This window comes from Pleurodeles waltl, chromosome 3_1 (assembly GCF_031143425.1).
Source record: "Pleurodeles waltl isolate 20211129_DDA chromosome 3_1, aPleWal1.hap1.20221129, whole genome shotgun sequence".
Classification (NCBI taxonomy): Eukaryota; Metazoa; Chordata; class Amphibia; order Caudata; family Salamandridae; genus Pleurodeles; species Pleurodeles waltl.
Window position 1 is genome coordinate 1047112944 of NC_090440.1, and position 72089 is coordinate 1047185032.

Genomic DNA, 72089 nt, shown 5'->3' on the forward strand with positions numbered 1-72089 from the left:
CTGACCTACTGCTTCAAAACATGTCTTTACTGCATTTTTACCTGAGATTATGCGTCCATCGTAGTCAGTCGAAACCTCCAGTGCTTTATGGAAAGTGAGCTATGCATCCCTGTTATTTTTTCGAGGATAATGTGTAGTGGATAGCAAAGAAAGCATCCATGTATGTGTGTGTTTTTGTTCCTTGTGAAGAATGGAGATCTATCTCATTTTATACGTGTCACTTTCTCACTCTATATTTGGCTCGGTGATGTAGTGAGGGTTCTGTGTGTGTTTCCCACGAGGCTGGAGCCAGATAGCTGCTATACCGAACCATCCACAAGCGAACAGTAGCCCTGACCATTATGGAGACTGAAGCTAGTGGCAGAGCTCTGAGCCTCCTCTAGTCCAGCTAGGGCTTGGGCTATGTCTCCCTTAAACTGAAGACAAGAGTCATTTGGATTAATTAACTGTTTTGAAAGTGCCAGCTTTGTGTCACCTCTAGCAGAGTTTTATAGACATCTGCTACATCTGGTTAATCACTTGCCAAAATTATTAGTGTCTGAGTCTCGAATTTAAGTGAATCATTTTAAAAAGTACCTTGATTATATTCGTGGTCCCAGATCGCCCTGACACAGCAACTTTAGCTAAAAAATAAGATATCTTGAAAAGAGAGAGAGTGATGAGAGAGATGGTATTACAAACTGTCTAATCTAATCCTAATGTAACATCACAGCTGCCCTGTAACTTTGAAGGCTGACACGTATTCCTTGCTTTGCATATGTGCAGCATGCGTTGGCAGCTCTATTAATGACTGGCTGGGAAGAAGTATTAACCATGCTGGTGAATGCCCATGGGATCCATTTTAACTTCAACTGCTCCTATGATGTTTTTAATTACTTGAATTACCCGCAGATGGTGAACAACTTACTCTGTCACCACCAGATGTTGCAAGCAGCGATCACATAGAATTTAATGCTGTGCATATTGGGAGACACTCATGGGTAGGACAGGGATAACTGTATTTGTACAATTTAGTTTGGCATTTGGTCTTTCTTGCTATATAACCAGGGCCACTAGAAATATGCAGCAGGAGAGAACCAAATTATGAAGCAGGTGACGACCAAATTTTGCAACAATAAAAGCAAACTGTGCTGCGTAATGACGCCGTCTGGCCAAACTTTTCATCTTATTAGTACCAGTTTGACATCCCAACAGAACAATAAGCAAATGAAAGATGACCAGTTAACTTTTGCAAAAGGCCTTCCTCTGCACAGCAACATGTCAGCATATTTTTTGTTACGTTTGTTTTTTGATCTGATGGAGCTAAAAACAAAAATGTTGTTAAAATCTTCAGATTATGTAGCAGGTGATGGGTTATATGGCAGATGTGGCAAGTAAATGGTGATTATGTGGAAAACGCTGCAGCTGCAGAACTGCATAATTCCTGTGGCCCTTCAGAAATTACTACATTCCAGTAAAACAAGAAGTGGTGCTCTAGAGGTAAAACAATATCAGCAAAAAGCTAATATCCCCAAGAGGCAATTAAGTAAAGTAAATGTTAATCAGGGTGTAAAGGGGCAGAATCTCGGTAAAGGGGACAATATTGTTTGTTTGTTAGTCCTGAAAGTACAAGGTGCATATGTATGTAGTGCTCACATTGACAGGTAAGCCCACTTCTAATTACTCTTGCTTTGGGTGCACTGGGGAGTTGAGAGGCATTTTGCACTTTCTAGCTCATCAGACTGAGGCCTCTTCACTCCTCTGATAAGAGGGTTGTTGGACCTGGCTTTTTCTGCAGGGTCATCTCCAAACTTTTTGCCATCCTCATCCTCTGTTTCTGACCTCAGTTGTGTTGGCTTTAGGACTCTGGGCACTTTACCAGTGCTAAAGTGAATGTGCTCTCTGCTTAAAACATACTAACATTGGCTTATCCATAATTGGCATATTTAATTTACTTATGCATCCACAGTAAACTGCACTACCCGTGCCTAGGACCTGTAAATTAAATGCTACTAGTGAGCCTGCAGCTCTGATTGGTCCACCCACTCAAGTAGCCCTTAAACATGTATCAGGCCTGCCATTGCAGAGCTTGTATGTGTAGTTTACACTGCCATGTCGATTTTGCATTTATAACGCCTTGCCAAGCCCTATTCTCCCCTTTTATTACATATGTCACCCCTAAGACCCCTACGTAGCCTAGAGGGCAGGGTGCAATGTAATTAAAAGGCAAGACATATACTGTTAGGTTTTACATGTCCTGGTAGTGAAAAACTTGCAAATTCTTTTTTCAGTTCTGTGAGGACTACCCCCCTCATAGGTTAACATTGAGAATTTCTTATTAAATTTAGTATGCTGTAATCCATAATTGAGATAGAGTAGATATGTCATGTTTAGTACCTTTGGAATTGTAATAATAAATTCTCATTAATGGTAAAGTCAGATTTATTGTTACAATTTTCAAAATGCCACTTTGAGAAAGTTGGCATTTTCCTGCTCTTAGCCCTGCATGCCTGCAACCTGTCTCCAATACACGTATGGGCAGGGCAACAGCTGGACTTTGTTCATTCCCTCCAGACAACCACACATAAAGGATGCTTAGATGTAACTGATGGGACATTCTGGGCAGGATGGGAGGGAGGAGCTGACCCAAGGGTAGGTCGCTCCCCCTGCCGCTGCAGCTCCTCCAGTTCCTCCAGCCCAGGTTCCTGAGACCTCCCAGCAAGCCCAGCTATCTCGCAGTAAGTACCACCCCACCTCCCAGCCCCTCGCCCTGCCCCGCGCTACTCACCCTCTTTCCTGCTTCTTTTCTTCTTCTCTGTTCTTCCTCTGCGCTCTTCTTCTGTAGTCTTCTTCTGTACTCTTCTTTCCCTCCTGCTCCCCGTCTTCTCTCTTCATCTGTGTGCTTCTCTCCCTCTCCTCTGCACCGCAACCCGCGTGTGCCTCCTCTTCTCTGTCCGTCTTCATGGCTCCTTCCTCTGCTGCTCGCCGCCCCTCTTCTTCTTCACCTTCATCTGTATTCTTCTGTCTTCTGTGCTCCTCTTCTTCACCTTCATCTGTATTGTTCTGTCTTCGGTGCTCTTCTTCTTCACCTTCATCTGTATTCTTCTGTCTTCTGCGCTCCTCTTCTTCACCTTCATCTGTACTTTTCTGTCCTCTGCGCTCCTCTTCTTCTGTGGCTTCTTCTGTGGTCTTCTGTCTTCTGTTCTTCGGCTCCTCTTCTTCTGTGGTCTTCTGTTCTTCTGTCTTCTGTTCCTCCTGTTCTCTTCTTTCCCTCCTGCTCCCCGCTCCTCTTCCTCTGTTAGCTCTGTTTCCCAACAGAGCTAACTGCTACCTACTCCCTGGTTCTTCCCGCTCCTGACTCGTCTCTCCCCCTCTCTATCACCCCTTTCTACCCCCATCTCTATTTACCTATCTCTCTATCTCTCTCTCTGTCTCCCTCACTCACCACCTCCTCCTATCTACCTATCTCTCTATCTTTCCCCCCCACTCGCCACCCCCTCTGCTACCACCCCTATCTTCCTATCCTTTCACTCCACCTCTCACCCTCACCCACCTCTACAAACCCCCCTCCCCTATCTTCCCAACCTTACTCCTATCTCTCTCCCTAAACTCCTAAACTTCCTAAAACTCACCTCCACCACCCTTAACTCCCCCTCCCCCTGCTCTTCTCCCCTCTACCTGTCCCCCCCTCCCTCCGCTTTCCCGCCGCCACCTCCTGCACGTCCCGCCCCCCAGCTCCCATTCGTCCCCAGCTGACCCCTCCCCCCCCTCCTCCCTCTTATGGCGGCCGCTGCGCGACAGTGGTAGCGAACCTTGACCCAAGGGTAGGTCGCTCCCCCTGCCACTGCAGCTCCTCCAGCTCCTCCAGCCCAGGTTCCTGAGACCTCCCAGCAAGCCCAGCTACCTCGCAGTAAGTACCACCCCACCTCCCAGCCCCTCGCCCTGCCCCGCTCTACTCACCCTCTTTCCTGCTTCTTTTCTTCTTCTCTGTTCTTCCTCTGCACTCTTCTTCTGTAGTCTTCTTCTGTACTCTTCTTTCCCTCCTGCTCCCCGTCTTCTCTCTTCATCTGTGTGCTTCTCTCCCTCTCCTCTGCACCGCGACCCGCGTGTGCCTCCTCTTCTCTGTCCCTCTTTGTGGCTCCTTCCTCTGCTGCTCACCGCCCCTCTTCTTCTTCACCTTCATCTGTATTCTTTGGTCTTCTGTGCTCCTCTTCTTCACCTTCATCTGTATTCTTCTGTCTTCGCTGCTCCTCTTCTTCACCTTCATCTGTATTCTTCTGCGCTCCTCTTCTTCACCTTCATCTGTACTTTTCTGTCTTCTGTGCTCCTCTTCTTCTGTAGCTTCTTCTGTGGTCTTCTGTCTTCTGTTCTTCTGTCTTCTGTTCCTCCTGTTCTCTTCTTTCCCTCCTGCTCCCCGCTCCACTTCCTCTGTTAGCTCTGTTTCCCAACAGAGCTAACTGCTACCTACTCCCTGGTTCTTCCCGCTCCTGACTCGTCTCTCTCCCCCTCTCTATCACCCCTATCTACCCCCATCTCTATCTACCTATCTCTCTATCTCTCTCTCTGTCTCCCTCACTCACCACCTCCTCCTATCTACCTATATCTCTATCTTTCCCCCCCACTCGCCACCCCCTCTGCTACCACCCCTATCTTCATATCCTTTCACTCCACCTCTCACCCTCACCCACCTCTACAACCCCCCTCCCCTATCTTCCCAACCTTACTCCTATCTCTCTCCCTAAACTCCTAAACTTCCTAAAACTCACCCCCCACCACCCTTAACCCCCCCTCCCCTGCTCTTCTCCCCTCTACCTGTCCCCCCTCCCTCCGCTTTCCCGACGCCACCTCCTGCACGCCCCCACCCCCCAGCTCCCATTCGTCCCCAGCTGACCCCTCCCCCCTCCTCCTTCTTATGGCGGCCGCTGTGCGACCGCGCCGCAGCGCGCCAGAGGCAAGCCCGTCTGCGCCCGTCCGCGCCTGGCCTGCGCCCAGCGACACGACCCCTGGTCCTCAGCACTCCCAAACCCCACTGCTCCGCTACGCCCCCACCACCCTCCACGCCCTCAACCCAGGACGCTCCAACACCTGCTTCCAAGCTAACCCAAAACGTACCCATGGACCTTTCGCCTGCCACTCCTGCAAACGCATCTTCCACCACACAACTACCATGACCACCAGCCCACGCGCCATCAACCACCTCAAATGCATCCTGGTCAACGCTCGATCCGTCCACAAGCACGCCGTTGAACTCTGGGACCTCCTGGACTCCACAGCACCGGACGTCGCCTTCATCACGGAGATCTGGATGAACGCCTCTTCGGACCCAGACATCGCCATAGCCATCCCCGAAGGCTACAAGATTTCCAGGAAAGACCGCACCAACCAAGTAGGAGGAGGAATCGCCATCGTCTTCAAAGACTCCATCAGCGTCACCACCTCCACCGAAGACACCCCACTCACCGCAGAACACCTGCATTTCCAGATTCGCACCGACCCCAGGACCATCCTCAGAGAATCCCTCATCTACCGTCCCCCCGGACCGCGCGCCCCTTTCAGCGACTCCATCACCGACTTCGTCTCCCCGCACGCCCTCGCCTCGCCGGACTACATCCTCCTAGGCGACTTCAACTTCCATCTGGAACAGAACAACGACCACAACACCACAGCCCTGCTCGACAACCTCGCCAACCTCTGCCTCAAGTAACTGGTGAATACCCCCACCCACATCGCTGGACACACGCTTGACCCCATCTTCTCCACCAGCAAACACATTTCCTTCAGCCACGCCTCCGCTCTATACTGGACCGACCACAGCTGTGTCCACTTCACCTTCCGACGCGAGACCCGCCACCTCCGCACTCATCCCATCCCTCGTCGACAGTGGAACAAAATCCCTGAAGAACAGCTCTTCTCCACGCTCATCGACAACCAACCTACCTTCACCACTGATCCCAACGACGCAGCCCTCAGCCTCACAAACTAGATCACCTACTGCGCAGACAATCTTGCTCCCCTCAGACGCACGCAACGACAGGCCAACACCAAAAAACCTCTCTGGTTCTCTGACACCCTTAAGGAATCGAAGAAAACCTGTTGCGCCCTCGAGAAAGCCTGGCGCAAGGACCACACCGCTGACAACATGACCGCCCTCAAGAACGTGACCTGCGAACACCACCACCTGATCCGCGCAGCCAAAAGGAATTTCTTCACCGATAGACTGGACAAAAACAGCCACAACAGCAGAGAACTCTTCAGCATCGTTAAAGAGTTCTCCAACCCCAACGCCAACGTCATCACGCCCTCACAAGACCTGTGCAACTCCCTCGCCACCTTCTTCCATCGCAAGATCACCGACCTCCACGACAGCTTCGGACACCAGACCCAGCCGAGCAACATTGAACCCACACCCCCTGCCATCACCCTCAACGCCTGGACCCACATCAACACTGAAGAGACCAAAACCACCATGAACTCTATCCACTCCGGCGCCCCCTCGGACCCCTGCCCTCACTTCATCTTTAATAAAGCCGACGACATCATCGCCCCGCATCTCCAGACCATCATCAACTCCTCTTTTTCATCTGCTACCTTCCCCGAAAGCTGGAAACACGCCGAAGTCAACGCCCTACTAAAGAAACCTACGGCTGACCCAAGCGACCTGAAGAACTTCCGCCCCATCTCGCTCCTCCCCTTCCCTGCCAAAGTAATAGAGAAGACCGTCAACAAACAGCTTACCAACTTCCTGGAAGACAACAACCTTCTCGACCCCTCACAATCCGGATTCCGAGCCAACCACAGCACTGAAACTGCCCTCATCTCAGTCACAGACGACATCAGAACCCTGATGGACAACGGTGAAACAGTCGCCCTCATCCTCCTCGACCTCTTGGCTGCCTTCAACACCGTCTGTCACCGCACCCTAATAACCCGCCTCCGCTCCACCGGGATCCAAGGCCAGGCCCTGGACTGGATCGCCTCCTTCCTCTCCAACTGCTCTCAAAGAGTCTACCTCCCACCTTTTCGCTCAGACCCCACCAAGATCATCTGCGGCGTCCCTCAAGGCTCCTCGCTCAGCCCGACACTCTTCAATGTCTACATGAGCCCCCTCGCCGACATCGTACGCAAGCACAACATCATCATCACCTCCTACGCCGACGACACTCAACTTATACTTTCCCTCACCAAGGACCCCGCCAGCGCCAAGACCAACCTGCAAGATGGTATGAAGGACGTCGCAGATTGGATGAGGCTCAGCCGTCTGAAACTGAACTCAGACAAAACGGAAGTCCTTATCCTCGGCAACACCCCGACCTCATGGGACGACTCCTGGTGGCCCACGGCCCTTGGCACCGCACCGACCCCCTCAGACCACACCCGCAACCTCGGCTTCTTCTTGGACCCTCTTCTCACCATGACCAAACAAGTCAACGCCGTGTCCTCCTCTTGCTTCCTCACCCTCCGCATGCTCTGCAAGATCTTCTGCTGGATCCCCGCCGAAACCAGAAAAACCGTGACCCGCGCCCTCGTCACCAGCCGCCTGGATTACGGCAACACCCTTTATGTTGGGACCACCGCAAAACTCCAAAAACGTCTGCAACGTATTCAAAACTCCTCCGCCCGCCTCATCCTCGACGTACCCCGCAACAGCCACATCTCCGCACACCTGAGACACCTGCATTGGCTCCCAGTCAGCAAAAGGATCACCTTCCGACTTCTCACCCACGCACACAAAGCCCTCCAGGACAAGGGACCAGAATACCTCAACCGACGCCTCAGCTTCTACGCCCCTACCCGTCTCCTCCGTTCCACCGGCCTCGCTCTCGCTGCCGTCCCTCGCATCCGCCGCTCCACGGCGGGTGGGAGGTCCTTCTCCTACCTGGCGGCCAAGACTTGGAACACCCTCCCCACCAGCCTCAGGACCACCCAGGACCATTCCGCATTCCGGAGACTCCTCAAGACCTGGCTCATCGAGCAGCAGTAACCCCCTTCCCCTAGCGCCTTGAGACCCGCACGGGTGAGTAGCGCGCTTTATAAATGTTAATGATTTGATTTGATTTGATTTGACACACCTCAATAGGCAGTATCCTGCCCCACACAAGTGAGTCTAGAGTCGGGGAAGGAAGGAAGGACCTCTGTGCACTTCAAAGACCCTTCTTTGAAGTCACCTGCACTTCAAAAGCAAACTGGTTGTAAATACTGGACCTCTGACCCTACCAACTCAGTACTCCATTGGACCTGTGAAGAACTCTGCCAGGACTGCTGTGTTGCTACAATGACTGACACTCTGGACTGCTGCTCTGGAAGAACTACTTTCTCAGATGTTCTGCCCTGCTGCCTCCTGCCCTCTGCCCTGCTGAGGAAGGACTGGACCCATCTCACTTGAACCGAGGGTGACTTCAAGGGCATGTTGGCTTGCCCCCTTTTCTAAGTCTCAGGGACATCATCCTACAACAGCACTTGGACTTTGCTTGCTGCAAGTCTTGCCCTGCCAACTGGTCGCAATCCAGTCCTGGAACCTTGAAAGTGGGTATAAAGTGCTGCTACTGCCAGAAATTGAGCATCATTGCCGTTGCACTGATTAGAACTGGCACATCTCCATCGACGCATTGCCGCTCCAGTGAGGATCGAGGACACCACATCTCCATCTATGCTGGTGCATTGCTGCTGCTGTGAGGATCGGAAACACTGCATTGCTGACTGCATGATGCATCATCTTCATTGTTGCCTACATCTTCTGGATCAACGTCAATGCATCCCATCATTGGTTGCTCGGATCTGGTACCCGACGTCAATGCAACTCTGAACCAAGCTACTGTTTCAGGGCCAGGACTGTTCATTATATCCAATCCACGCTCCATTTGGGTTGGCCTGACTTTTCAGATTTTAACCAGTCTAGCACGACAGTTAAACCCCGGTTGACGTTTTATGCTTCTAAGCAATACAACTAAGTTTATTCTTTAACAATTCACACTTCGACTTCTACTTATTAGATTTTTGTTGCTTTGGTCTTGTTTTCTTCATAAAAATATCATCTAGTTTTCTTACCTGGTGTGGAGTCTCTCTCTGGTGTTTCACTGTGTTAATGTTGCACAATTACTTTACACATTGCATCTTAAAGCCTGTCTGCTCTGTGCCAAACTACCAGAAGGTGAACACAAGTTAATTTATGGTGTGTATTTCACTTACCCTGACTAGGATTGTGGGTTCAGCTGAACATCGTGTACACCTCTGCCAACCAGAAACCCAATTAATAACAAAGACGTATTCCATATTCTAGTAGCCCATATTTCCAACCTAGCCATCACAGATCTACCAGACTGGCCCACTGGAGCAGAGAAAAGTGACAATATAGCATTCTCAAAAACACTAGCATGTAAACTATAGAGAGATATAAGTCTAAATTCTACTCAATTTCAAGATGTTCATCATTAGTAAAATATAATAAATGTACATTCAACTGATATATGATAGATGCAAACGGTCAACTGAACAATACTACTTGTTATGAAAACCTGACTAGAAAATAGAACATAAGAATACAAATAATGAATTTCAGGAAAATACAAGCCTGGAAACAAGAGACATTAGTTTATTTTTTCCCATGGTTTATAATCCTGGAGATTTTCCTAGATGACCTTGGTGGTATTAAATGGATCATTGTTGAAACTACAATCACTCACATTGTCAATTTTTGTCACCTTTTTGACTTTGTGTGCAAGATACCACTGATTTCTTAAATCACCCATGCGATATGCTTTGGAAGTCACCATCTCAGTTAGTAACTTTGGAGAAGGTATCTTTTCACACAAGGCATGCGCATATTTCCTTAAATTGCACATCATAAATCAGCTGCAGTTCAACAAACTTGTGATTTACTTGACCTATTTTTCTTTTCTCTCTGGTACTGCAGCACCCTCCACAGGAAAAAATGACATAGAATTAAACAAAGTGCCTGTGGAAAATAATGTTTGAAACATTATTTATTTAAGTATCTTAAAAATATATATGCTTATTTATGAATTATTTTAATAGCTTTTTAAATGTAAACATAAATGTAGCTTTATTTTAAAACATACAGTGAAATTATTTTGAATTGAATACATACATACATTTTGAAAATGTAATACATAATAAAAAATGTTTTACTGTGCTTTAATGTTTTAAAATAATTTTAATGTAATTTAAGCTACAAACTAATTAAATATTTAATGCAAAATTAGGCTAATCATGCAGAAGCCTTTTTATTTTATTCTCTATTGACAATGAATATAAACAATCAATTTACATTAATAGTTATCATAAAATATAGTATTCCTATTTTTTTTGTATAATAAACTTAGTAGCTTTTCCTTATACTTCACCATAGGGAGCTCCCCCCCCGGTAGAACTTTCCACCTACATATGAAAAGTTACAGGTAGTAAGTTTGCAGACATAAATAAGAGTCTACCCCTGCTATCCGAGGATGAGACAAGTAGGGCTACATTTTGTAGAAAATTTACAAATGATGAGTACCCAAAAGTAGTAACTTTACTGTAAAATGTAAGGGAAATATTACATGTGTAGATTTCCTTACACATACATGTATCTTTGTCAATAGGCCCCTTAGTGTTGATTTATTACATGTTTTAGACTCTTCAATTGGAGTGCTCCTTCAAATATTTTCCCCATGTTGAATCTTATGCATTGTATATTCCTTGAACTGAGCTTCTGTTGGACCTGGCCCTCTCTCCAGGATCACCCTTAAACTTCAGATTATTTCCCCTCCTGTTTTCTGAGTCCCTTTTTGTTGTTTTTCAACTCTATGAACATTATCACTGTTAACCAGTGCTAAAGTGTTTTTTCTCTCTCCTTTAAACTTGGTAAGATTGGCTTACAACCAATTGGCACATTTAATTTATTGGTGAGTCCCTAGTACAGTGGAACTACATGTGAGAAACAGCCTTTACAATGTTGCAATTACTACACAATACCCATATACTCTCACCCACTCTAAAGCCTACAAATTACTCTTGCCAGCTAACTACCTTACCCCATCCTAAACCCTAAAAATACCCTTGCCACCCTAACAGCATAACACAACCTAAACTTTGAAAAAAACCTTCTACCCAATACCCTCACATACCCCTAAATCAAAAAACTCCTTGTCCTAATATCTATCTATCTATCTATCTATCTATCTATCTATCTATCTATCTATCTATCTATCTATCCATCTACATTTATATACACATATATACATATATATTTATAAATTGACCAGTCTTCCAAATATTAAAGATCAAAAGGAGAACGCTATACTCCAGGGGTCTTTTATTGACAATGATTTATTAATCCAACATCCACTTCTTGCCACATGCCAACGCATTTCAACACAAAGGGGGTCATTATGACCCCGGCGGTCGGTGTTAATATGGAGGAAAGTACTGCCAACAGGCTGGCGGTACTTTCCTCCATATTATGACATTGGCGGTTTGGCTGCCGCCAATGTACCACATCGAAAGCCACGGCGGTAATGGCCGCCGGGCTGGAGGCTTCACTCCCCATCCCGGTGGCCAACACTTGCCCACCTGCGGGATCATGTCCCCACCTACCGCCATGGTTTTTGTGACATCCTTGCTGCCACGAAAACCATGGCGGTAGACACCGTCAGTGACAGGGAATCCCTGCCCTGTCACTGATAGGGGTCTTCCCCGCCCCATCCCCAGGTTTCCCCCATCTCCCCTTCCTCTCCAGACCCCCTTCATACACACCCCTCCCTTCACACACGCACACACGCATACACACACCCATTCCAACATCCATCCACACATGCATATATCCATTTACACACACATCCACACACACTGACATACATACATGCAAACATGCATTCACACAACTCAGCATACACTCACTCACACCCCCAAACATGCACACACATACAACAAGCAACACACACCTGCATACACGCTTGCACAGACATACACACACAAACCCACACACACACACACACAATGCCCCCCAACTCCCTTCCCTGCCGGAGCACCTGACTTACCTGTAATCAGGGGTCCTCCGGCAGGAGACAGGAGGGGGCACTGCTGCCAGCAGCAGCGTCCGCCAGCAGAACACTGCCAGGCCGTATTATTCTTATAATACGGCTGGCGGCGGTCTACTGCCATCCGTCGGCGTGGCAATATTTTTTTTTTACTGCCGGTGTCATAATGACCCCCAAAGTCTTGCTGAGGGAAGTGAGTCCCTTTTCCATTTCATCCTAAATACAGTTGCCTGTTGCCTAATTAGGCTATTATGCAACATTATGGGAGCTGGAGTACAAAAAGTATTTAAAAGAAAATAATGTATTTACATGAAAGCAAAGTGAGCCATTGGACAATACATATAAGACATATCATTCCACAGTTATCCTTACTGTTGTTTTGTGCCAGCCAATACATTTTAGTGTCTGAATTATTACATATATATATTTTGTGTATAATGTCTCTGAATTACACACTGCTACTCACATCAGTATAGATACATTGACATAACAGTGATATGGTGATGCATTCAGGTAATCAAAAAATGTGCACTAAACAGATACAGTGCTTTGCAACAAGAGCTCATTATAGAAGGAAATTCTCTACATCTCAAGACCTATCGATCCTTACAAGTGTTGATATTGGTCAAATGAAAGATCTGTGTGGCCTAGGGATAGAATTGAGGGGCCTACAAGAGCCTAACAACATGAGGCAGGTCTCAGACTTCGGACTTTGTGGGGAAGCAGGTATTGAAGCAAATAAATCTGTAGCAAGTGGATGTAAAATGAGGTCCAAACTCTGGCCCTCATTCTGACCTTGGCGGTCTTTTCGCGAGACCGCCGAGTTACCGCCGCGGTGAAGACCGCCGACCGCGGCGGTATGCCGCTGTGCGCATTCCGACCGCTGGGAGCGTTCCGCCGGGAAACCGCCAGCAGCCACACTGGCGGTCGGCGGAAAAGTGGAGACTGGTCAACCTCCACCGCCACGCCAGCAGAACACCGCCCACAGAATTACGACCCACATATCTGTGTGGCGGTCTTCTGTTGGCGGTGTTCTGTTGGCGGTCACCTCCCCATGGCTCCCGTCGCCTCCCGGAGGACCAACACACAAGGTAAGTTGACCGTCCGTGAGGGGAGGGGGAGGGGGGGTGTTGTGTGATGTGGGCGTGCATGGGGGTGTGCGTGTGAGTGTGTAGAGGGGGTGTGTGAGTGCGTGTATGCGGGCGGGGGGTGCTGCTGTGTCTATGGGTAATGTGTGCTGTTCGGCAGGTGCGCATGTCTGCATGTATGTGTGCGGGTATGTGTCCCCGTTGTGTATGTGTGTGTAGGGGGTGTGTATATGTGCATGTTGGGGGTGTGTGCATGTCGGGGTGCATGTATGTGCATGTCGGGGTGGGGGTGGGGAGGGGGTTCGTACCACCTCTGGGGGGTGGCAGGGGGGTGGAGGGTGTGGGGGGAGGACTCGGGTGGGTAGTGGGGGGTGGGGGAGACCCCTATCAGTGCCAGGGAAGGAATTCCCTGGCCCCGATAGTGCTTACCGCCATGGTTCGCATGGCGGTTCCCGACCGCAAGAAACCGCGGCGGTAGGCAGGGTCATGATACCGTTGGCGGTCTTGGGACGACCGCCGGGCCGGAGTGCGCAAACTCCAGCCCGGCGGTCATGACCGCCGTGGCGGTCGGAGTGGGGAAGTGGCGGTCGATCGCGGCGGTGACCGCCGCGGTCAGAATGCCATTTTTCTGACCGCCGGTCTGTTCGCGGTCCGACCGCCGCCTCTCCGCCGACCGCCAGGGTCAGAATGAGGGCCACAGTGTCTAGAAAACCTGCGAGGTAATCTAATAGTGAGTTCCTGTGACTCATTGTAGGAAAACGCTTCAAGATTTGTGGACACATTTCTATGTCCTAATGTGACAAGCCTCCCCTCGTATATAATGGACTCCATGGACTTTCTAAACCACATTAATGATATACCTTCGAAAAATGAGTACATTATGGTGACAGTGGACGTAGTGTCACTGTATACCTCCATAGTGCATGAAGATAGTTTAAAAGCCTGAAGATATTTTTTACTCTCCAGATCATTGAGTCCCTTGGACCACACAGAAATGCTGATGGACATCATGGAGCTTTGTCTAACGTACAATGTGCTTCTTTTTGGAGGAAATTATTATATGAAAAAAAACAAGGTACAGCTATGGGCACATCTTTTGCAACCATGTATGCCAGTCTAATTATGGGACATTTGGAGGCAGAAACATTTTGGACCAAAGAAAATAAGTAAATACTCAAAAAGGTGGTTCTATGGGTTTGTTTCATTTATGACTTGTTTTAATTTGGGAAGGCAGAAAAGACGGACTAAGGTTCACCTTTGAAATTAATTACAGTAGGATCATTTTTTTTACGTAAAAATCTACATAGAAGAAAAAAAAAGAACAAGATATGTACAAAAATACATCAAGTTAAAATAGCATCCTATTTGCAAACAATGCACATCCGAAAGCACTTAAGTAGAGTGTGCCACATAGGAAGTTCTTAAGAGTGAGACGGAACTGCTCTGAAATCACAGAGTTTGAAAATCAAGGGAAAGAAATATTTGAAAGATTCAGGAGTCTTGGATATCCAATTTCAGTATTAGAGGATGCCTTCAGTAGGTTGATATTGAGGAACAAGGAAGAACATTTAATTCCAAAGCAGCCACAAAGTCAATGGATGAGATGACAATGAAGTACATCACAGACTGTAATCTCTCAGACAAAGAGGTTAGAACATTGTTGCAAAACAAATGGAACATCATATGAATGGATGAAGATCTGAAAGAATGCGTCTCTGATCACCCTAAAACTAGACACAGTAAGACAACTTCATTGGGCGACATTTTGGTTCAAAGTTTTCTCCCTCTGGAAAGAATGAACACAAAGAACTGGCTAAGGAAATCAGGTGTCCACCTAGTTTAAAACCTGGGATGGCAGGATCATATTGATCAAAGAAAGGATTTTGTATGAAACAACACATGAGATCTATATACTGGAATGCAACTGTGGCAAGAGATATATTGGCAGCACAGCCAATAAGTTAAAACAAGAAATACTTCAACATCTTACGGCAATCTCTAGCAGGCATTATACTTATGCTATGGTTAAGCACATCTGGGACGAACATGGAGGTACTAAAAAAGCTATTTTTTTTAATGGCATTCAGCATATAAGCACTAAACCAAGAGAAGGAGATCGAGAATTGGTGATGAGGACAGCTGAATCAAATCTGATTATTACAATTGGAACTCAAATACTTTGGAGACTGAATTTTGATGCTGAAATGTATATACATTTGTGATGTGTTAAGCAAGCTAAGTATGCTAAGTATAGCTGTGTTTTGTAATCATATTTTGTAAAAGGACTGATGCCCCCTCTTTTTCACAACATAGGAGCAAGAGTGGGTAAAGTGTATTGGTTAGGTCTGGTCTGTATCAGTATGGATCCACCCTAGTTGGCCAGTGTTATAGTTTGAATATTCCCCCCTGGAAGGCAGAGGTATTTTAATTTTTAATGGGAAATCTATCATCCTTTGGGTCCCTCCTGTTGGTTTGTATTCCTCTGATCTGGGTGCCCACATGTGTTATGTGTTTCTTCATCCATTGGGTGATCTTCCCTCACATTGACTGGTCAGATATGCATGCTCCAATGGGGTGGCCATAGGTTTTCAGAGAAGGGAAAGATCTTAAGTGAGCGATTGATAAATGATCAGATTATCACTTTATTAAATTGCACTTTAAGGATGCTTTAAATCAACATGAATGGCTGGCCCTTTTTTTTTATTTAGCTGCACCACACTTTAAATCAACATACACAAGCCAAGGTAGCTGCTCATTAATGTTGGATTGAATTACATCTTTCAAATTACCCTCTTGTTTCTGGGGAAGAGGGAGATTTTAAATGAGGAGTTAATGACTGATCGGATTCGCACTTTATTGATTTGCACCTTATGGATGTTTGCAACATTATGAACAGCTGGCAATTTTTTTATTTAGCTCCACCGCACTTTAGATACTTTAGATCTAGCAACTTAAACCAAGATAGTTGCTGAATAATGTTGGCTGAATTATATCTTTTAAATTACTTTCCCGTTTGATGATAGGATGGATATAAGGTCCACGTTCAATGTTTAGAGTGCAGGGGCATGGTAGGCATCCGTCTACTGTACAATATATTTAGGTTATGGGTTGCTGAATGATATGAAATATTGCGACCATAACATTTCGAGGTGGGTTCCATACATATTTGTTGGATTTAGGAAAAAAACAGGTATTATTATGTTTGACTGTGTCCCCATTGATAGCAGTTTGGGGGGGAGAGTGACATTGATTAATTCTTGGAAATTGGAAGTTAGACATGAGGAGAAAGGTTGGTTACAGGTGCCATGCAGGATTTGAATGTGGTACTTTAACTGAGAATCCTTAGTGTCCTTGTAAGTGGCCTGTGGTCAGCTGTCTAGCATTCGATTCCCAGATTATCAACATTGTTAATCAACATAAGACTTTTAAAAATTGGGATTAAATGCAGCCGATTATTTCATTTTAGCTTTTTAAGGTACTTTACAGTTGTTGGACCTGGCCCTTTTTGCAGGATCATCCCCAAACTTTTTGCCTACTTCCTCCTATTTTTCCTGACCTGTTTTTGTTGGCTTTTGAACTCTGAGCAGTTAACCACTGCTAATCAGTGCTAAGGTGCATATGTTCTCTGTGTAAATTGTACTATTAATTGGTTTATCCATGATTGCCATATTTGATTTACTAGTAAGTCCCTAGAAACGTGCACTCGAGGTGCCCAGGGCCTGTAAATCAAATGCTACCAGTGGGCCTGCAGCAATGATTGTGTCACTCACATAAGTGGCACTGTAATCATGTCTTAGACCTGCCACTGCAGTGTCTAGGTGTGTGCAGTTTTAAACTGTAAATTTGACTTGGCAAGTGTCCCCACTTGCCAGGCCTAACTCTTCCCTTTTCCTACATTTAAGAAACCCCTAAGGTAGGCCCTATGTAGCCCCATGGACAGGGTGCAGTGTATGGTTAAGGTAGGACATATACTATTGTGTTTTATATGTCCTGACAGTGAAATACTGCCAAATTCGGTTTTCACTGTTGTACGGCCTATTTCTCTCATAGGTTAACCTTGGGGCTGAATTTAAACATGAATAAAGGGTAGATTCCCTTTGGGAGCAGATAGACATGTTGAGTTTGGGACCTCTGAACTCATAATTTAAAAATACAACTTTTAGTAAAGTTGGTTTTAAGATTGTGTGTTTGAAAATGCCATTTTTAGAAAGTGAGCATTTTCTTGCTTGAACCATTTTGTGACTCTGCCTGTTTGTGGATTCCCTGTCTGGGTTAGTTTAACAGTTGGGTTGTTTGCACCTCTCTCCAGATAGTGACACAAAGGGGGCTCGGTGTAGGATGCATATTCCAATGAGCCATCTGTACTAGGAGGAAGGGGAGGAGTTGTAACTAGCACCTTAAAGGGCTGTGGCTGTCCTCACACAATGCAGACTCCATCCCCCTGGTGTGTGTCTGAGGCCTTGCCTGGGCAAGGCAGGATTTCACAATCAAATGAGACTTTCCTTTGAAGTAAGCCTACCTCAAAGGCCAAAAATGGGTGTAAGAAGAGCACCCAAACCCACAGACTTTAGACACTTCTTGGGGTAGACAATCTACCTCACAGACACTTCCTGGAGAAGAAAACTGGAACCAGAACCTGCATCCTGACAAGAAGAACTGCCTGGCTGCCCAAAGGAGCAAAAGAACGATGGATGAAACCCAGATCTGTGACTCAGGGGGAGTGGTTGAAAAGTTTCAGCACTCCGTCCATTATCCTTTGTGTTGCTAAAGTTGCCCTAAGTGGGAAGGGTATGCCCAGACGTGGGAACCTTGCTCACTGTGCCACTGGATTCAAGCTATCCTGGCTGAAGAAGGGTGATACTCTGAAACCGGTCCCAGGATGCTTGTTTCTGGTCCAGGAAGGACCTGGCCTTGCAGTTCGGTCTGGACTGTTCCCATGGGGAACAGGGTCAAGACTGATTTGCATATGGCTGGGTCCAAACTGGGGTGGCATAGTGAGCAAAAGAACAATGGATTAAACCCAGATCTGTGACTGGGGGTGAGTGTTTGAAAAGTTTCAGCACTCCGTCCATCATCCTTTTGTGTTGCTAAAGTTGCCCAAAGGACTCATCTGACTGCTTTCTGTGAAGGACTGCTGCCTTGCTCTTGGCCTGCTTCCTTGCTGCTCTTTGGCTGTGGTGAAGAAGTGCTCTCCAAGGGCTTGGATAGAGCTTGCCTCCTGTTCCCTGAAGTCTCAGGACCAAAAAGACTTCTCTCCTGCAACTGGACTCCTTGTGCGGCAAAAAATTAGACGCACAGCTTGCTAAAACTGACACAACCTGTCTCGCGGAGAAAAAATCACTGCACGCCAGACCAGAACAACACAGCGCAAGTTCGCAAGGAGAAGATCGATGCGGTGCCTGCGTTGCGACCGGAACTTTGATGCCAACCGGATCGACGCACAGCCGACCTGGGATGACGCAGCCCGACTTCCAGTGGGGAAATCGACACAGCGCCTGCCGTGCAGGAGAAAATTCCACGCAACGCCCACTGGATCGACGCAGCACTTGTGACTTCGCTCTGCAAGCCCAGGATTCCATGCACAGGCCCTGGGGCATCTGAAAACCCCATAACCCGAAGAGGATCCACGACCGAGTGCCAGAAATCAATGCAACAGCCATCCCTGCGTGGAAACTAAATGACACATCGCCCTGTGTGGCCAGAGAAATCGACGCACACCCCTTTGTTTCCACTTTTCTCCTCCTCTGTGGCCCTTTGCGGAGATTTTTCATGCAAACCAGGTACTTTGTGCTTGAAAGAGACTTTGTTTGCTTTAAAAAGACTTAAGATACTTCATACCACTTTTCAATGATATCTCTACATTTACTTATTGCATCTTTGATCGTTTTGACCTGCAAATATCCAGATAAATATTATACATTTTTCTAAACACTGTGTGATGTATTTTTGTGGTGCTATATGATGTTATTGTATGATTTATTGCACAAATACTTTACACATTGCCTTCTAAGTTAAGCCTGACTGCTCAGTGCCAAGCTACCAGAGGGTGGGCACAGGTTAATTTGGATTGTGTGTGACTTACCCTGACTAGAGTGAGGGTCCTTGCTTGGACAGGGGGTAACCTGACTGCCAACCATAGACCCAATTTCTAACAACAGTCTACAGGAATTGAATGCACACACAAAAATATAATGGGGTATAAAAACTCTTAGGAAACTATTTTATAAAAACTGTGAAAATACTGTTGAAAATTGTCAAATAATTGATATGAATTGGTGGTAAGTAATTATCAGTAATTTCCAGTAAGGAGGTCATTAGAATATGGATTAATTCTTTTGAAACAATCATCCAATTCACCTCAAATCATGATGGTCAGTTTTATTTGTGTTACAATATATTGCACCTGCTGTAAGCAATGCTGGACTGTGGACAACATAATGGAGAGATAGATGTAGCCACATGTGTATGTCACAGGAAGTAATACGAGAGAGTGTGAGTGGGTGCATAAGTGTCTGAGTGGGAGAAATTGATTGAAGGAGAGAAAGAGAGAATGAAAGTAAGAGGGGATGAGATAGAGTTTTTTTAGGCCTTAATATCTCATATAGTTAGAATGAGACATTTGTGTTCAATTTAAAATAAAAAAATGTATTTATTATTGTAACTAAAATATTTTTTTATAAAAAAAAAAAAAAAGAGTCTAACTGGACTCGTACCCCCCAAGGCTCAGTGTGAAAGTCTGCAACCTTCATACTGAGCTATGGGGATTGTTTTTTCAAAAAAACTGTAAGCTCTTTGTTGGCTTTCTGGGACTGCAGGAGGCCTCAAGGTCTCCCCCGCGGTCCCTATTTATTATTTCTTTTTAAATGCCCTTTAATGGCTTCCTGACAACCAAGCGAAAGTCTTAAGGCCTCCCCTGCAGTGCCAGCAAGCACAGAGCAGCTCCGTGTTTACTGAAGCATGCAGGAGACAGTAATGAAAGCTCTGCTGTTTGAAAGCACGACCTGCATTTAAAGACAGCAAAGTGTTTGCTGTGGATTGGCTGCAGCCAAGACACAGCAAACAGCTATGTCCCAGGGGTGGGCATCCTGGGACATAGCAAGAGCCAGCCCTGGGCGGTGGCAGTCCTCAGGCCCGTCAGAGGTTCCACGGGGGGGCACATGACCCACCTCCAACGTGAAGGTAGCCCCTGGACGTGGTGGTCCCCAAGGCCTGGGGGATATGAAATGGATCCCCTTTAAATTGTTTTCTGTTTGCCTGGGGTGTGGTCATCCCCAGGGCATGAGGGGCCCATGAGTGGGAATCTCTGGGACACCCCTTTTTATAAAGATTTGTCCCAGGGATTGTTGGTCCCCGGGGCTAATGTGGGTCCCAAAGGGACCCCCTTTTCTTTTTTTAAATGTTTGCCCCAGGGGCTGGTGATCCCCGGCGGGCCACAGGTGCCCCGCATATCATTCCCTAAATACCCCCAGGAGGTTGTGGTACCTGGGGCAGTGGGAGTGGGCCGGGCGGGCTCCCGCATATCATAACAGCCCTGGCGGGGTGGTGGTCCCTAGGGCAGCGGGGGGTATGCCCCCTGCATAAACAATATAAGCCCAGGGGAGGTGACGGTCCCTGGGCAGCAGGGGGCTGCACCCCTGCATAAGCAATATAAGCCCTGGGGAGGTCCGAGAGCAGTGAGGGGGGCCAGGAGCCCCCCCCAAAAAAATTTTTTAAAAAATGGCCCCAGGACTTGGCCCAATGAGGGCTTTATAATAAGACCTATTTGGTATAAGTCCGTTCAGTAGTTTTAGATGGTATTTTTCCAGCCCAAAGCTGTAATACTGTGCCTGGAATCGAGAAATACTTTTGTCATTTTAAAGCTCAGCAAGGATAGCAATGGGCCAATCCTATGTTTAAAGATTTTGCTGCATAAATGGCAAAAGAGTTTGTCACTTTCTAGCTCGGCCTGGATGGTACCGTGATAATCCTATACTTAAACATTTTGCTACAAAAAACACACAATTGAGGCAAGCAAATCTGGAGTGTGGCTGGTATTCCAGGGTGCTCCTTATTGGAGCTGCTCTCCCCCTAAACTTGGTAACTACCCAGAGTTCTCTCTTCTGTTTTGCATAGTGTATGTGTCACTCTAACCCTGAAACAGTTTTGTTTTCACTTATACTGGGTATTCCCTTGTGTCTGGTAAAAGCTACATCTCTCATAAGATATGTTATGGCATTGAAACATGAGTCTGGGGTTGCTTTTGCTAATTATAGGTTGGCTTGGATGGTATTTTTACCAGGTCAAATCTGTAATACTGTGATTGTAGTGGTAAAAGGCTTTTGTCATTTTACAGCTCCACAATAATAGCACTGGACCAATCCTATGCTTAAAGATTTTGTAAATGGCAAAAAACTTTGTTGCTCTTTCTAACTCATCATGGATGGCACTGTGCCAATCCTATGCTCAAAAACATTGCTAGAAAAACAGACATTTGAGGCGAGCAAATCTAGAGTGTCATTGGTGTTGCCGGGTGCTCCTTACCGGAGCTACTTGCCACCTAAACTTAGAATTACCCAGAGGTCTCTCTTCTGTTTTGCATAATGTATGCATCACTCTAACCCTCAAAGGTTTTTTGCTATATGTAACAGCAAACAATGAATAATGTGCACTCAGGACTTCAAAAAGAAAAAGCAGTAGCTTTTATTCACAACGAGCTTCGGCTGTCAACACAGCCTTGATCACATGCATGATTCCATCACACAACCCTACATGTACCCAGGACTTTTAAATTAAATTCTACTAGTGGGCCTGCAGCACTTATTGTGCCACCCATGTAAAGTAGCACTGTCAGAACATGTCTCAGGCCTGCAATTGCAGCCTGTATGTGCAGTATTAAACTGAGACAAAATAATTGCCAGGCCTAATCCTTTGGCTTGTTACAATTGCATTTTATGCCATCACACTTTTAATAAGGCCACCAGACCCAAAACCAGGCACTAAATCATGACACAGTAGCAGTCCACTTCTTGTCTCAGAACCCATCTACCTCTCCCATCACTCTTCCATTTTATCTTTGCTTTTAATTCTGTACATCACCCTATTCCCTTCTGTTGTTGCAATCTTATAAAGCTCATGGCTACCCGGAGGCCTGCTACCTTTCAGCTACATTTTCACTACACACATGTCACATGCATACATTCTTGCCTACGTACACCTTACCCATCTGGCCCCAGGGCCTTTCCCATACTAAGGTCCTCAATGGTTGTGAAAATCTCCTTCTTCATAATTTGGGTGGCTAAATTCTGTCTTTCATTCCCATTTAATTTAGATAGCTGGAGTGTTTAAAAGTAGTATTCACCCTTGTTTGAGATTAAAGGAGAATTCTCCACAAAGACTGCAGTATAAAATTTTAGAAATTGCCCAGCATTTTTTATCCCTTGTGGCAATGGTATCTTCCAACATGCATATTCTTCCAATGGCTTTAATCCTATTATTTTTCCTTAACTATGCCAATGCCTTGCCTAGCTTCTCATCAGCAGCATATATTCTAACTTTAGTATTCATTATACTGAACTGAATTTCTCTATTATTAGCATCATCAAACCCAGAAATTGTTGAATGTGTCGTGACTCAGGTGCCCTCTCCTTGTAAACTAATTCAGATTCCATATCAGTAGTGTTCCAGCTTCAGATTCCACTTCCCCCTGATGAAAACCTTAAACACCCCTCAAATAGTCTTTCATGGTGTTTATCCCACAGTATTGTTGTCCACGTATTTCACAATCGCTTCTCTATACCACATCAACTAAAGCATTGACTTACCCCCAATAACAGTCGACTGGCCATTGTTCTAGCAGAAGCATCACAAATTACACTGGCCATCATCTGACAGTTTCCATTTATGAAGGACAGAGTCTAAAATCAATGCCAAGACATTCCGCTCTCAATGCTCTAGGTAACAATGTATTATTACCAAAGATGTAAAAAGAAGACTGTTTCCCAACTGGTTGTACATGCATCCATGCATAACACAAACCACAAAATGACTCACTATTCTCAGCTTTAATCAATGCTTTAAACTGAGGTCATGCCCTAATCATAGACCTCCAAGGCGAAATATAAAACATATGTTAAACTATGTGCATAAACTCTACTCCCACAGGACACCTTACATCTATCAAAACACATTGTAAAACTAAACTGTGGGTCTTTCTATATCTGGGCCATATACGTTCATCAGCACTACTTTAATGCTCATAATGCGCTATGGAACTACCAAATTAGCCTCTCCTGTCTATATTTGATTCCCTAACCCTTGAACCCAGTGACTTGTGCACCATCATCAAGACCTCCAAAGAACTTGATGCTCACAACGTATCAACAGGAAAACATTGATCTTTAATGTGTTAGCATACACCATAGTTCTGCGTTGTTTCAACCAATTATGCAATGCCCTGATCTTCCAGTTTAAGCACCTCCTCTCAGCCCCCAATTGCTCCCAACAGGAGCACTCAAGTTTTCGGTTGTAATTCAAGCACCACATAGCTGATATAGAAATGCACTCTATGTTCCATAATAGCAGTGTATCTACCATGTTCTGTAAGCTGTGAACTAAACCAACTACCTAAAACAAACAACCAATCAACATCCCTTCCCTCATGCCTCTATCCCACAAACATTTTCTCAGGGATAGCAATCAACACAACCAAAACCTTTCCTCTGCCACCCCATCCATATCCAGTCTTGAACTAGACTTGTGAAAAATGTCCTTTCCCAACACACAATTCCACAACAAATATGTGATGCACGCATCACAAAAGGAGCCTCCAGAGCATCAGCATGCACATCCCCGTTAGAAATCACTCCTGAAATTTCATACGAAAAAGAGTTCAGTACACATCAGGCACTGCAGTGTTTTTTCAGTTCATACAAATTAGCACAGTTGAGCAACCTCTCTAGTAATCTTCTCAGATCCTTATCAGGATCACCCATGACCAATCACCACTTTTTCCCATTTTATTATAAATCCTTTCAGTGAACTCAGAAGTCAATGTCCGATATCACTCCTTTACATCTAGCTGCATGGGTCCAAAGATTCTAAGTCCATGCATTTTTCTCTCAGGCCTTCACCACATTTGCAGACACACCAGCCACCGTGCCACAATTCAAAGTATGTAAGTAGTGAGGGAGTCTAACAAAGCATCAGGAGAGCAGCTTGCAGTATAGTAGTTCTAAGTGTTGGCATAACTTTTTCCTCCTGGCTTGAACAAACACCACTTACTCCAATCCTGAAGGTACCTCCTCTTGAGGGTCACTGATGCAACTGCACCTGCTACCCAACTGTAGAATTACTCATCCAAGCTACCAGGATCATATCTGGTAATGTCCGGCTCATGCAAGGAAGATTTAGGACCAGGCTCATCAAGTAGATTGCAGTTACAGTCCTGCATCCCAGTACATCCTAATTGCCCATTTAAGCCTTGGCAAGCTGCAGTAAACTTTTGGCATAGCTGGTCACTGGTTTATGGCACATCAGTCCAGAATGTGATCAGTTTTTATTTATTTATTGAAATAGTTTTATATAGCTCTAGCAAGACACAAGGGTATCAGAGGGCATTACATACATTGTCAAAGGCAGTGTTAGATAACATTGATTATAAAATAAAATCTTGCTGAAGGCGATTTAAAGCATTTCTTTGAGAGAAACAAGCATACACTATATACTCAGGGAAAAGATTCCCGATTGTGATTCCAGTTGTGTGCTAGGAGTTAGAACCCAAAGGGTTAAGGTGCTGATTGAGGAGAAGATCTTTTAATTGTCTTTTGATATTCATGAAGGAGGGGGGGGTGCTCATATATACTGCGAGGGAGTTCCAGATTTTGCGGGCAGTGAGCGTGAAAGAGTGTGCTAGGGCTTTTGTTTAAGCTTTTGGGGTGGGATGAGAAGGGCAGTGTTGGTACTTCTTACATTTGTTGTCTTGCCTGCCTCTGTGAGTTTGGACGCAAGGTAGGCTGGTTTCCCAGTGTGAAGGACTTTATGAGTGAGACATAAGCAGTTTTGAAGCAGCAATGGGCTTCAATTGAGAGTCACTTTAGCTTTTTCAGGGAGGAGCAGATGTGATCACTTCATTTCAGACTCAGGGCCATGCTTTAATTATGGTCTGTAAGGGCATCCAACAGAGCACCTGTGAATGGTCGGCACTGCATGCTTCAATATTCACATTGTTTGAAATTGAGTATCTAGTTGGCAGGGGATTGCACTCTTTCCAAGCAGGGACGACAATCATAGTCAGGTTAAGTCACAACACAACCAAATTTATCCTGTGCTCATCCTCAGGTAGCTTGGCAGTGAGCAGACAGGCATAACTTAGAAGGCAATGTATTTGTGCAATACCTCATACAGTAACACCACAAAAAGTCTCCACACCAAGTTAGAAAAATAGATTATGATGTTATCAATAAATTAAGACCGGAACAACTCAAATCCAATGTGTAGAAGTTGAGATATTGATTTTTGAATATTAAATGCAAAATAATGCTTAGAGTCCAATTAAGCTCTTAGGGGTTATTTCGTGTCACACTGGACTAGGGCAAAGTCAAAGTTCGGGCTGCCCGCAATCGAGCGCAGGCCTGCTACAAGACTCATACTGGCCCCAGGGAACAAAGTACCTTTCCAGGTCTCAGCAGCAAGAAGGCTGATGAAGTGCATTGATCAGATCCTTGCAGGGATAGAATGTGTTGATCTGTTCCATGCAGTGAAGGTCGATGCATTGATTCCAAAGACAAGTGCTGGAGCCAAGATGCATTGGATCTGAAGTGCAATCCACCCGGATTTCCCACGCAACCAAGGGATGGGTCGAACTCTGTAGACTGCTGCAGCAGTGGAGTAAGGTTCAAATGTATCGGGCTCCCAAGGCAATGCAGCGGTTCAGAAAGTGATGCACATATTTTACTCCTGCAATCGGAGCAAATGCATTGATTTCCATGTTGCAAGTCTCTGGGTCCACTTCTAGGAAACCAGGCACAGGAGCAGGGCTATAGACTTTGATGTCCCTGAGTCTCAAAAAACAGAGGACAAGCCAGCAAGCCCTTGGAGATCACTTGTGGTGCAAGGCAGAGTTAAACTCTCCCTCAGCTCTCAACTCGCTCACAGTAGAGGAGCTCGCTTATGGTAAATGGGTGTCCACTCTGTATGAGCAGGAGGCTTGGCCAATTTATCTTTGCCAGCCTTTCAGTGTGGCCTTAAAGCAGGAGTTAATGAGACTGCATATGGGGCTAATGCCACTAAAAACTTACAGGAATGGTCGGAGACACTTTGAAGCCAAGGACAGGCATTGTAGATTCTGTGCCAGACAGGAGGAATCACTAATCCATATCCTGTGTGTATGTGAGAAGCTGCTCCCACTCAGAGTATTCTAGCTTTGACCAATATGGCATGCTTTACATATTTGTATTTGTAGTGCAGCCATAGAAGCACGCTTGAAAAGTGACTGTTCATAGTTGGCAGTTAGATTTAAAAAGTTCCTAAGAGCAGTCTGGGCCCTATCACTGAATGCATCAAACACTATGGCTTCCACTTTCCACTTCTGCTCACCTTGGGGATCTGCCTGAGGCCTTGAGTTCAGACTAAGACTAGTTTGGAACCCCATTTAGGCCCAAAGACTTGCATTTTAGACTTCCTTTCCTTATAACTTCTGTTTTTAAGAGATGTGCATTTTTAAAAGCCATTTTTATTAACACAATTAAGTGGCTAAGGTAAGTATTATTTTATAAGTATTGAAAGAATGTATGCATGTACTTTTTGTGATGATTTTAAATATGGCACAATAAAGAATTTATTTATCTATCTAACTATGTCCCTCAGCAGAGAACAGCAGACAGCAGAACAGTACAGCAGAAAAGCAGTCCAGCCAGGTCAGCAGTCCTTGTTGCAGCACAGCAGTTCTTCTGACAGAGTCCAGTTGTAGGTACTAAAGTGTCTGACCTGACTTGGTGGGGTCAGAGACCCAGTACTCACATCTAAATGTGCTTTTGAAGTGGGGGGGACTTCAAAGAGTGGTTATGAAGTGCACAAGTATTCCTTTCAACCCAGATGTCGGGGGAAATCATCCCTTTGTGTGGGGTCAGGTCACTTCCCTTTGTAGTGTTAGTGTTAGCCCCTTCCTTCCTCCCTTCCAGCCCACAAAGGTCCATCAAAATGCAGATGCATGTGTTTGTGGCAGTCTGGAGGGAACGTGCAAAATGTAGCTGTCACCTAAGCCAGACATGTATTGGAGACAAGCTGTAACGCACAAAGAGTAGTAAGAACAGAGAAATGTCCACTTTCTAAAAGTGGCATTTCTAAAATAGTAATGCTAAATCCAACTTGAGGATTTATCATTACCATTCCAAAGATATGAAACATGAAGTAGATACTCCTTTCTGATCAGGAATTACAGCTTAAAAGTATAGCAAGGAATTCCCAATTCTGGCTTATGAGTGGTAGTATGCCTCACAATAGTGAAAAACGACTTTGGGTAACGTAAAAGTACATGTTCTGCTGTTTAAATACACTGTGGGTCACCTTAGGGGTGACTTATATGTAATAAAGAGGGGAGTTTAAGACTTGGCAAGGGGTTTCAAATGTCAAGTGAAGGTGGCAGTAAACTGCACACACAAACCTTGCTGTGGCAGGCCTGTATCATGGTTAAGGTGCTACTTATCTGGGTACATGTACTCATGTCACTAAACCCATTCACAATGACTAGCAGCCTGGATAGGGGCAAAGGCAAGCCTGGATTAGGTGCAGTCAACATAGCTCTGCTGAGAACAACAGAAACTTACACTGTGGAAGATGCTTGGAAAGGGTAGAGTGTCAACACCAGGACAGTGCGCGCTCTACGGGCAACATAATGCAAAATGACAAACCTTATGCAATGTAATAATTCATGCATTGTGAGCTGATATTGCATATTAACTTCTTGCATTGGTGGTATTTATCTTGAAATGTCTTTAATACCGTTTGCAATGTATTGTTCATTTTCAAGTCTTTCCTGCAGCCTGGCTGGGTGTGGCTGGGTGTGGCAGGTGGGCGGGGTTTGGGTCTATTTAAGGAACCCAGCCCAGGTCCACGTGCTCACTATTCAGAGGTCCCGGTGCAGAGCAGCAGCGTTTTCCAGGGCTCCTGTTCCGGAGGCCTACTTGGACATTTCCTGGCCCAGACCTCATTATCTTGCTGATGTTCATGCAGGACGGTAAGGCAGAGTTGGGGATAGACCTCGACTTCATTTTCTAGAAACTTTGGCTTTGTGATTTACTGCGTGTGCGATTTACTCTTGGCACTTAACCCTTGCAGTTCGGATCGTCAGAGTGCGTGATCATTTCAAGGCATTTGAATCTTGATGGTTGAATCTGCAACATTGTGCACAATTCATTCTTGGCAAATAACCCTTGCAGTTCTGATCGGCAGAGCGCAAAATCGTTCCATGTACTTGAGTCTTGATGCGCAGTCTGGCAATAAAGTGCGCAATAATTTCTAGGCAATTGAATCTTGAAACTTAGATCAAACAGAGTGTGATCTTTCTAGACAAAACAAGTTTAGTCAGTTTGCCTATTCCACAGTATAATTCAGGAATCCTATAGCAGTTAATTCTTTGGGAACAAATGTACTCATTGACTCTTGTTGTGATGTAATTGCTATTCTAAGGATTAACTTGAGAAAGTTCAATGTTCAGAGTATATGATTATAAAAAGGTCACGTTATTGAAAAGTTCTTGATCTCTCATGTTATTAGATCATAAAGGGTTAAAACAAAGTTTATGAAGATTAATGTGAATGACCTTGCTATTGTGTTCTTAACTCTTGCTTCCACAGGTCTCCTTCCCCGCTGTTCCCAACCTAAACCCCAGGTCTCCTTCCCGGCTGTTCCCAACCTAAACCTCATCCCCGCTTGGCCATTCTTTAACTCTCTGCTATAACGGCTAGTAGAGTTTAGAGCTGCCAAGAGGTGGACATGTTGGGAACAGGCACAAACCCCGAGGATCAGGTCTCGCTGACATAGAGCTAATAGGCAATGTAGCCTACATGCTGTGTTCAGGCACTGCATTAATGCTGGTGACTGTAGCAATCTTAGAAGATGACAATTCAACCCATGGAAGGAATAATCCGTATCTGCTAAATCAGAATCAATATTCTGGAGATGTGTCGCCTGAGGAACATGCTAACCATTGCTGATCATGGTCCCCTATGATCTGGTTCCAAAGTGGCAAGTACAAAGAACTACAGAGGAGATTAACCCCTTTGGTGCGGGCGTCGGCCACTGGCCGACGCCCACACACCCTCCCTGGTGCGGGTCACGACCAGTGGCCGACACCAGGGAGGGGGTTAAAAATCCTCCGGTGCAATGCACCGGAGGATTTTTTTTATTATTTTTTTTACGGTAGGAGACGCGGAAGAGCTTCCGCGTCTCCATCCCACCCCCCTCCCGCCCCCCGCGGCGCGCTGACGTCACAGTTTTTCCCCACCGGAGAAGGAGAGAAGCAGGTAAGCGTTCTCTCTTTTTCCGGTGGGGAAAAAAAGGCCAAAACGGCCTCCCCAGATGCCAGCGCGGCATCGATGGAAAGGGGAGGCTCTCCCCTTTCCATCGATGCCTCCCTGGCACCGTTTCCTGGCCGTGGATCGCAGCACGGCTGCGATCCACGGCCAGGAAACGCCCCTAGGCACCAGGGACCTTCTTTGGGGGGGTCGGCCCCCTCGTAAACGGGCCGCCCCCCCCCCGGGGGCAATATTTAATATAGTACATAGTTTTGGGGGGCGATCGTGCCCCCCACAATAAAAAAAATAAATAAATTGCGGGGTCGGCCCTTGGAACACAGGCCGACCCCAGGGGGGAAAAACAAACGTGTAGTTTTGCCTGGGGGGGCCGATCGCCCCCCCAGGTTAAAAAAAGAAAGAAAAAAAAAAAAGTTGGTGGTCAGCCCTTAGGGTGACCATCAATGGGGCCATTTTTTTTTTTATACATGTGTGCTTTTCCAAGGGCAAGCACACATGTATAAAAAAAAAAAGATTTGTGACTTCAGTGTCTTGTTTTCTTTCTCTCTCTCTCTCTCTCATATATATGTGTATATATGTATACACATATAAATATATATAGATATATATATATATAGACATATATATATATATATATATATTTATTTATTTTTCAGGACAAGCATTGCAGCGTCCATGTGCAGTTTTTCCCCACTGAGAAGGAGAGAAGCAGGTAAGCGTTCTCTCTTTCTCCGGTGGGGAAAAAAAGGCCAAAACGGCCTCCTCAGATGCCAGGGAGGCATCGATGGAAAGGGGAGGCTCTCCCCTTTCCATCGATGCCTCCCTGGCACCGTTTCCTGGCCGTGGATCGCAGCGCGGCTGCGATCCACGGCCAGGAAACGCCCCTAGGCACCAGGGATCTTCTTTGGGGGGGTCGGCCCCCTCGTAAACGGGCCGCCCCCCCCCGGGGGCAATAATTAATAATTTACACAGTTTTGGGGGGCGATCGCGCCCCCCACAATTAAAAAAAAAACGAAATAAAAAAAAAATGGCGGGGTCGGCCCTTGGAACACGGGCCGACCCCAGGGGGGGGAAAAAAAACATGTAGTTTTGCCTGAGGGGGCCAATCGCCCCCCCAGGGTAAAAAATAAAAAAAAATAAAAAAAAATTGTTGGTCAGCCCTTAGGGTGACCATCAATGGAGCCAATTTTTTTTTATACATGTGTGCTTTGGCAAGGGCAAGCACACGTATAAAAAAAAGGTTTGTGACATGAGTGTCGTGTTTTCTTTCTCTCTCTCTCTCTCATATATATGTGTATATATGTATACACATATATATATATATATATATATATATATATATATATATATATATTTTCAGGACAAGCATTGCAGCGTCCATGTGCTGCTTTTCTGACTTGTTGGTGTGTATCTGGGCTTCTAACAACGCCCACCTCACGCCCATCACTACCACTCGTTCGTGGGCTTGCCCTTCAAAAATCCTTTGATGACATTGGAAAATGATTTACCTTTGTCCCTCCTTGGGGAGGTTTTGTTACCGCCTTGGCCATCGCCCCTGGTACAAGGCTAAGTGCACTTTTGCAGTTACGTTTAACTGCGAGCGAACTTCTTTTCCTTTTGTGTAACTCTTCACATGATGCTCATGGTGGCCGTGGCGCTGTGAATCGGCTCTCTTATGTGAAAGAGTTTAACTTTCAATTATCAATTTATGTGGCAAGAAAAGTTGGGTTAGGAGTTTATAACGCTAATAGCTCTAACTCGAGCAGATGCGAGACCCATTACATTGTAAATGCTTGTTATTCTTGTGTGTGTTGTTTTATAATGGTGAACAATTTCACCGCACTCCACGAGGACCGTGATCAAGACTCCTTGGTGAGTTGAAACACGTTGGTGGTTATTGACTGCAATAAAATACACTTTTATTTGTACTTCGTGGAGTGCGGTGACATTTTTCGGCATTAGATCATTTCTAGATTGGTCTTCTCTGTCACTGGGCACCGGCAGTGGAGTGTGCCGGCCAGCAACCCTTCAACCACTTTGTTTCTAAACATATATATATATATATATATATATATATATATATATATATATATATATATATATATATATATATATGCAACACAAATTGGTTAAAAAGACTGTTGCGCAGTGCACTCCACTGCCGGTGCTCAGTGATGGAGGAGAGCAACCTCGAAAATATTTTGTGAACAAGAATCACACCGCACTCCACGAGGTTCAAATTGACATGTTTTATCGCAAGTATAAACAATGAAAGAAAAGAGGGACTCATTTACTGTGATCAAGAATCCTTGAGAGTCGAAACGCGTACGTGGCTGTTGCTTGCAATAAAAGATGTCAATTTGAACCTCGTGTAGTGGGGTGAGAATCTTGTTCACACAATATATATATATATATATATATATATATATATATATATATATATATATATATATATATATATATACATATATATATATATATATATATATGCATGCATGCATGTATTTTCTGTAGTGGCAGTTGCCATAAAGTAGCTGAGTGGATTAGTAAAGGCAAGCGTTACCTGCGCTTTAAAACTAATGTAATGCCAGGGGAACTATGGAGATATGAGTGGCACTTTTGCTGGGTAGTACTGAGGGAATTAGAAGAGGAGGTAATGGGAGGCAAAGCACCAAAAATGACTGTTGCACAGGGTGTGTGGTAAGGTGAAGTAATACATTCTTTTTTTGTTTTTTTCAGTGTTTTCAGAAAATCTGCAGAATTGGAGAAGAAGCGAAGGTAAGGTGACAACATTTCCTGTTGTACACAACAAACATACCCACACGCAATTTTGTGACTATCTGCCTTCTACGTAGGCTAGTAATTTAGAGGGACAGTTTAGCCAGTTGCAGAGATGGCGTCTCGTTGGATGACTGCTGATCAAGCCCTAGCTCGGGTTATGGAGGACAGTTCTGATGTAGGCTCAGACACTGAGACAGCATCTGAGGGAGAGGACAATGGGGCAGATTCTGGGAGTGATTTTTCAGTCGGCGGAGTCCCATCTGACGACACCTCTTCCAGTGAGTCTGAAGGAGACAATGACGACATCCGTGCTGTCCCTTCGCAAGCACATTCGGGGCAGTGGGACCACATTGGGTTAGCCGAACCCAGAGAGCACGTGCTTGCTGCCGCAAGCACAGAGAGAGTGCTCTCTTGGCAGCCCCCCTGTTTGGTTCAGCCCCAAATTCCACCTTTTACTGGTGACGCTGGATGTAAAGTCGATACAGCTAACTTTTTGCCAGTCGACTACATCTATCTGTTTTTGGATGTTGACTTTCTTCAGAAAGTTGTGCAGCAAACAAATTTGCGTGCAGACCAATTTCTGAGGGAGCGCGGAGGCACTCTAGGGCCCCGTTCTAGGGCACGCCAGTGGACTCCCACTTCGCTGGCGGAGTTGAAGATATTTTTGGGCCTTACGCTCAAAATGGGGTTAGTACAGAAACCCACCTTGCAGTCCTACTGGACGACTCGCACGGTTTGGGTAACTCCCATCTTCGCACCATACATGAGCAGAGATCGTTTTTTGCTACTGCAGCGCATGCTGCATTTCAATGACAATTCTGCTGCATTGCCCCGGGACCATCCAGATCATGACAGGTTGTTCAAAATTCGGCCTGTCGTGGAACATTTGTCTGCCAGGTTTCCAGAGATATATACTCCTGGCAAGAATATAGCAGTCGATGAGTCCTTGATCCTGTACAAAGGACGGCTGCTTTTCAGACAGTACATTGCGAGCAAAAGAGCTCGCTATGGCATAAAGCTGTACATGCTGTATTAGAGCTCTACTGGCTATGTGTACAGCCTGAGAGTGTATGCAGGGAAGGATTCTACCCTAAACCCTGTAGGTTGCCCTCCTGTGTTAGGGGTCACAGGTAAGATTGTATGGGAACTTGTCCAGCCACTTCTTCACAAAGGTTATAACCTTTATGTGGACAATTTCTATACAGGAGTAGAGCTGTTCAGTGAGCTCTACAAAGCTGGCACTGTGGCCTGCGGTACAGTTCGTTGTAACCGCAAAGGATTCCCGCAGGAGCTTGTTTGCAAGAAGCTCCAGAAATCACAGAGTACTGCATTGCATTCTAACGAACTGCTCGCAGTCAAGTTCCTAGATAGACGTGATGTATACGTGCTCACTACAATTCATGATGAGAGCACTTCTCCCATCACGGTTTGGGGTCAGATGGCCGAAGTCCACAAGCCCATCTGTATACTCGATTACAATAAGTACATGGGTGGAGTGGACAAGAACGACCAGGTTCTTTAACCATACAATGCGTGTCGTAAAACTCGCACTTGGTACAAGAAACTGTTTACCCACCTGATTCAGATGGCAACATATAATGCGTATGTTGTTTACCGTCAGACAACAACAGGAAGACTCATGACTTTCCTTGACTTCCATTTGTCTGTAATTGAAAGCCTCACTGCTGTTACAGAAGAAGCAGCAGCCTCCACCTCATATGTTCTGGAGGATGTGGCAAGGCTGCAGGAGCGACACTTTGCTGATCGTATACCTAAAACACCCAAAAAGGATTGTCCATGTCGTCGCTGTAAAGTGTGCTCAAAGCATGGAAAGCGGCAGGAGAGTCGGTATTACTGTCCCCAGTGTCCATCACAACCAGGCCTCTGTATCCCTACTTGCTTTACGTTGTATCATACTAAAGCAAAGTTCTGGGAAATCAACTGAGGTTGAGCTGCTGTTGGGTAATCCTTTCAGTGGCAGTGCATGGATACCGAACGTCCATGGGCCACTGCTTCGTTAGGCAAGGAGCCACAGAATTTTACTTCATCATGGACTTCCTTTTGGCGTGGTCGGTGTTCTGTTCAATTAACATGCATTTTCTTCTCCCGACTGCATATACTAGTGGACAGAACATATGCCACATTGCCATGGAGTACCCTTTCTTCACCTGCATGTCTACCTTACTTTCAACAGTAGATATTGTGAGAAGGTAGCCTCTTTCTAGCCTTGTTACCCCCACTTTTGGCCTGTTTGTGAGTGTATGTCAGGATGTTTGTCACTGTTTTCACTGTCTCACTGGGATCCTGATGGCTAGGCCCCAGTGCTCATAGTGAAAACACTATGTTTTCAGTATGTTTGTTATGTGTCACTGGGATCCTGCTGGTCAGGACCCCAGTGCTCATAGGTTTGTGGCCTATATGTATGTGTCACTGGGACCCTGTCACACAGGGCCCCAGTGCTCATAGGTGTGCATGTATATGTTCCCTGTGTGGTGCCTAACTGTCTCACTGAGGCTCTGCTAACCAGAACCTCAGTGGTTATGCTCTCTCATTACTTTCAAATTGTCACTAACAGGCTAGTGACCAATTTTACCAATTTACATTGGCTTACTGGAACACCCTTATAATTCCCTAGTATATGGTACTGAGGTACCCAGGGTATTGGGGTTCCAGGAGATCCCTATGGGCTGCAGCATTTCTTTTGCCACCCATAGGGAGCTCTGACAATTCTTACACAGGCCTGCCACTGCAGCCTGAGTGAAATAACGTCCACGTTATTTCACAGCCATTTTACACTGCACTTAAGTAACTTATAAGTCACCTATATGTCTAACCTTTACCTGGTAAAGGTTAGGTGCAAAGTTACTTAGTGTGAGGGCACCCTGGCACTAGCCAAGGTGCCCCCACATTGTTCAGAGCCAATTCACTGAACTTTGTGAGTGCGGGGACACCATTACACGCGTGCACTACATATAGGTCACTACCTATATGTAGCTTCACCATGGTAACTCCGAATATGGCCATGTAACATGTCTATGATCATGGAATTGCCCCCTCTATGCCATCCTGGCATTGTTGGTACAATTCCATGATCCCAGTGGTCTGTAGCACAGACCCTGGTACTGCCATACTGCCCTTCCTGGGGTTTCACTGCAGCTGCTGCTGCTGCCAACCCCTCAGACAGGCAGCTGCCCTCCTGGGGTCCAGCCAGGCCTGGCCCAGGATGGCAGAACAAAGAACTTCCTCTGAGAGAGGGTGTGACACCCTCTCCCTTTGGAAAATGGTGTGAAGGCAGGGGAGGAGTAGCCTCCCCGAGCCTCTGGAAATGCTTTGTTGGGCACAGATGTGCCCAATTCTGCATAAGCCAGTCTACACCGGTTCAGGGACCCCTTAGCCCCTGCTCTGGCGCGAAACTGGACAAAGGAAAGGGGAGTGACCACTCCCCTGACCTGCACCTCCCCTGGGAGGTGTCCAGAGCTCCTCCAGTGTGCTCCAGACCTCTGCCATCTTGGAAACAGAGGTGCTGCTGGCACACTGGACTGCTCTGAGTGGCCAGTGCCACCAGGTGACGTCAGAGACTCCTGCTGATAGGCTCCTTCAGGTGTTAGTAGCCTTTCCTCTCTCCTAGGTAGCCAAACCCTCTTTTCTGGCTATTTAGGGTCTCTGTCTCTGGGGAAACTTTAGATAACGAATGCATGAGCTCAGCCGAGTTCCTCTGCATCTCCCTCTTCACCTTCTGATAAGGAAACGACCGCTGACCGCGCTGGAAGCCTGCAAACCTGCAACATAGTAGCAAAGACGACTACTGCAACTCTGTAACGCTGATCCTGCCGCCTTCTCGACTGTTTTCCTGCTTGTGCATGCTGTGGGGGTAGTCTGCCTCCTCTCTGCACCAGAAGCTCCGAAGAAATCTCCCGTGGGTCGACAGAATCTTCCCCCTGCAACCGCAGGCACCAAAAAGCTGCATTACCGGTCCCTTGGGTCTCCTCTCAGCACGACGAGCGAGGTCCCTCGAATCCAGCGACACCGTCCAAGTGACCCCCACAGTCCAGTGACTCTTCAGCCCAAGTTTGGTGGAGGTAAGTCCTTGCCTCACCTCGCTGGGCTGCATTGCTGGGAACCGCGACTTTGCAAGCTACTCCGGCCCCTGTGCACTTCCGGCGGAAATCCTTCGTGCACAGCCAAGCCTGGGTCCACGGCACTCTAACCTGCATTGCACGACTTTCTAAGTTGGTCTCCGGCGACGTGGGACTCCTTTGTGCAACTTCGGCGAGCACCGTTTCACGCATCCTCGTAGTGCCTGTTTCTGGCACTTCTCCGGGTGCTACCTGCTTCAGTGAGGGCTCCTTGTCTTGCTCGACGTCCCCTCTCTCTGCAGGTCCAATTTGCGACCTCCTGGTCCCTTTTGGGCCCCAGCAGCGTCCAAAAACGCCAAACGCACGATTTGCGTGTAGCAAGGCTTGTTGGCGTCTATCCGGCGGGAAACACTTCTGCACGACTCTCCAAGGCGTGAGGGATCCATCTTCCAAAGGGGAAGTCTCTAGCCCTTGTCGTTCCTGCAGTATTCACAGTTCTTCAGCCTAGTAAGAGCTTCTTTGCACCAACCGCTGGCATTTCTTGGGCATCTGCCCATCTCCGAGCTGCTTGTGACTTTTGGACTTGGTCCCCTTGTTCCACAGGTACCCTCAGTCAGGAATCCATCGTTGTTGCATTGCTGATTTGTGTTTTCCTTGCATTTTCCCTCTAACACGACTATTTTGTCCTTAGGGGAACTTTGGTGCACTTTGCACTCACTTTTCAGGGTCTTGGGGAGGGTTATTTTTCTAACTCTCACTATTTTCTAATAGTCCCAGCGACCCTCTACAAGGTCACATAGGTTTGGGGTCCATTTGTGGTTCGCATTCCACTTTTGGAGTATATGGTTTGTGTTGCCCCTATCCCTATGTTTCCCCATTGCATCCTATTGTAACTATACATTGTTTGCACTGTTTTCTAAGACTATACTGCATATTTTTGCTATTGTGTATATATATCTTGTGTATATTTCCTATCCTCTCACTGAGGGTACACTCTAAGATACTTTGGCATATTGTCATAAAAATAAAGTACCTTTATTTTTAGTATAACTGTGTATTGTGTTTTCTTATGATATTGTGCATATGACACTAAGTGGTACTGTAGTAGCTTCACACGTCTCCTAGTTCAGCCTGAGCTGCTCTGCTAAGCTACCATTATCTATCAGCCTAAGCTGCTAGACACCCTATACACTAATAAGGGATAACTGGGCCTGGTGCAAGGTGCAAATACCCCTTGGTACTCACTACAAGCCAGTCCAGCCTCCTACAGATATGCTCTCTCAGTTCGAGGAATCACTTTGTAGGGCATACTTGGAAGCCCACAACTTGCTTCTAGAAACTAGTATAGGTTCACTTGGCTATTATACAGGATTAGCCAGGACTCTGATGAGAACAGAGACATGGATGGGTAAGGAAAGCTTATGGTAGGAGTGCCTTCACAGGGTTATTGCACAGGTAGAAGGCAGATAGTAAAGGTAGTACAGATGTACATCATCTACACCTATGGATTCAAACCCATTGGTGCCATCCCAGCAGTGAAGGAGAATGACTTGTATAGGTCAGTGTTTGACCTGCTTTTCATGTTCATCCTCCATCAGAACTTAGTAGATGTTCAGTTTGCTGTATAAGTGCATTATAGTCACATCACTGCACATAATGTTGGCTGGGACATATGCTACGTTCTCATGGACTCCCCTATGTACCAAACACTACCCTTTTCCATAGCCTATGACCTTCTCTTTAGGGAACATCATGAGAAATCCCCAGCATGTCTCCCTTAGTTTCAAAGGTAGATATGCTCACTCAGTTCGAGGAATCGCTTTGTACGGCATACTCGGACACCCCCAACTTGCATCCACAAACTGGAAGGAGTTGGATTTAGCGCAGAGAGTGCGTTAAAGGCGCATGAAAAACATGTCTTCCTGAGCCTCAGGTGGCTGTCACAGGAGTCATTAGTAAAGGTTTGTTACGCATGCATTTGGTAATGTTAAGGAAGAAGGAGGCAGGTAGCCTATGACCTTCTCTTTAGGTAACAGCATGAGAAATCCCCAGCATGTCTCCCTTAGTTTTAAAGGTAGATATGCACACTCAGTTCGAGGAATCGCTTTGTACGGCATACTCGGACACCCCCAACTTGCATCCACAAACTGGAAGGAGTTGGATTTAGCGCAGAGAGTGCGTTAAAGGCGCATGAAAAACATGTCTTCCTGAGCCTCAGGTGGCTGTCACAGGAGTCATTAGTAAAGGTTTGTTACGCATGCATTTTTTTTAATGTTAAGGAAGAAGGAGGCAGTTACTTGACAGGTGGTAAAATGTAGTCAAACTTATTCCGTTCTGTGGCGTGTGAATGTGATGGGCCCTTCTCTGGCAGCGGTAAGTTAATGTGAGTGGAGTGATTGATTGGATTGGGCCTGTGGCTGGCGATATGAAAGGGTTGTTTGTTGTGCGTGAATGGCGAGTGAATGGACCATAAAGAGGTTGGTGCCTGGACGCGGCTTTATGGCCCACCTTCAGAAGGCTTGGTTTCAATATTCAGATACTTTGATAAGTAATCATGCTTTGAAACCATAATTTCTGGTGGTGCTAAAACCAACCAGTGTGAGTGGTGGGTTAACTTTAACAAACTAGTACCAGGGGAGTCCAAGGGTGCAGGACTTGCATGGCTCTCACCAGTTTTCCTTCACCCAGAATCCCATTGAGATTACATTATGTGCTTAAAAAACACATTTCCTTGCATTTCAATGAGCAGAAGTACAGGGATCTGCAGGGATCCTCAAAATTCCTACCACCCAGTGTTTCCCCACTTGTCGTGATAAAAACACAACCCCGCTTGTGTGCCTGCGCCTAGTGCATGCTTCAGGAATGAATCACTCCAGGGTTAACAGTAGACCTCAAGCAATGACTACTATTGACCCTTGTGTGATCCATTCCTGTCGCGGGCGCTAGGCCTACCCACACAAGTGAGGTATCATTTTTATCGGGAGACTTGGGGGAACGCTGGGTGGAAGGAAATTTGTGGCTCCTCTCAGATTCCAGAACTTTCTGTCACCGAAATGTGAGGAAAACTTGTTTTTTTAGCCACTTTTTGAGGTTTGCAAAGGATTCTGGGTAACAGAACCTGGTCCGAGCCCCGCAAGTCACCCCTCCTTGGATTCCCCTAGGTCTCTAGTTTTCAGAAATGCACAGGTTTGGTAGGTTTCCCTAGGTGCCGGCTGAGCTAGAGGCCAAAATCTACAGGTAGGCACTTCGCAAAAAACACCTCTGTTTTCTTCCAAAAATGTGTATGTGTCCACGTTGCGCTTTGGGGCGTTTCCTGTCGCGGGCGCTAGGCCTACCCACACAAGTGAGGTATCATTTTTATCGGGAGACTTGGGGGAACGCTGGGTGGAAGGAAATTTGTGGCTCCTCTCAGATTCCAGAACTTTCTGTCACCGAAATGTGAGGAAAACTTGTTTTTTTAGCCACTTTTTGAGGTTTGCAAAGGATTCTGGGTAACAGAACCTGGTCCGAGCCCCGCAAGTCGCCCCTCCTTGGATTCCCCTAGGCCTCTAGTTTTCAGAAATGCACAGGTTTGGTAGGTTTCCCTAGGTGCCGGCTTATCTAGAGGCCAAAATCTACAGGTAGGCACTTCGCAAAAAACACCTCTGTTTTCTTCCAAAAATTTGTATGTGTCCACGTTGCGCTTTGGGGCGTTTCCTGTCGCGGGCGCTAGGCCTACCCACACAAGTGAGGTATCATTTTTATCGGGAGACTTGGGGGAACGCTGGGTGGAAGGAAATTTGTGGCTCCTCTCAGATTCCAGAACTTTCTGTCACCGAAATGTGAGGAAAACTTGTTTTTTTAGCCACTGTTTGAGGTTTGCAAAGGATTCTGGGTAACAGAACCTGGTCCGAGCCCCACAAGTCACCCCTCCTTGGATTCCCCTAGGTCTCTAGTTTTCAGAAAATGCACAGGTTTGGTAGGTTTCCCTAGGTGCCGGCTGAGCTAGAGGCCAAAATCTACAGGTAGGCACTTCGCAAAAAACACCTCTGTTTTCTTCCAAAAATTTGTATGTGTCCACGTTGCGCTTTGGGGCGTTTCCTGTCGCGGGCGCTAGGCCTACCCACACAAGTGAGGTAACATTTTTATCGGGAGACTTGGGGGAACGCTGGGTGGAAGGAAGTTTGTGGCTCCTCTCAGATTCCAGAACTTTCTGTCACCGAAATGTGAGGAAAACTTGTTTTTTTAGCCACTTTTTGAGGTTTGCAAAGGATTCTGGGTAACAGAACCTGGTCCGAGCCCCGCAAGTCACCCCTCCTTGGATTCCCCAAAGTCTCTAGTTTTCAGAAATGCACAGGTTTGGTAGGTTTCCCTAGGTGCCGGCTGAGCTAGAGGCCAAAATCTACAGGTAGGCACTTCGCAACAAACACCTCTGTTTTCTTCAAAAAATTTGTATGTGTCCACGTTGCGCTTTGGGGCGTTTCCTGACGCGGGCGCTAGGCCTACCCACACAAGTGAGGTATCATTTTTATCGGGAGACTTGGGGGAACGCTGGGTGGAAGGAAATTTGTGGCTCCTCTCAGATTCCAGAACTTTCTGTCACCGAAATGTGAGGAAAACTTGTTTTTTTAGCCACTTTTTGAGGTTTGCAAAGGATTCTGGGTAACAGAACCTGGTCCGAACCCCGCAAGTCACCCCTCCTTGGAATCCCCTAGGTCTCTAGTTTTCAGAAATGCACAGGTTTGGTAGGTTTCCCTAGGTGCCGGCTGAGCTAGAGGCCAAAATCTACAGGTAGGCACTTTGCAAAAAACACCTCTGTTTTCTTCAAAAAATTTGGATGTGTCCACTTTGCGCTTTGGGGCGTTTCCTGTCACGAGCGCTAGGTCTACCCACACAAGTGAGGTATCATTTTTATCGGGAGACTTGGGGGAACGCTGCGTGGAAGGTAATTTGTGGCTCCTCTCAGATTCCAGAACTTTCTGTCACCGAAATGTGAGGAAAACTCGTTTTTTTAGCCACTTTTTGAGGTTTGCGAAGGATTCTGGGTAACAGAACCTGGTCCGAACCCCGCAAGTCACCCCTCCTTGGATTTCCCTAGGTCTCTAGTTTTCAGAAATGCACAGGTTTGGTAGGTTTCCCTAGGTGCCGGCTGAGCTAGAGGCCAAAATCTACAGGTAGGCACTTTGCAAAAAACACCTCTGTTTTCTTCAAAAAATTTGGATGTGTCCACGTTGCGCTTTGGGGCATTTCCTGTCACGAGCGCTAGGCCTACCCACACAAGTGAGGTATCATTTTTATCGGGAGACTTGGGGGAACGCTGGGTGGAAGGAAATTTGTGGCTCCTCTCAGATTCCAGAACTTTCTGTCACCGAAATGTGAGGAAAACTTGTTTTTTTAGCCACTTTTTGAGGTTTGCAAAGGATTCTGGGTAACAGAACCTGGTCCGAACCCCGCAAGTCACCCCTCCTTGGATTCCCCTAGGTCTCTAGTTTTCAGAAATGCACAGGTTTTGTAGGTTTCCCTAGGTGCCAGCTGAGCTAGAGGCCAAAATCTACAGGTAGGCACTTTGCAAAAAACACCTCTGTTTTCTTCAAAAAATTTGTATGTGTCCACGTTGCGCTTTGGGGCGTTTCCTGTCGCGAGCGCTAGGCCTACCCACACAAGTGAGGTATCATTTTTATCGGGAGACTTGGGGGAACGCTGGGTGGAAGGAAATGTGTGGCTCCTCTCAGATTCCAGAACTTTCTGTCACCGAAATGTGAGGAAAACTTGTTTTTTTAGCCACTTTTTGAGGTTTGCAAAGGATTCTGGGTAACAGAACCTGGTCCGAGCCCCGCAAGTCACCCCTCCTTGGATTCCCCTAGGTCTCTAGTTTTCAGAAATGCACAGGTTTGGTAGGTTTCCCTAGGTGCCGGCTGAGCTAGAGGCCAAAATCTACAGGTAGGCACTTCGCAAAAAACACCTCTGTTTTCTTCCAAAAATGTGTATGTGTCCACGTTGCGCTTTGGGGCGTTTCCTGTCGCGGGCGCTAGGCCTACCCACACAAGTGAGGTATCATTTTTATCGGGAGACTTGGGGGAACGCTGGGTCGAAGGAAATTTGTGGCTCCTCTCAGATTCCAGAACTTTCTGTCACCGAAATGTGAGGAAAACTTGTTTTTTTAGCCACTTTTTGAGGTTTGCAAAGGATTCTGGGTAACAGAACCTGGTCCGAGCCCCGCAAGTCACCCCTCCTTGGATTCCCCTAGGCCTCTAGTTTTCAGAAATGCACAGGTTTGGTAGGTTTCCCTAGGTGCCGGCTGAGCTAGAGGCCAAAATCTACAGGTAGGCACTTCGCAAAAAACACCTCTGTTTTCTTCCAAAAATTTGTATGTGTCCACGTTGCGCTTTGGGGCGTTTCCTGTCGCGGGCGCTAGGCCTACCCACACAAGTGAGGTATCATTTTTATCGGGAGACTTGGGGGAACGCTGCGTGGAAGGAAATTTGTGGCTCCTCTCAGATTCCAGAACTTTCTGTCACCGAAATGTGAGGAAAACTTGTTTTTTTAGCCACTTTTTGAGGTTTGCAAAGGATTCTGGGTAACAGAACCTGGTCCGAACCCCGCAAGTCACCCCTCCTTGGAATCCCCTAGGTCTCTAGTTTTCAGAAATGCACAGGTTTGGTAGGTTTCCCTAGGTGCCAGCTGAGCTAGAGGCCAAAATCTACAGGTAGGCACTTTGCAAAAAACACCTCTGTTTTCTTCAAAAAATTTGCATGTGTCCACTTTGCGCTTTGGGGCGTTTCCTGTCACGAGCGCTAGGTCTACCCACACAAGTGTGGTATCATTTTTATCGGGAGACTTGGGGGAACGCTGCGTGGAAGGTAATTTGTGGCTCCTCTCAGATTCCAGAACTTTCTGTCACCGAAATGTGAGGAAAACTCATTTTTTTAGCCACTTTTTGAGGTTTGCGAAGGATTCTGGGTAACAGAACCTGGTCCGAACCCCGCAAGTCACCCCTCCTTGGATTTCCCTAGGTCTCTAGTTTTCAGAAATGCACAGGTTTGGTAGGTTTCCCTAGGTGCCGGCTGAGCTAGAGGCCAAAATCTACAGGTAGGCACTTTGCAAAAAACACCTCTGTTTTCTTCAAAAAATTTGGATGTGTCCACGTTGAGCTTTGGGGCATTTCCTGTCACGAGCGCTAGGCCTACCCACACAAGTGAGGTATCATTTTTATCGGGAGACTTGTGGGAACGCTGGGTGGAAGGAAATTTGTGGCTCCTCTCAGATTCCAGAACTTTCTGTCACCGAAATGTGAGGAAAACTTGTTTTTTTAGCCACTTTTTGAGGTTTGCAAAGGATTCTGGGTAACAGAACCTGGTCCGAACCCCGCAAGTCACCCCTCCTTGGATTCCCCTAGGTCTCTAGTTTTCAGAAATGCACAGGTTTTGTAGGTTTCCCTAGGTGCCGGCTGAGCTAGAGGCCAAAATCTACAGGTAGGCACTTTGCAAAAAACACCTCTGTTTTCTTCAAAAAATTTGTATGTGTCCACGTTGCGCTTTGGGGCGTTTCCTGTCGCGAGCGCTAGGCCTACCCACACAAGTGAGGTATCATTTTTATCGGGAGACTTGGGGGAACGCTGGGTGGAAGGAAATGTGTGGCTCCTCTCAGATTCCAGAACTTTCTGTCACCAAAATGTGAGGAAAACTTGTTTTTTTAGCCACTTTTTGAGGTTTGCAAAGGATTCTGGGTAACATAACCTGGTCCGAACCCCGCAAGTCACCCCTCCTTGGATTCCCCTAGGTCTCTAGTTTTCAGAAATGCACAGGTTTGGTAGGTTTCCCTAGGTGCCGGCTGAGCTAGAGGCCAAAATCTACAGGTAGGCACTTTGCAAAAAACACCTCTGTTTTCTTCAAAAAATTTGTATGTGTCCACGTTGCGCTTTGGGGCGTTTCCTGTCGCGAGCGCTAGGCCTACCCACACAAGTGAGGTATCATTTTTATCGGGAGACTTGGGGGAACGCTGGGTGGAAGGAAATGTGTGGCTTCTCTCAGATTCCAGAACTTTCTGTCACCGAAATGTGAGGAAAACTTGTTTTTTTAGCCACTTTTTGAGGTTTGCAAAGGATTCTGGGTAACAGAACCTGGTCCGAGCCCCGCAAGTCACCCCTCCTTGGATTCCCCTAGGTCTCTAGTTTTCAGAAATGCACAGGTTTGGTAGGTTTCCCTAGGTGCCGGCTGAGCTAGAGGCCAAAATCTACAGGTAGGCACTTCGCAAAAAACACCTCTGTTTTCTTCCAAAAATGTGTATGTGTCCACGTTGCGCTTTGGGGCGTTTCCTGTCGCGGGCGCTAGGCCTACCCACACAAGTGAGGTATCATTTTTATCGGGAGACTTGGGGGAACGCTGGGTGGAAGGAAATTTGTGGCTCCTCTCAGATTCCAGAACTTTCTGTCACCGAAATGTGAGGAAAACTTGTTTTTTTAGCCACTTTTTGAGGTTTGCAAAGGATTCTGGGTAACAGAACCTGGTCCGAGCCCCGCAAGTCACCCCTCCTTGGATTCCCCAAGGCCTCTAGTTTTCAGAAATGCACAGGTTTGGTAGGTTTCCCTAGGTGCCGGCTGAGCTAGAGGCCAAAATCTACAGGTAGGCACTTCGCAAAAAACACCTCTGTTTTCTTCCAAAAATTTGTATGTGTCCACGTTGCGCTTTGGGGCGTTTCCTGTCGCGGGCGCTAGGCCTACCCACACAAGTGAGGTATCATTTTTATCGGGAGACTTGGGGGAACGCTGCGTGGAAGGAAATTTGTGGCTCCTCTCAGATTCCAGAACTTTCTGTCACCGAAATGTGAGGAAAACTTGTTTTTTTAGCCACTTTTTGAGGTTTGCAAAGGATTCTGGGTAACAGAACCTGGTCCGAACCCCGCAAGTCACCCCTCCTTGGAATCCCCTAGGTCTCTAGTTTTCAGAAATGCACAGGTTTGGTAGGTTTCCCTAGGTGCCGGCTGAGCTAGAGGCCAAAATCTACAGGTAGGCACTTTGCAAAAAACACCTCTGTTTTCTTCAAAAAATTTGGATGTGTCCACTTTGCGCTTTGGGGCGTTTCCTGTCACGAGCGCTAGGTCTACCCACACAAGTGAGGTATCATTTTTATCGGGAGACTTGGGGGAACGCTGCGTGGAAGGTAATTTGTGGCTCCTCTCAGATTCCAGAACTTTCTGTCACCGAAATGTGAGGAAAACTCGTTTTTTTAGCCACTTTTTGAGGTTTGCGAAGGATTCTGGGTAACAGAACCTGGTCCGAACCCCGCAAGTCACCCCTCCTTGGATTTCCCTAGGTCTCTAGTTTTCAGAAATGCACAGGTTTGGTAGGTTTCCCTAGGTGCCGGCTGAGCTAGAGGCCAAAATCTACAGGTAGGCACTTTGCAAAAAACACCTCTGTTTTCTTCAAAAAATTTGGATGTGTCCACGTTGCGCTTTGGGGCATTTCCTGTCACGAGCGCTAGGCCTACCCACACAAGTGAGGTATCATTTTTATCGGGAGACTTGTGGGAACGCTGGGTGGAAGGAAATTTGTGGCTCCTCTCAGATTCCAGAACTTTCTGTCACCGAAATGTGAGGAAAACTTGTTTTTTTAGCCACTTTTTGAGGTTTGCAAAGGATTCTGGGTAACAGAACCTGGTCCGAACCCCGCAAGTCACCCCTCCTTGGATTCCCCTAGGTCTCTAGTTTTCAGAAATGCACAGGTTTTGTAGGTTTCCCTAGGTGCCGGCTGAGCTAGAGGCCAAAATCTACAGGTAGGCACTTTGCAAAAAACACCTCTGTTTTCTTCAAAAAATGTGTATGTGTCCACGTTGCGCTTTGGGGCGTTTCCTGTCGCGAGCGCTAGGCCTACCCACACAAGTGAGGTATCATTTTTATCGGGAGACTTGGGGGAACGCTGGGTGGAAGGAAATGTGTGGCTCCTCTCAGATTCCAGAACTTTCTGTCACCGAAATGTGAGGAAAACTTGTTTTTTTAGCCACTTTTTGAGGTTTGCAAAGGATTCTGGGTAACAGAACCTGGTCCGAGCCCCGCAAGTCACCCCTCCTTGGATTCCCCTAGGTCTCTAGTTTTCAGAAATGCACAGGTTTGGTAGGTTTCCCTAGGTGCCGGCTGAGCTAGAGGCCAAAATCTACAGGTAGGCACTTCGCAAAAAACACCTCTGTTTTCTTCCAAAAATGTGTATGTGTCCACGTTGCGCTTTGGGGCGTTTCCTGTCGCCGGCGCTAGGCCTACCCACACAAGTGAGGTATCATTTTTATCGGGAGACTTGGGGGAACGCTGGGTGGAAGGAAATTTGTGGCTCCTCTCAGATTCCAGAACTTTCTGTCACCGAAATGTGAGGAAAACTTGTTTTTTTAGCCACTTTTTGAGGTTTGCAAAGGATTCTGGGTAACAGAACCTGGTCCGAACCCCGCAAGTCACCCCTCCTTGGAATCCCCTAGGTCTCTAGTTTTCAGAAATGCACAGGTTTGGTAGGTTTCCCTAGGTGCCGGCTGAGCTAGAGGCCAAAATCTACAGGTAGGCACTTTGCAAAAAACACCTCTGTTTTCTTCAAAAAATTTGGATGTGTCCACTTTGCGCTTTGGGGCGTTTCCTGTCACGAGCGCTAGGTCTACCCACACAAGTGAGGTATCATTTTTATCGGGAGACTTGGGGGAACGCTGCGTGGAAGGTAATTTGTGGCTCCTCTCAGATTCCAGAACTTTCTGTCACCGAAATGTGAGGAAAACTCGTTTTTTTAGCCACTTTTTGAGGTTTGCGAAGGATTCTGGGTAACAGAACCTGGTCCGAACCCCGCAAGTCACCCCTCCTTGGATTTCCCTAGGTCTCTAGTTTTCAGAAATGCACAGGTTTGGTAGGTTTCCCTAGGTGCCGGCTGAGCTAGAGGCCAAAATCTACAGGTAGGCACTTTGCAAAAAACACCTCTGTTTTCTTCAAAAAATTTGGATGTGTCCACGTTGCGCTTTGGGGCATTTCCTGTCACGAGCGCTAGGCCTACCCACACAAGTGAGGTATCATTTTTATCGGGAGACTTGTGGGAACGCTGGGTGGAAGGAAATTTGTGGCTCCTCTCAGATTCCAGAACTTTCTGTCACCGAAATGTGAGGAAAACTTGTTTTTTTAGCCACTTTTTGAGGTTTGCAAAGGATTCTGGGTAACAGAACCTGGTCCGAACCCCGCAAGTCACCCCTCCTTGGATTCCCCTAGGTCTCTAGTTTTCAGAAATGCACAGGTTTTGTAGGTTTCCCTAGGTGCCGGCTGAGCTAGAGGCCAAAATCTACAGGTAGGCACTTTGCAAAAAACACCTCTGTTTTCTTCAAAAAATTTGTATGTGTCCACGTTGCGCTTTGGGGCGTTTCCTGTCGCGAGCGCTAGGCCTACCCACACAAGTGAGGTATCATTTTTATCGGGAGACTTGGGGGAACGCTGGGTGGAAGGAAATGTGTGGCTCCTCTCAGATTCCAGAACTTTCTGTCACCGAAATGTGAGGAAAACTTGTTTTTTTAGCCACTTTTTGAGGTTTGCAAAGGATTCTGGGTAACAGAACCTGGTCCGAGCCCCGCAAGTCACCCCTCCTTGGATTCCCCTAGGTCTCTAGTTTTCAGAAATGCACAGGTTTGGTAGGTTTCCCTAGGTGCCGGCTGAGCTAGAGGCCAAAATCTACAGGTAGGCACTTCGCAAAAAACACCTCTGTTTTCTTCCAAAAATGTGTATGTGTCCACGTTGCGCTTTGGGGCGTTTCCTGTCGCGGGCGCTAGGCCTACCCACACAAGTGAGGTATCATTTTTATCGGGAGACTTGGGGGAACGCTGGGTGGAAGGAAATTTGTGGCTCCTCTCAGATTCCAGAACTTTCTGTCACCGAAATGTGAGGAAAACTTGTTTTTTTAGCCACTTTTTGAGGTTTGCAAAGGATTCTGGGTAACAGAACCTGGTCCGAGCCCCGCAAGTCACCCCTCCTTGGATTCCCCTAGGCCTCTAGTTTTCAGAAATGCACAGGTTTGGTAGGTTTCCCTAGGTGCCGGCTGAGCTAGAGGCCAAAATCTACAGGTAGGCACTTCGCAAAAAACACCTCTGTTTTCTTCCAAAAATTTGTATGTGTCCACGTTGCGCTTTGGGGCGTTTCCTGTCGCGGGCGCTAGGCCTACCCACACAAGTGAGGTATCATTTTTATCGGGAGACTTGGGGGAACGCTGGGTGGAAGGAAATTTGTGGCTTCTCTCAGATTCCAGAACTTTCTGCCACAGAAATGTGAGGAACATGTGTTTTTTTAGCCAAATTTTGAGGTTTGCAAAGGATTCTGGGTAACAGAACCTGGTCCGAGCCCCACAAGTCACCCCTCCTTGGATTCCCCTAGGTCTCTAGTTTTCAGAAATGCACAGGTTTGGTAGGTTTCCCTAGGTGCCGGCTGAGCTAGAGGCCAAAATCTACAGGTATGCACTTCGCAAAAAACACCTCTGTTTTCTTCCAAAAATGTGTATGTGTCCACGTTGCGCTTTGGGGCGTTTCCTGTCGCGAGCGCTAGGCCTACCCACACAAGTGAGGTATCATTTTTATCGGGAGACTTGGGGGAACGCTGGGTGGAAGGAAATGTGTGGCTCCTCTCAGATTCCAGAACTTTCTGTCACCGAAATGTGAGGAAAACTTGTTTTTTTAGCCACTTTTTGAGGTTTGCAAAGGATTCTGGGTAACAGAACCTGGTCCGAGCCCCGCAAGTCACCCCTCCTTGGATTCCCCTAGGTCTCTAGTTTTCAGAAATGCACAGGTTTGGTAGGTTTCCCTAGGTGCCGGCTGAGCTAGAGGCCAAAATCTACAGGTAGGCACTTCGCAAAAAACACCTCTGTTTTCTTCCAAAAATGTGTATGTGTCCACGTTGCGCTTTGGGGCGTTTCCTGTCGCGGGCGCTAGGCCTACCCACACAAGTGAGGTATCATTTTTATCGGGAGACTTGGGGGAACGCTGGGTGGAAGGAAATTTGTGGCTCCTCTCAGATTCCAGAACTTTCTGTCACCGAAATGTGAGGAAAACTTGTTTTTTTAGCCACTTTTTGAGGTTTGCAAAGGATTCTGGGTAACAGAACCTGGTCCGAGCCCCGCAAGTCACCCCTCCTTGGATTCCCCTAGGCCTCTAGTTTTCAGAAATGCACAGGTTTGGTAGGTTTCCCTAGGTGCCGGCTGAGCTAGAGGCCAAAATCTACAGGTAGGCACTTCGCAAAAAACACCTCTGTTTTCTTCCAAAAATTTGTATGTGTCCACGTTGCGCTTTGGGGCGTTTCCTGTCGCGGGCGCTAGGCCTACCCACACAAGTGAGGTATCATTTTTATCGGGAGACTTGGGGGAACGCTGGGTGGAAGGAAATTTGTGGCTTCTCTCAGATTCCAGAACTTTCTGCCACAGAAATGTGAGGAAAACTTGTTTTTTTAGCCACTTTTTGAGGTTTGCAAAGGATTCTGGGTAACAGAACCTGGTCCGAGCCCCGCAAGTCACCCCTCCTTGGATTCCCCTAGGCCTCTAGTTTTCAGAAATGCACAGGTTTGGTAGGTTTCCCTAGGTGCCGGCTGAGCTAGAGGCCAAAATCTACAGGTAGGCACTTCGCAAAAAACACCTCTGTTTTCTTCCAAAAATGTGTATGTGTCCACGTTGCGCTTTGGGGCGTTTCCTGTCGCCGGCGCTAGGCCTACCCACACAAGTGAGGTATCATTTTTATCGGGAGACTTGGGGGAACGCTGGGTGGAAGGAAATTTGTGGCTCCTCTCAGATTCCAGAACTTTCTGTCACCGAAATGTGAGGAAAACTTGTTTTTTTAGCCACTTTTTGAGGTTTGCAAAGGATTCTGGGTAACAGAACCTGGTCCGAACCCCGCAAGTCACCCCTCCTTGGAATCCCCTAGGTCTCTAGTTTTCAGAAATGCACAGGTTTGGTAGGTTTCCCTAGGTGCCGGCTGAGCTAGAGGCCAAAATCTACAGGTAGGCACTTTGCAAAAAACACCTCTGTTTTCTTCAAAAAATTTGGATGTGTCCACTTTGCGCTTTGGGGCGTTTCCTGTCACGAGCGCTAGGTCTACCCACACAAGTGAGGTATCATTTTTATCGGGAGACTTGGGGGAACGCTGCGTGGAAGGTAATTTGTGGCTCCTCTCAGATTCCAGAACTTTCTGTCACCGAAATGTGAGGAAAACTCGTTTTTTTAGCCACTTTTTGAGGTTTGCGAAGGATTCTGGGTAACAGAACCTGGTCCGAACCCCGCAAGTCACCCCTCCTTGGATTTCCCTAGGTCTCTAGTTTTCAGAAATGCACAGGTTTGGTAGGTTTCCCTAGGTGCCGGCTGAGCTAGAGGCCAAAATCTACAGGTAGGCACTTTGCAAAAAACACCTCTGTTTTCTTCAAAAAATTTGGATGTGTCCACGTTGCGCTTTGGGGCATTTCCTGTCACGAGCGCTAGGCCTACCCACACAAGTGAGGTATCATTTTTATCGGGAGACTTGTGGGAACGCTGGGTGGAAGGAAATTTGTGGCTCCTCTCAGATTCCAGAACTTTCTGTCACCGAAATGTGAGGAAAACTTGTTTTTTTAGCCACTTTTTGAGGTTTGCAAAGGATTCTGGGTAACAGAACCTGGTCCGAACCCCGCAAGTCACCCCTCCTTGGATTCCCCTAGGTCTCTAGTTTTCAGAAATGCACAGGTTTTGTAGGTTTCCCTAGGTGCCGGCTGAGCTAGAGGCCAAAATCTACAGGTAGGCACTTTGCAAAAAACACCTCTGTTTTCTTCAAAAAATTTGTATGTGTCCACGTTGCGCTTTGGGGCGTTTCCTGTCGCGAGCGCTAGGCCTACCCACACAAGTGAGGTATCATTTTTATCGGGAGACTTGGGGGAACGCTGGGTGGAAGGAAATGTGTGGCTCCTCTCAGATTCCAGAACTTTCTGTCACCGAAATGTGAGGAAAACTTGTTTTTTTAGCCACTTTTTGAGGTTTGCAAAGGATTCTGGGTAACAGAACCTGGTCCGAGCCCCGCAAGTCACCCCTCCTTGGATTCCCCTAGGTCTCTAGTTTTCAGAAATGCACAGGTTTGGTAGGTTTCCCTAGGTGCCGGCTGAGCTAGAGGCCAAAATCTACAGGTAGGCACTTCGCAAAAAACACCTCTGTTTTCTTCCAAAAATGTGTATGTGTCCACGTTGCGCTTTGGGGCGTTTCCTGTCGCGGGCGCTAGGCCTACCCACACAAGTGAGGTATCATTTTTATCGGGAGACTTGGGGGAACGCTGGGTGGAAGGAAATTTGTGGCTCCTCTCAGATTCCAGAACTTTCTGTCACCGAAATGTGAGGAAAACTTGTTTTTTTAGCCACTTTTTGAGGTTTGCAAAGGATTCTGGGTAACAGAACCTGGTCCGAGCCCCGCAAGTCACCCCTCCTTGGATTCCCCTAGGCCTCTAGTTTTCAGAAATGCACAGGTTTGGTAGGTTTCCCTAGGTGCCGGCTGAGCTAGAGGCCAAAATCTACAGGTAGGCACTTCGCAAAAAACACCTCTGTTTTCTTCCAAAAATTTGTATGTGTCCACGTTGCGCTTTGGGGCGTTTCCTGTCGCGGGCGCTAGGCCTACCCACACAAGTGAGGTATCATTTTTATCGGGAGACTTGGGGGAACGCTGGGTGGAAGGAAATTTGTGGCTTCTCTCAGATTCCAGAACTTTCTGCCACAGAAATGTGAGGAACATGTGTTTTTTTAGCCAAATTTTGAGGTTTGCAAAGGATTCTGGGTAACAGAACCTGGTCCGAGCCCCACAAGTCACCCCTCCTTGGATTCCCCTAGGTCTCTAGTTTTCAGAAATGCACAGGTTTGGTAGGTTTCCCTAGGTGCCGGCTGAGCTAGAGGCCAAAATCTACAGGTAGGCACTTTGAAAAAAACAGCTCTGTTTTCTATAAAAAAAATAGGATGTGTCCATGTTGTGTTTTGGGGCATTTCCTGTCGCGGGCACTAGGCCTACCCACACAAGTGAGGTATCATTTTTATCGGGAGACTTGGGGGAACATAGAACAGTAAAACAAGTGTTATTGCCCCTTATCTTTCTCTACATTTTTTCCTTCCAAATATAAGAGAGTGTGTAAAAAAGACGTCTATTTGAGAAATGCCCTGCAATTCACAAGCTAGTATGGGCACCTCGGAATTCAGCGATGTGCAAATAACCACTGCTCCTCAAAACCTTATCTTGATCCCATTTTGGAAATGCAAAGGTTTTCTTGATACCTCTTTTTCACTCTTCATATTTCAACAAATGAATTGCTGTATACCCAGTATAGAATGAAAACCAACTGCAGGGTGCAGCTCATTTATTGGCTCTGGGTACCTAGGGTTCTTGATGAACCTACAAGCCCTTTATATCCCGCAACCAGAAGAGTCCAGCAGACAAAACGGTATATTGCTTTCAGAAATCTGACATCGCAGGAAAAAGTTACAGAGTAAAACATAAAGAAAAATGGCAGTTGTTTTCAGCTCAATTTCAATATTTTTTTTTAATTCAGCTGTTATTTTCTGTAGGAAAACCTTGTAGGATCTACACAAATGACCCCTTGCTGAATTCAGAATTTTGTCTAGTTTTCAGAAATGTTTAGCATTCCGGGATCCAGCATTGGTTTCACACCCATTCCTGTCACTAACTGGAAGGAGGCTGAAAGCACCAAATATAGTAAAAATGGGGTATGTCCCAGTAAAATGCCAAATTTGTGTTGAAAAATGTGGTTTTCTGATTCAAGTCTGCCCGTTCCTGAAAGGTGGGAAGCTAGTGATTTCAGCACCAGAAACCCTTTGTTGATGGCATTTTCAGGGAAAAAACCACAAGCCTTCTTCAGCAGCCCTTTTTTCCCATTTTTTTAAAAAAATGGCTATTTTCTTGGTCTCCTCCAGGGGAAACCACAAACTCTGGGTACCATTAGAATCCCTAGGATGTTGGAAAAAAAGGACGCAAATTTGGCGTGGTTAGCTTATGTGGATAAAAAGTTATGAAGCCCTAAGCGCGAACTACCCCAAATAGCCAAAAAAGGGCTCAGCACTGGGGGGGAAAAGGCCCAGCAGCTAAGGGGTTAAAACAACCAGGATTTCAGAGGTTTGCTAAAGCATGTCATGTTTGATTGACATTGGAGATGCTAGTGCAGTTGATTCCAAAGTTGGCAGGTGGAATGAACGAAGATTCTGCCACCACAAGAAACTTTCCTGATTTTTGGGACAATAACTGATTTGGAAGCTGCAGAGTGCAACTGTCTATTTGGTGTGTACCATACACATTTCTTTTTCAGATACTTCGATCCAGAACCATAGAGTGCTTTGTGTGCTATGCACACTGTGAGCTGTAGTGGGCTCTGTTTCACAAATCGCACTGGCTAGTCTCATCTGGGTGTTGGGCTAGCAAGGGAAGACGCAGCAGATGTTGCTCACTTATCTTCCCTTGTCTCCAAGCGATCTTGACCGCTAACTTCTCACAGCCATCTTGGAAGGTGTGCCCGAGCTCAGGTGTCTGTGTTCGCTCCTTACTGCAGATTAGTGAGAGCACAGCTGACCCAGGGCCCAGAGCACCCACTCAGTGTTCACCTGGGCCTCCCTCATCCCCAGCTCCATTCCCACCTTCACAAGTCCCTCAATTCGACTCCTAACCTCTGCACCCGATGCTGGATTTAATCTTCACAAGGCTGCACACATCTGGGAGAGTTCACTCTGAGGGGGGCAGACTGAGCCATGCCCCGGAAGAGCATCATGTAGGTGCAGGTGCTGGATGTACAGAAGAGGCTCTCTGCAGCAATCACTATGGGAGTATATCCCATGAGAATACTAGATGGTGGGGGTGGAGGGAGTTGGGCACTGGGATCAAGCTTATTTATTTTATCAGGCTTGTGAGTGAACTCTGCAGCTCATGGAACTATGCAGAATCGCACAGAGTTCTTAGTTAACTCCACAAATTTCCACGGAGTACAACTCCTCAAGCTCTGCCCCAACCACTATATAAAATTGCTTAAAGCGTCTAATAAATTAGTTCCATGGCCCGGGGGCCTACAAATAAACAGTCCATACAACTTGAATTTGTTGGTCAGTTTGCATTTAAAGGAGAGGGCCTCGCTATTGCTAGGCTGGAAGGTTCACATGTACTCTCCAAAGAATTGTTCTATGCTACTGCAAGACCTCTGCCGCGACTACCGGTCTGATCCAGTCCAGTGATGAATTATCCAGCTGGCAGTGTTACAGCTAGGCTTAAATCAGAAATCTCATCAGCCCATGATTCCGTAAGGAAAACTAGGTGTGGGTATGAGATTCTAAGAAGTCATATCTATTCTTGATACCCGAAAGGGCATCGATCAGAGTACAGTTTAACTTTGCTGGCCAGGGTTCGAAAGGCGGCCTTGGCGTACTGGCAAGCGGTAATGTCTCCAACCAACAACAAAAGTGACAATTACTGCAATAGAAATTCTCAGGACCCTGGCTAGGACTGAAAAGATTGCACAATACATGTCCACCTGAGGAATTATAGAATGCTAATCATTCTTGCTTTGCTTGGTTCCCTGCTGACTTCTGTTTATCATGTAGGACAGGCTGCTGGTGTTTAACAGCACCCAACACCCCTTTATCTGCAATATCACAGTAAGGATCAAACTGCCACCGCAAAGATTCCCCTCTGCCCTGACTACCCACTGAAAATTACTATGGCCTGCACTAACATAGCCACGACCTGCATATATTTGCCCTTTAAACACAGCACTAGATGCAGTAGTATCTGTGTTCCACCAATTCTCAGATGGTAACTTTGAATCAATGACTAGGTATTTGCAACAGGTCTGATTTTTAGTGTCTGCTTCATGCTTAACAACCTGATCAAACACATCTACAAACAATAACCTCATTTACAATCACTCTTTGAGATTTGTGCTACTCCATAACACTCTGTACCTTTCTGTCCTACTTTGGTGGGGTGGCAAACAATTACGTTGATTTGGCGTGTTGCAATTTTTATTTTAACGTCTACCCATGGTCTATGAAGGCTTTATGTTGTGAGAAAGAGGACAATGTCTGCGATGCCATGATGTGATTTCAGAGGGATTGTGTTCACATGGCAAATTACATATTAAGGCCCGTATTTATACTTTTTTTAGCGCCGCATTTGCGCCGCTTTCTGACGCAAAACGGCGCAAACCTACAAAATACAATGGTATTTTGCAAGTTTGCGCCGTTTGTGCGTCAAAAAACGACGCAAATGCGGCGCTAAAAAAGTATAAATACGGTAAATGTGGCAAGTGCCAAAAGCAGACCCAATACTTTCCTCAGTGCCTGGTCTGATTATTGTTATTAGGGAAACAATGCTAACCCTAAGGGAATAGATTCAGTGAGGTGTATTCCACGAACCACTTTTTCACATGGAATGATAAGCCCTCGCGCTTAAGCCTTCATAACAGTTTTCTCACAAAAGATATTCAACCAAATTTGTGTCCTTTTCAAAATCTTGGCGATTCTAAAGGTGACCATGGTTAGCGGATTGGAAAGACCCGAGAAAATAGCCAAAGTGTTATAAAATGCTGGATTTTTTTTTTTTTTTGCTGTGCAAGAAAGCATATTTGTTTCTTAAAAAATGGTACTAGCCAAAAGAGTTGCCAAAACCTCCACCACCGTTTTTGCTTCTTTCTAAATATTTTGGTTTCAGCTTAGGTGCAGATTGTGATGGAAACTAGGGCTGTGCACGTTTTTACAAAATTACTTATAATTACACATAAAGTAACCCTTTTTGCTACATGTTTTATTGTGAAATGCATCAGTTGTTTACATTCTTTTTTCCCATGCATTGGTTATACATTTCTTATACATATGCTGTGTCTATTGCACATGATGTGTAATTACGTGAAGTAGAGTGATGGAAACATTTGTGGAATTTCACATAACGAGCACAATGTGAAGTTTCTGAAATTACGTGAATTATGCCAGAGTAATTTAAATTTCACCCAGGCCAAGGGGAAACAGCTGTGAAACCCAAGGGTGATCCGGGGAAACTTTACTGAGCATAGAAATAGAAAAAACGAAAATATATATGAAAAAATAGTAATTGGTGACACCATTTTCTACTGATTTTTTTTTGTTTGAATCTTTTTATTGACAACAAAACAATTCCAGTACGCAAATATAAAGCCATGACCACCAAATATGAACGAAGTCCCCACGTGTTTTGGCAGCACCAACAGTGGTTTGAGAATTCGGCATAAATGACAGACAATCGGGACGATGTATAATATCCCTGAAACATAAATTTTTATGCTTTTTCTCTGAGAGAAATGCTACAATACAGATTTGGGTATATCACGCCACACAGAGGCCCACTGTTTAGGAGTCACCTTCCCTGCATCAGATGTGGTTTGGTGTGTGTGTGTACTGATGGGTGAGAATTTTGAAGCACGCTATAGGTATTAAAGATAAGCTCTCACAAGCTATCATCGTTTCTCACTAGTTGTTTGAAGAGAGTGTAAGGCCGGATAATGTTGGGGTATGCAACGTGGTGGAGCACCCAATGTTTCAATTGTATATATTGCATTTTAGCAATATCAGGTAAGTGGTATTCTGGTTTGCATTGATCAAAAAACATGAAGGTCGCCCCTATAAATAAGTCTTGGAGTGTCCTGCAATCTTTATCAGTCCAGTCACAAAATGCTTTAGTGGACATTGTAGGAGGGAATTGTGAATTGTGTGCAATGAGGGTGTTAGGAGGGGGAAACATGGTCAAACCTTTCTTACGTGTTAGTGTGTCCCAGATTTCTAATACCATCCTAGTTTGAGTGGCGAGATAGGCACTACGCGGTCAGGTGTGCTTGGGTAACCAAGCCAGATCCTACAATGATCTGCAGGCTGCCGCCTTATCCATGTGGAACCAGTGTGCCTCGCTTTCCAGTGCCACCCAGGCCAATGTGTACTGCAGATGGGCTGCCCAGTAATATTGTATCAGATTAGGGCATGCCATATGTCCCCTGTCCCAGGGCTGCATCAGAACGGTATGGGATACCCTGGGCTTCGTTCCATTCCAAATAAATGCCTGCAAATTGCAATGCATTCGCATTATGTCTTCTTGAGGAATTGCGGTGAGCAGTGTTTGGAATAGATAAAGGTCCCTTGGTAAGATATTCATTTTGGCTACTTTTATTCTCCCTAGCCAAGAGATAGGTAAAAGTTTCCACCTTTTTTATATCCTTTAGGATGGCACGATAGAGAGGGGGCAATTCACCTGGACCAGGTTTCGAGGGTAGGTGGGAGAAATAAGCCCAGGTATTTGATCTTATTTTGACACTATTGGAACAGGGCCAAGCTCTGGAGTTGCGGTATTGCTGCTGTTGGGATTGTAAGTTTGAGGATGCTCGATTTGGTCTTGTTAACTTTAAAGCCCAACACCTTTGGGAAGTCATTCAGGGAGGATACCACACCCGGAAGGGATGTGACCAGTTTCGAGAGCATATGTAGGAGGTCATCGGCAAACAAGTTAATCTTGTGTGCTCGATCCTCAAAGGTTATGCCCTCTATGCGGTCAGAGCATCAAATAGTGATAGCTAGAGGGTCTTCTGCCAGGGCAGATAAGAGAGGTGAAAAGGGATAACCCTGTCTGGTACCTCTCAGAATTGCAATAGGTTGGGTAAGGAACCTGTTGACTTGAGTGGTTGCTACGGGGGCCACATAGGAGACCATGATTCTAGTAGTCATGAGGAGGGCCAGGCTTATTGTAATCAGTGCAGCGTGCAAGAAGTCCCAGTTAACCCGGTCAAAGGCCTTCTCCGCATCCAATGATAGATGGCATGCCAGAATGTGATAATGATGTGCTTTTTCCACAAAATATGCTACCTTGAGGACATTAGCAGCCCCTTGCCTATTGCGGATGAACCCCACTTGATCCAGGTCAATAAAGTGCGGGAGATAACGCTCAAGTCTGGAGGCCAATATCTTACTAAAGAGCTTGGTGTCGGTATTTAAGAGGAGCAGAGCGTCGGGTCTTTCCCTTATTTGGGGATGACCGTGATATCTGCAGCTGCAATGGATGGCATGCAACCACTCATGTGTGAATTAATTAAACAAGCGCAACAGGTGTTCACCCAACTCGGCAAGGTATAGCCTGTCGAAGTGAACCGCTATACCATCTGGTCCCGGGGTTTTGCCAAGTGGAAGTGCTCGAAGTGCTAAGTGAAGCTCGCCCATAGAAATTGGCACCTCCAAAAGTTCTGAATGTTGGGGTTGTAAGTGTTCCCACTCTCCCGCCAATAAATACTCCTTGATGAGTGCCTATGTGGGCTTTTTACTGTCATACAGAGTTTGATAGTAATTAGTGAATTCTCTCTGTTTTCCGTGTTTGGATGTCGCCCAACCACCAATTGCAGTGCGTAATTTATCAATGTGTGCCTTTGCCTGGTGTAATCTGCGAGCTAGTATTGTGCCCACTTTATTCCAACTTAATAATACTTTTGCTGAAGGACCAAGAGGGAGAGTTCTGCTCTAGTCATCCTTTGTGGCCTTAACTGCCCTCTCAATATGGCTAGCTAACTCTTGAGTCCCCAGTTGGGTGCCGATTTGCTTTGGAATTCTAAAATGTATATTTCTGTAGATAGGTTTTCTTCCACAATGCGGGCCTCTCTATGCCGGGCAAAGGCTGTGGAGGATATTACTCCCCGAATAGTGACCTTAAAACCATCCCATACCATGGCCAGGGAAATCTCCTGTGTTGTTGTGTTAGAAGTAGTCTATTATACTCTTACGGATCTCCTCTACATCCATTGGGTCCCGTAGGACTCGTGTCGGTAGCCACCAGCGCGGGGAAGTCCTGGGTTGCACTAAGGTGGGCGTCCACATCAATTCCACATGTGCATGATCAGAGATGGAGATGTCAGACATCTCTGCCATATCAAGGGTGGAAAGTAGAAAGTATGATAGGAAGAATCCAATTCTATAGTAGGAAGTATGAGCATGTGAATAGAATGAGTAATCCCTAGTGTTGAGGTGTTTGTAACATCACACATCAATGAGACCCAGGTCTGATAATTCCTGTTTCAGTTGGGCTGACATAGTCCCCATGTTCTGGTACAAAGAGTTAGTTGTGTCAATGGCAGGGTCCCATACCAAGTTGAAGTCTCCTCCTACAATCATGTCCCCCTCTGCTCCCTGCAGCTGGAAATGCAGGACTTGCCTGAGATAGGGATCTTGCGATGTGTTAGGGGCATAAATATTAAGCAGTGTGAGCTTCTATTTTCCCCGGGTCTTGAGTAGTGTCAAATACCATCCCTCCCTGTCTCAAACCACATTAATGATATTGGATCCAAAGTGTGACTTGCAGATTATCCCCACACCCTGTGTTTGAATGTCCATAAAGGCCCAGTGTTGCAATGGTGTATTTACGGTGTGTCTTTCTACTTTTATTTACCCCTCGGGGTGAGTCTCCTGCAGGAAGACAACATCTGGGTCATGGAGTAAAATGTATCTCCAGATTTGTTTGTGCTTGTTTAAGGAGTTAAGGCCACAGATATTTAGCGTCAGTAATTTAAGACCTGTACCCATTAGAGGGAAGTGTGATATTGGTGATTTGGGCAATATCAATAAATCTATCAGTGTTTATAAAGCACAGCTACTCACCTGCAAGGGTCTCAAGGCACTGTTGGGGATGTGTAGCTTTCTTCAGAACCCCCAGTTAGGTGGTGCTTAAAAAAGCCATGTCTTCAGTTCCTTCGTGAAGTTGAGGAGGGAGGTGGTTTGTCTGATGCGCAGTGAAAGGGCATTCTAGGTGGTGGCTGCGAGGTAGGAAAAGGAGCGTCCCCCCGTTCTGATTTTCCTGATGTGAGGTACTTCGGCGAGGGAGAGCTGGGCTGAGCGTAGGGCCCTGTGGTGTGCATAGAAGTTGAGTTGCTTGTTCAGTTAGGCAGGTCCGCTGTTGTGGAGGGCTTTGTGTGCGTGGGTGAGGATCTTGAAGGTGATTCTTTTCTCTATCGGAAGCCAGTGTAGTGTGTGAAGGTGTTGCAATATGTGGCAGTGTCGAGGCAAGTCGAGGACCAGTCTGGCGGCGGCGTTCTGAATGTTCTATAGTTTGCGGGTGAGATTCTTGTTGATTGCAGTGCGTTGCCATAGTCCAGTCTGCTGGTGATGAGGTTGTGCCTTTCTGTGTTTGAAGGGGATCCATTTGAAAGTCTTGCGTAGGAGGCGTAAGGTGCAGAAGCACGTAGAAGTGACTGAGTTGATTTGGTGGTTCATGTTGAGTTTGGAGTCCAGGATGATTCCGAGGTTGCAGGCTTGGTTTGTGGGGGTGGGCGGGTTTCCGAGGGTGGCTGGCCATCAGGAGTCGTTCCATGCATTTGGTTGAGGGCCCATGATGAGTACTTCTGTCTTGTTCACGTTGAGTTGAAGGCAGTAGTTTCTCATCCAGTTGGCGATTTCCTCCATGCATTCGCTGAAGTTGTGTCTCAGTGGGTTGAGTTTGTTAGATAGGGAGAGAATGAGTTGGGTGTCATCAGTGTAGGAGAAAATGTTGATTCCGTAGCTTCTGATGATGGTGGACAGCGGGGCCATGTAGACATTGAACTTAGTGGGGCAGAGGGAGGATCCCTGGGGAACTTCGCGGGTGGTAGGTGGTGGATTCGATCGGAATGGGGTGAGTCTCACTCGTTGAGTTCTGCCGGAGAGGAACGATTGGATCGATTCGAGGGCCATGTCTCTGATGCCAGCTTCGTGAATTCGGCTTATCAGGGTGTGGTGGGAGACTGGGTCGAATGCCACCGAGAGGTCTAGCAGGATGAGTGCCGCCATCTCTCCCTTGTCCAGCAGGGAACGGATGTCGTCTGTTGTGGCCAGGAGGGCCGTTTCGGTGCTGTGGTTTTTCCTGAATCCAGATTGGGAGATGTTGAGGATGTTGTGGTCTTCGATAAAAGTGGCAAGTTGGATGTTGATGGCGTGTGATGACTTTCACAAGAAATGGGAGTAGGGAGATGGGCCATACGTTTTTGAGGTCGGTGGGGTCTGCCGAGGGTTTCTTGAGGAGGGGGTTGATCGCAGCCTGTTTCCAGTTGTTGGTAAAGGAGCCATCAGCTAGGGAGTGGTTGATGGTGAGGCAGAGCTGGGGGTGATGGTGTCTGTGGCTCTGTTGAAGATGTGGTGGGGGCATGGGTCCGTGGGGGCCCCGAATTGTATGGACTTCATTGTTTTCATGGTGTCTTCGGTGGTGAGGGGGTTCAGTTGGTGAATGTTGGTTTGTCGGTGTCAGGTTTTGGTGAAGGGGTTCTGCGTGTAGATTGTCTTGATGTTGTGGTGATAGTAAGTGTTGAGTCTGTTGCAGAGGTCTTGAGAGGGTGGGAAGTCAGTTGTTTCACTTTTGGGATGGGTGAACTCCTAGATGATGCTGAAGCATTCCTTGCTGTTGTGGGCATGTGAAGAGATTCTTGCATAGCTTTCTTTCTGGTGCTCCGAATGAGTTGGTGGTGTGCGGTGGTGGCAGCTCTGAAGTTGCTTTGGACTTCTGTGGATTTGGTGTTTGTCCAGATTTTATCGAGGTGACGACAAGTGCGTCTGGATTCCCAGAGTTCTGGGGTGAACCAGCTGGCATTCTTGATAAGGGTGCTGTTGTTCTTTGTGAGGGGGACTATGGTGTTGGTGCAGCTGGAGATCCATTTGTGAAAGGTGCGTGCTGCGGTGTTCGGGTCATCGTTGTGTGCGATGGTGGGGGCGGAGTTGGCTAGGGCAACGGCAAGCTAGTCGTCGGTGATTATTGTCCAGCTTCTATGTGATGGTTGATGCTGGGGTCTGATGATGGTGGGTGTGGTGAAAGTGAAATGGATGCATCAATGGTCTGTCCATGGGAATTTGGAGGTGTTACTGAAAGTAATGGAGGTTCCTGTTGTGAAGATAGGGTCAATGGTGTGCCCTGCTGGGTGTGTTTGTTCCGTCATGATCTGTCGAAGCCCTATGTTGTGGAGGTTGTCTAGAAGGGATGCGCTGTTGGGGTCTTGAAGGTTGTCAATGTTGAAGTTGAGGTCCCCCAGCAGGCTGTAGTTAGTGTCTGCGATGTCTTGTGCAGCGATGCAGTCAGTAATGGAGTCGGCGAAGGGTGCGCGGGGTCCAGGTGGGCGGAAATTGAGAGTTCCTCTCAGGGTGGATGTCGGGCTGGTCTGTAGTTTGAAGTATACATTGTGATCACTTTCAGTCACTCACCCGCCCTCCACACACCCGGTCAGACTTATCAGTAGTTTCCACATAAGCTGCTCATAGCCATCCCAGTCCCCACATTTGATTGAAAACCTGTGGAAAAACAACAGTTAGAAATAACCACACAATAACTGTAGACCATGAGGGTCCAACTCTTGTACCAACTTCCCCTAGTGACCCGGACCGTGGTTCCTGTATCTCTACAGAGAAGTCACCCTCTCGGGGTGATTGACACAGGGAGGTACAATCAAGAAACTATATAAAGTCTAGAACAGAAGCCATCCACACAATCCAATGGCCCCCCTCCACCCACTGTCACCACCATCATCCAAGGTCAAGCAATTGTGTGCGATAGGTCAGTCATGAAGAGGCAACCTCTATTGTCTATGGGAACCCATCAGACAAAGCTGGAGGCTGAGGACGTTGGGGATGGTGAATGGCTTGAAGTCTCTCTTGTGGTGCAGGGTCACGGGAGGAAGGTCTTGGAATAATTGGATGGTATGCCTCAGAATACCAAATCTACCTTCCTCCTGGCAGCCTGAAGAATGACCTCCTTTTCTGCAAAATAGTGGACGCGTGTTAGGGTGTCTGGGGCCTTGGTCAAGTGGGCTGGTGAAGATTGCACCCGGTGTGCTCTGTCTAACATTGGTGAGGGTGCATCTGTCTCCCCCTTGATTGCCTGAAGGAGGGGTGCGGTGAATGCTAGGATGTCTGTACCCTCCAGCCCCTTCGAGACCCCCCCAGATACAGATAATATTTTGTTGACTGTGATTTTCAAGGTCTTCCTGCTAAACCTATAATTCAATTTGTTGCTCTTCTAGGGTCATGATTTGTCACCACAGCATTTCCTGGTCCTACAACCTAGCATCATTGGTGTGATCCATTTCATCTACTCTTTCCCCTAGCTCTGACACATCTTTCTTATGGTCTCATAGGCAGATTTTAAAACTGCTTTGAGGGAGCTCTGTGCAGAACTCTTGAAGAAAGTGAGTCCTGAGTGACTGGAACTTGGGAGGGGACCTCTTCAGGAAAGATAGGACACAGCATTTTTGTTGATCCCAACAGTGTTCGCCTTGTTCCAAAAAGTGGTCACTAAGGGCTCCTTAGCTGTTGTTGCTTTTATAAGCGTGACAGCAGTCTGACTCTATAAGTTTGCGTCCACGTCCCCTCCGCAGGGTGACCACTGCGAGCACTCAGGCCAGCTGTCAGATGCTGTGCAATAGCCACACCAGTCTGTTAAGGAAGGCTGTCTTCCAAGGGAGTGGTTGAGCAGTGTTCCAAAGGTTTGTTTTCCCAGTGGAATAGTGTTTTTTCTCTGGGGCGGTTGTTGTGCTGTTCGTCGAATGATGTGTGGCTTAATGTTGAGGGTCACAGTGTCCGGAGACCAAGCAGCAGTCCTCAAGCCCAGTTGGTGGAGTGGTAATGTGCATTTGGTTCAGTGGAGCATTTGTTGTATCAAGTTAGTTTCTCATCCTATTTAGCACCGTAGATTATGACAGACCCAGTGGTCCCAAAGGCAGTGTGGCAGAGGGCGGAGTGCAATTTACTGCCACAAGTTAGGACCGTCTCCCTTGCCAGCCCCAGCTCCCCCTTTTTTTGCCTGAATATCCAGGGGAGGCTCACCTGGGCCACCAGGCAGTTCAGTCATTGAGGGGCCCTGGCTATGATGACGGGTGAGCGTAATGTCTATGTTGTGGTTTAAAGCAGGCAATGCTGATTGGCCTAACGTGCTCCTGGCCAGAGTAGCAAGGCCGCTATTTGGTAATGTAGTTCCAACAATGTCCTTGTAAAAAAGCCTTTAATAGTGCTATGGGGGTAGCTTAGTGCTCAGGGGTTAGCTATTCTTCAGGATCAATCATGCTGTGTATACATATGGACTTTTTCATCTCCTATTTCTGATCCCCTCCAGGTCTTCCATTGCTATTAGTTCAATGGCACTGGGGATACCGCATGTGCATAGAGGTGGAGCGTTCCCTTTCTGCCCCGTCTCCCCCTGGCGGCTGCCACAGGTCAAGGCAGGTAGCAAGTTTTATTGCCATAGTGTGCCTCCACCGCTGTCATCCCTCATTAGGGTTCGTAATCAATTGGAGCCCCAGGGGCAGCCAGTGTGCCCCTCAGCTCAGAGGTAAGGGCGGCTAATGCAGCAGCCAGACCAAGCACACCTGGTCCAGCACTGGTCCAGCTAATGCTCCTCCATCACTCTAGGAGCAGCACCCTCTTCTCCACACCCCACTGGATGTGCTCTACAGCTCCAAGCGGGGATTTGACACAGTCCGCAGGCTTCACAATGGCAGGCGCCATGAGGATGGACACTCAACAGAGTCTCCTTACCCCAGTCAGAGGTAAAAGTCGGCCTCCCACACAGGTAAATCTGCCAGCAGAACAGCCCAATCTAGGAGTTATTACCCTGGCTCCTTGCCACTACAGCGATGCGGAGGCCGCACTGTAGCTTTAGGAAAGTGGATGATGTGAACCGCAGTTCCCAAGATGGCATGAACACCCTACAGCATTGCAAGTCAGACCATGTCCCCATCTGTAATTTTTTGTCCTAATGGCTAATTCATAAAAGTAACATACCATTACATTTGTTAGACACTTCTGATGATCGCAGAGATAAATAGTGAGTGTCAGTTGTCCAAAACCACTCTATACCCAGAGCCAACAACTGAGCTGCAGTTTATAATGGTGCTTCATTGTGTACCGACTATGCAGCAATTCACTTTGAAACATCCAATGAAAGAATACATGTATGAAAGAAAACTATGGGGGTTATTCTAACTTTGGAGGAGGTGTTAATCCGTCCCAAAAGTGACGGAAAAGTGACGGATTTACCACCAGCCGTATTACGAGTCCATTATATCCTATGGAACTCGTAATACGGCTGGTGGTATATCCGTCACTTTACCGTCACTTTTGGGACGGATTAACACTCCTCCAAAGTTAGAATAACCCCCTATGTATTTTTAATTGTGCCAGATAATGACTTTAGGAGCAGTGGTTATTTTATATTCCTTAATATGGGGTTACCCTTGTGCTTTAAAGGGCACTTTGCAAAATGTTTTCTTTGTTGCACTGGCTTATATTTGAAAGCCAGAAATTGAGAGATTTCCAATTCGAAATAACAAATGTTCTTCTATTCTGTCTTTCTACACATCTCTCAATACAAATAAAGCCCATAGGCTGGGCTTAGTGCAAATGCCATAACAGGACCCAGAACAAACCATGGAGGCATCAACATTTCGGGGAGAAAAATGGCTTAGTTTTCTGTAGAATTTGGGCCATGACTTGGCCTCCACCTAGGAAGACCTGTTAAACCCAGACATTTCTGAAAAATAGACGAGCTGAGAAGTCGAAGGTGGTGTGACTCCTGCTACTTTTTCTTACAAATAAATCCAAACTTTGGCTATAAAACATTTCCCTCACATTTTTGTGAGAGAGTTGCAGAAGCTCCAGTGTTCCACGAAATTCAAATTGGTTTGTTTGGCGAAACGTGGGTTACACATTTCTGGCTCACAGCCTTTGACCCTAGTTGAATGTACCTCATGTATTCTAAATTTGCTCCCTTTGCATTCTGGGGATTGTGGTTCTGGACTCTTATTCATTCTAAAAACAAGCAAATAAGCACAAAGAAACATGCAGTGGAAACACACTGTGCATCCCAACACCTAAAGAGTTACTGGCAGGATCCACCCCTCTCTGGCCCCTCTCTGTATTCCACCCTGGAAACCGTGCCCTAAACATTATTTAGGAAGAAAAGGCATGCTGAGGCCTGCTCTCCTTCCTGCTAAAAACAACCAGGTAGTCTAGTGGAATTTCAGCCCCTGCAGAGTGCCCTTAAACAGTCAAAATAAACATATGCCCTCCCCTTGGGGAGTGAAGGTTAGCAGGGGGCAACTTGTCCACCAACAAAACCATCACTGGTGATCTAGTTGGGCTTCTACCGCCACCAGGGCAAATCAGTCAAAAAATGGCAGGGAGTGGGAAGGTGGGGGTAAAATATATTTTTTTAAATAACCATGAACCAAAACAACTAAAAATTACCTTGAGGCAAATCTGTCTAAAACAATGGCCAGTCTGCCTCCAGAGGGGAATTCTAACACAAATATATGCCCACTGTAAGTTAGGGGTGACCCTTGGTCAAACACAAAGAAATCCCTGATGGACTAATGAGTATTCCGTTCATTTCTTGGGCCTGATTCACCTAAAGAAATTATAATCTGCCCCCGGGGAGGAGCAAATCAAAAATTAACAATGCCTCCTTGTGGCAGTGAAGGTTATCCACAAATAAGAACATCCTTGGTGATTTATTGGGGTTTCCATTCCCTCTGAAAGTAGATCAGCCTCTTGGGAGGAATCAAAAAGAATGATCTGCCCCCTTCGGGGTAGCTACATGTGCAGTCCACCCCTATTACCCATGTGGTTAAAGAGTGATATCCCATGCACCATTATTATCTAGCAAGCTGATATTACTCTGTAGGTGTCAACACCAGAGCAGTACGCGCTCTATTGGCGACAAAAATGCAAAAACCCAGAACTCTCAAAACAAAGTAATTTATGCATTGTGCTGATATGTTGTGATTTATCCTTTTGTATTGCAGAGTTCAATCCTGAAAACTTATTTTTAATATGCTTACAAATACTGTTCCTTTTCAATGTATTGCTGCAGGTTTTCAGAGTGTGTTAGGGTGTGGCCCCTTTCCAGGGCCTTCCAGAGACTTTTCCTGCAACATGCCTGGGCGTGGTTCTGGCCTGGGCCAAGACTCTATAAAAGAGAGCCAGCCCAACTCCCAGTGCTCACTATTCAGAGTTCCCGGTGCAGAGCAGCAGCTTCTTCCTGAGCTCCTGTCCCGGCGGCCTATTTGGATCTTGCAGTCTTCTGCCCTTCATCCTTCATTGGTGATCGTTGTTCCAGGCGGTAAGACGGTGGTTGGACTGTTCCGACACCATTATTGAGAATTTTCATATTCTTGGTTTAATTCTTAAATGAGTAACAGATTACTTGCGCGCTACCATTTCTTGACATTTATATGGTAGTTTACAAATAGACAAGATGCGCGATTTGTTTCCTAAAGGTTTGACTTTGTTATTCACTGCTTGCTACCATTTCTTGACATTGGCATGGTGGCTTAAGAATCAGCAAGACGCGCAATTCGTTTTATGGTGTTTGAACATTGTTGTCCATTGCGCGCTACTATTTCTTGACATTTACATGATGTTTTACGAATTGGCAAGACGCGCAACTCGTTTCATGAGGATTTAACTTTGTTGTTCATTGCACGCTACCATTTCTTGACATTTACATGGTGGCTTAAGAATCAGCAAACGAAGCGCGATTCGTTTCATTGTATTTTGATCTTGTTATTTATTGTGAGGTGTTATTTCTTGACATCTACATCGTGTTTTACGAATCCGCAAGACGCGCGATTCAATTAATGATGATTTGACTTTGATATTCACTGCATGCTACTATTTCTTGGTATTTTACATGGTGACACTCGAATCGGCAAAACGCACAATTCTCTCCTCGTGTTTATTTCATGTTGTTTGTTGTATGCCACTATTCGAAGATATTTATTATGTAATATTCGAGTTGACAAGTTATGTGATTTGTTTCTTGAATCCATGTTGTGTTATTCATGGGGCACAATCGTTCTATGATGTTTACTATATATATATATATATATATATATATATATATATATATATATATATATATATATATATATATTATATATATATATCTGCAATATGCACAATTTGTGTTGAAACATTTTAAGAGTACACAGAAGGCCAGAGTTTCTAGATGCAATATTGTATGGTCCAAGTATACATTCTCAAAACAGGATTTATATGACTGGTTTAAAATGTTGTTAGAATGTTTTTTCTGATTCTCATGTAAAGGAAAGTACTTGAATAAGAAAGTTTTCATTTAATTCATCTTGATTCCCTTACAGGTATCCGGCCATCTTGAAACTTAGTCATTTTAAACTTAACTCCTAGATTGTTCATGTTTTCAGAGCGACTAGGCTTAGAATCATAGTCTAGTATTGATTTCAGGAGATATAATTTTCATTTTGTGTGTTCTAACCTTTTTCTTACTATAGGTCTCCTTCCCAGCTGTTCCCTTCCTAATCCCCTCTTCCCGTCTTAAACTCTCTCAGTCTCTGTGATTTATCTATCAGAGTCTTGGAGCTGTTCAGTGGTGGATGTATTGGGAACGTGCACAGACCCCGAGGATCTGGCGACTCCGACAGTAGGCTAGAACAGCTAGTGTCAGAATAGCAAATAGGGTAGGACTAATAAGAACACACCTTTCTCTCATGCAGCTTCTTGACATTTGGATACAGCAGATTCTGGTCATTTTTCAATGTCACAAGACAGGGTTACATCATGTGTTATGCATCTAAGCCCTTGAGGATGCTTCTGGTTGCTTTCAGGGTGCACATATTACTCTATTAAAGCACACATACAGGCATCTTGTAACTATCCTAGCTATATGGCATCAATCATGGTAATCCCCAATGTCACAAAAAGCACTGGGACATTGACACTAAACAGTAAATGGTCCTGTGGTTACTTCTTTACTGGCTCTTCTGCAACTTTTCTTCCTGAATTGAAGGTGTAGCCTGTACCAGAACAATAACCACACCATGCTCCTGCCACCAAAAAAGAATCAGAAAGAATATTTATACGTTGTTCCCATACTTGGCTTGTTAGTCTGTATGAGCTGTTTTGGACATTTGGTTGCTGCTACTCGGGGTAATGACAGGAGGTAAACTTCCTTATCATAAACAGTGTAGCTATAACATTGTGGTGCTACTCTTAAGCTACAAGGAGGTCATTGTGCTGTCCTCCCAACTTGATCACCGCCATTAGTTTTGTTGAGAGGCGCTGCAGACTCTATTTTTCAGCTGATTTTGATCCATGAGTCTAAGCCTTATTTTTTTCCACTGCCACTCAATCGTCAGTATCTCATGTCGTGTGGATGTCATTATTGTATGGGTAGGATCATATCTTTGTCATGTCTAAGTCTGTCTGGTTTACCAGTTTGCTCATTATGCTCTTTATCAGCCATTGCATTTTTAATGCCTACTTCTTTCTTTTTCTTCAGATTCCCTGATAACCAGTCCAGCTTTGGTAGGTGTTTGCAAAAAAACTGCCATTACTCATGCAGGAAGCACCAGCTTGCAATTTAGTACAGGTCACCATTTGACTGTTCTCAGAAGTCTCACTCAACTGGAACTACATTTGTTTTGGTGTAGTCTATTGGGTAGTTATCACTCCCTAAAGATCATCAGCAGAAATAGTCTGAGTTGAAAAGCCTCTCTCCCAACAACCTTTTTGTTTATTCTTCATATTGCCTGTAGTTGCCTCAGCACTATCACCTTTTGATTCTATCCTTGTATGTAGCATCGGCAAGCAAGTCTGTAATACTGTGTCTGCTTACTGTTTGCTCTTGTCCCTGTTCCTCCTCTGGCAGGAGGCAAAACAATTAATAAAGGGTTGATGGAGTAGATGGTGTCACCATCCCAGCCAAATGAACCAATACAGTTGACCAGGTGCCTGTACTTCACCACCAATGCTCATCACTGGGACAAGGTCAGGATTCACATGCTGTGAAGGATCCATTCTGTTGCCCTTCAACTCTGTGTGCCTGTTGCTACAGTTGTTGTTTCTACATTTCATCAAACCAGAAATCCGTTTACCATCATTCGTGTTGTAGCCCCTGAAAAAACAGAGCTTTCCTCTTGTAGTTAGTCCTTACATTGGTCCATGCTTATTTATGTCTCTTTGAGTCTGAGGCTGAAGATTATGTCAAGGTGTTTCTGTGAATGTAATTCTTTGAGTTTGTGGCCCTACAAGTGGCTGCTGTACCCATCACCCCATTTATCTGCATTTTCCATTGGAATACTAGAGCCACTACAGGGAAGATTACATTAGTTTCATAACCATTTACCCTGCCAGCCTTCTAAGTAATCATTTGAGTGCCCCTTCTTTCATATCAGGAGCTGCTTCAGAGGTGCTTCTTTAGCAGCTACCAATTAGCCACCCTCTCCCCCCTATCTCTACCAGTTGTATTGATTCCTAAAATGTGAAAAAAGTCATGACTTCTCTGATTTTCATTGCGTATGTTACTGTTTAAAAATTGCAGTAGCCTTTATCCCCATCCCAACTCTGCATTTCTTACTAAGGAGTCTCATTTGTGTGTTTGATTATTAGCTTGGCTACAAGGTAACTGTGAGGTCTCGAACATGGAATCACCTTCCAGTGCCATTTGAAGCCACTATCTCTTTTGTTCAAATGGCCTTCATGACATGTCAACCTATGTATTTATTCTTTTACTCAAGGAGATTTATAAGATGCTTGCATGTCATCTAAAGCCATTCAAAGTGCTAGAGGGGAGCAAGGGTAAAAGGAGAAAGGAGCTGAAAATGAAGGTGAACCACAGAAGGGTGGTGACCACAAAGCTTCAAACTATGAAGATCAAGGGTATAACTTGGGTGGTCTTTATTACTTTACAAACGAGGTAGGCCATGTACTCTTAATAAATCAAAAGTGTGAGCCATAATAATTCTGTATACAATTAGGCTATTGAAGGTTTCTCTAGTCTTGAGGTCTTTACTAAATAGGAGATAACTTTATTGGTTTCTTAAGGCAGAGTTTGGTTTGTTCTAAAATTAAGGACTCAAGGACTTTTAAGAACTTTACTCCATATTTCAGGTTTCTCAGTACATGCTGAATAAGCTATGGTGCTTTGATCTTATATTTCTTGTAGGCTGGTGAATTGAAGTCAGACAATGAAGATATTTAAGTTGTGTTGTGTTGTGCCTTGTGCTTGATACAGAGAACCTCTAATTTGATTCTGTATTGTTGAGGGAGCCAACATAAAGGTTTCAGGAATCATTGGTTCAAACTTCCTGAGGTCAATGCAAATTATATGGACTTGATCATAGATTTGTCAGCAGTTTATGGATTTGAGATACACAGTAGTGAAATCAAGATCGGGAAGTGGTTTGAGCAGTTTTCCGTCTAGTTTTAGAATTTTGGGAGTTGTCAGCAGACAGCTTAAAATGAAGCTGGTTTGTTGTGATGATCTGGGCAAGAAGCCACATTTACAAATTGGGGAGAGAGCAGAAATGCAACATATCTACTAAGACATGGCACTTTTGTTCTCTCCCAGCACTAGAGCACTGTGTGCTGCCAAGCACCAACACAGGCACCCTTGTGCGATGCTGCAATTGTGCCTGCATTACAGGCTGGATTATTGTTTGTGCAGGAAGGGACACCTTCCTACACAAAAGCAATCCTAAGAGCAGTTTCATTTTGCTATGCATGATGCAGAAAGCACCACAGTGTAAAAAAATGAATTAGGTTTTTAGTTAAGAGGTATGGAAGCCACACTTAAATGATAAACACAATCCTTGTCAGGATGAACCACAAAAGTCATTA